The following is a 72,089-nucleotide window of genomic DNA, read 5'->3' as shown; positions in this document are numbered from 1 at the left end:
AATGATCTTAATCCTAGTTAATGGTTGTGATGCAACTAATTAAGTGTTTTTAATTATTTTTAATGAGTTAGCATGCCTCTAGTTTGCCAATTCTAACAATGCATGAACAAATTATGAGAAAATATGAAATGTATTAATAAAAATCAATAATTTCACTTGAATTCACCCTAATGAAGCTCAATGTTCATGTTTTTGGAGTGGATTCCACTCCTAATTGTAATTGTAGGCTAATCATTAGATTAAAGTAATGAAATATAAGCCCCTTGTGCTCCAATTTCATGCAAATCATGAAAGAAATAGGGTTTTACCTTACCATGAGATGAAAATAGAACTCCCTAATGAAATATCAACTTCAAATCAAAATCAAAAAACAAACAAAGCTAATGCTCCAAAAGTATATGTTTTTTAGAGTGTGACTTCCTAATCAACACCAGGCAATATTGGGTGATCTCAATAGCTTAGAATGGATAACAAATTAGAGCTAAACCTAGGCTAGTTCCTGACAGTGACGCTAAATATGTTCAAGTCAAGAATTTACCTTAGGCTTGTCAAAGCATGTGTCATTAAGTCTTTCCTTTTAGCCACCGTTTGCAAATGCAACTTCCCATTATGGTTATGCTAGCTCATCTATCACATCCTTACTTCAGAGAGCTTTGTTAGTGTTGCTTTTTGAAGTGCTTTTGTTGCCATGGATGTTCTTCGTAGCTCCTTTCCTTTGATCCTCATCCCTAAGGATCTGCTCCACTTTATCTAGTGAGGGTTTTTCCCTCAAAATGATGCAACCTTAAGCAAGTCCTTCATAGCCTTTCTTCAGTCCATGGATGATGATTGTAGCAAGCTCGTTGTCGAACATCTTATCTCCGACATCTATCAATTTACTGATGTAGATCTTTCACCCACTTGATGAAGTCTGACAGTCTCATTGGGCTTCCTTGTCTCATTTGTGAGTTTAGCTCTTAAGGCAATTTGCCTTGAAATGATTTAAGACTCATACACTTTCTTCATGTTTTCCTAAGCTTCTTTCAGAGTCAGCACCTCCCTCAAATGGCTGAGGATATCATCCTTCACACTCAGCTTGATCATGTGGACAAGAAACATGGCCTTCTTGTCCCACTTTGCTAAAGCTTCACAATTGAAATCAATTGGCCTCTCCATAGTAGAAACCATCTCCCAAAAGCCTTAGAAGAATAATAGTGACCCCATCTTCAGTTTCCAGGTTGCATAGTTTGTCCTATTGATTTTTTCAACTCCCTTCAAGTGTAGACTACTCAGGTTAGGTGCCATTGAGTCAGTAGAACAGAGAGCTGATTTCACCTTCGGATTCCAACAGCTAGAGCTAACTCCCATAGCAGTTAATTGTTGTAAACCTAGCTAACGAAGAGTAAACATGACCAAGAAAAAAGAGTAAACCCAAGAAAACTAGTAAAACCCGACCAAAACTTAGTAAACCTGGACAAATGTTGATTTTGTTGACTTTGACAATGGCAGTAATTGTCAGTTAGCATGATGACAGTTATCAATAGCAAGTTAATGGCTTGTCAATAGTAGTAGATCAATGGCATATCAGTGATGCAGACGGCTGACTTTGACCGATAATGTTGACTGATTTTGTCAGCCAATTCAAACAACTGATTCTGGTAGTTGTGTCAACTAGTTGGCTATGATAACTGTGCTAGAAAGCTCGCTTTGACGGTCAAAAGATGACATGTCTGCGGACGATGATGTGTCTTTAACACATCGAAAGATGATGTAGCATCAATAGGTTGAAGGATGATGTGTCATCAGTAGGTCAGATGATGACGTAGCTTTAATGTCGAAAGATGATGTGGCCTCAACAGGTCAGAGGATGACATGGCATCAATAGAATCAAACAATGATGTGGCTTTAGTATGTCGAAAGATGATGTCGATTCTACAGATCTAAGTCTGCAGAGACAAGAGTAGCTAATGTTGAACCTGCATCCTAAGTGCAGAATGCTGAATGACAGGATATGAGTACTGGCTTAGTAGTTTGTGCAATACCAACTCGGAGCAGAACGGCTGCAAATCTAAGGCAATGTGTGACTGAAATGCTGATGCAGATACTTGTATGCTTGATCTCAGAGGATAGTGGCGCCTAGGCAGACTCTACGCAATGGATCAAACCTTACCAATAAATGAAATAGAATGCCCCAATGCAAAATAAACATCAAACCAAAATCAAAAACAACAAATAAACATATCCAAGACTCCAAAACCATATCTTTTTTAGAGTGTGACCTCCTAATCAACACCGAGCAATATTAGGTGATCCCAATGGCTTGGAATGGATGGTGAAACAAAGCTAAAAGCCCTAGGCTAGCCCCCAATAGCACAGCCAACTATGTTCAAGTCAAGAGCTTGCCTTAGCCTTGCCAAAGCATGCCAATAGCTTGGAATGGGCAAAAAAACGAAGCTACAAGCCCTAGGCTAGTCCCCAACAGCAGCACCAGCTATCTTCAAGTTAAGAGCTTACCTTAGCCTTACCAAAGCATGTTTCATTGGGTCTTCAAGCCACAAATGCAACTTCCCATGCGGGTGTGCTAGCTCGTCTATCACATCCACACTCTGTTTTGTCGATGCTCCTTTGCCAAAGGGTTCAAGGGAGAGATCTCAATGTCTAGGTGGAAGCAAGAAGAGATGGTCCTTTGCTATGGTTCTCTCTCACAAAAGGCAGGAAAAGAAGAAGCTAATGTAAGAGGGAGACCGATCACACCTAGGCACATGCATGATAAAGTGCTACAAAAAGTGGTGTCCAACCAAGACATCACTTTTAGGGTTGTTTACAAGTTCTCTTCAGAAGTTTTTTTATCCTATTGAGCAAGGTTTTTTAAGGATGGAAAAACCAATTCAAATAGGAGGCTTTCTTTACTTTTTTTATTACTTATTTGTAACTTCCCAAGACCCATGATGCTCTCTCTCTCTCTCTCTCTCTCTCTCTCTCTCTCTCTCTCTCTCTCTCTCTCTCTCTCTCTCTCTCTCTCTCTCTCTCTCTCTCACACACACACACACACACACACACACACACCACACATAAACACACGCATGCAAACAAACAAACAACATGGAGAGTACAACGCAAAATAGCCAAACATCTTGCTCACGTTAGCAGCAAATCTATAAATGCAACATTCCTACATGCTCCACCTACCTTGACTATGCTCAAGAATTTTAAAAAATGTGATAAGGCAACAATTAGCCCAGTAGAAAAGGGATCAGCCTAATAAAAAAACACAAAGAATTTGTGAGCTATAGGAGGATCGAGATAAAATAAGAGACAAAGTATTTGTCATGATATTGTAAGGGCTTTTTCATAAGATGACTAGAAAAGGGATCAGCCTAACAAAGCAAAGCAAAGAATCTATGAGGTATAAGAGAATCAAGATGAGATAAAGAGAAAAACATTGTAAGGTTTCTTTCTCATAAGACGACTAGAAAGGACATTACTACTAAAAGACACATATTCACCAAAATGATTAATCATCCCATAATGGCAAACCTTCAGCAAAAATCAAATAAAGATAATGTTCAGGTAGCTCTACTAGGATGTGAACACAACATACTTTACATGATGGTGAAGCCGCCAATGTCTACCAATGAGTTGTTTTTTAGAAGATCAAGTCTAATGATGTTAGTAAATGATGAGAGAGTGCGGGTCATCCAAGATAAACATTTCAATAACCTCCACAGTTTTGAATATTCAGAGAATAAATTTCTATGCAGCTAAATCCAAGATACTTCTTCAGGATGATGGAAACCTCCCCTTATCCACATGCTAATGGAAGCAGGTAGCACCATCACATAGGAGGTTAAGGACTTGGTTTTCTCTTTTTGGTCTACTCAAACACATGTCTTGCCCAACAAAAAAGATATATGCCGCAAAAGGATAGGAAGGAAAACATTTGTACAACACCTAATTCATCTTTTCAATATGCCCCAGGTTAGTGGATTAACAATATCCCTATCCTTAAAGTATTTTATTTTGTAATATGGAAGTTTGGTCATAGTATTGTTGGGGAAAAGCAAACAACCATCCATGTTGTGGGGGTGAGCCAGGATCCTTAGTTTTAGTCAAAGTATTTGTCCCACATGGGACTCTTTTGATGTAACCTTTTAGTGCCTATATAAAGGCCAAATTTCTAACATAAAAGTAACAAAGTCTTTTGGTCATTTTACATATGTGCACTTGTGTGAAACTCTATCTCGTGTTAATCACATCATTACTGCTAATCTCTTTTGGTCATTTTGCATAAGTTTCACTTAAGTGAAACTCTCTCTCTCTCTCTCTCTCTCTCTCTCTCTCTCTCTCTCTCTCTCTATCTATCTCTCTCTCTCTCTCTCTCTCTCTCTCTCTCTCTCTCTCTCTCTCTCTCTCTCTCTCTCTCTCTCTCTCTCTCGTGTTCATCACATTATTATCTTTATTAATTACCATAACTAAGCCATATTAATCTCATTTCTAACATGGTATCAACAAATCCTTCATGCATAACTAATCCCTCATCTCCCCCTCTCGTGTTCATCACATTATTAGTGTTAATATCTTTATTAATTACCATAACTAAGCCATATTAATCTCATTTCTAACATGGTATCAACAAAGCCTTCATGCATAACTAATCCCTCATCTCCCCTTTCTTGCAAAAACATAGCCTCTAGTTTTTTGTTTCATTCGCATCGAATTCAAAAAAAATAGATAAAAAGAAATATATTTCATAGCTCTATCCACACCTAAAAGGGTTTACGCCAAAACGCTCTACATTGATAGCAAATCACATCGCAACAAACAGATGCCTTCACAAAGGACAAATTCACCAAAATCAATGGCTCTACAGATAAAATTGGTAAGAATGCTCTTAGGGCTGCTTTAGAAATGTGTTGAAGATTAAGCATATGAAATTTAAGCTCTAATGGTCAAGTAGAGCAGTCATAAAGAGAAGATTTGAGAAAAACACAAAAACATAGATTTCCAATCATTTTTCTTCATATCTTCAACAATAATTTTTCTTCATATCTTCAATCAGCTAGATGTGACATCCTAACATGGGGCTTCATGGAGTGAGTTGTTCTTGTTGTGTAGCTGTGAATTATGTCAGCACAACCATGCAACATCTAGTGTTGATGTAAAGGAAAAAGGAAGACAAGGAAAGTACTTATAATCAACATGGAGTGTGTTGTTCTTGTTGTGCAGCTATGAAACATGTCAGCACAACCATGCAACATCTAGTGTTGATGTCAAGTAAAAAAGTAAGACAAGGAAAGTACTTATAATCAAGAAAATGAGTTGTAGTGTCCTATTAAAGTTGTTTAGTAGCCATCTTCAAAAAATCATTTGGCACTTCATATACAGGTGGCAAGCTAAATAGTTTAAAGCATGTGTGCACACTTTTCTTGAAGATGGTGTGGTGTCTGGTGGATTTTATGGAGAACTATGCATTCAAGGAGTAGAATGAGATACAATCTATGCATTGGCTTTCAAACTAGGTCACTATTCTTGTTCACACCTCGTATATTTAAATAAAATGTGAGGTACAAAAAACTTGCCATTTCTACATTTCTAATTACAAGGTGCATGACACTTTGTTTATTCAACATTGTTTCGTGCTACATCACAAGTGGTTGTTAGAACAAGGAGTATAATTTTAGCAACCCTAGGTCTGGTTAGATGGTGCTGCTAGACAATTCAAAGCAAGGCAGCCTTTCTACTTTGTTGCACGGTATATACGGACTCATCGGCTTGAAGATGCTATGGAAATTCTTTGAATCTGGGCATGGCAAGGGGGAATGGCTATTGAAGAGAGAATTGATGCACGAGCAAATAAAGGTAGATTTTGTGAGGCTCCAATGTGTTGCTGATGTGGTGATTTTTCTTTGACAATGTTAAACACGATCAAGCCTCCTTTCCATTGAAAGAACGGGATATAACAAGAGTGTTCTTGAGGTGAAAGTTGGAGAAGTGGATAGATCTCTCTCATGGAACTAAAACCGGTTCCCAACTCTCAATCTCTACATTATGTTTCTGGAGTCTTAACACATAACAACATAGCACTTGGATCACAAAATATTATCATGCTCTTGTAGAGCTGGCATTTGTGGTTTATGGAAGACGTGTAGGAACAAATCACATGTGGCAGGATGGGAGTATCATATACTCATACCAACAAAGGGCATAGAACCTGAAGATCAGATTTGTGATGAGCATGCATATGAAGACCAAATTTGTGATGAACATGCATATGAAGACCAAATTTGTGATGAGCCTACATATGAAGGGCAACACGATACTCTAAGCGATACTCTTTGCATCAGAGATAATTTTGTAGTAAATGCTAAGGCAGACGTTGATGAGGGTGTAGACTTCTACATTCTAAAATACTCGGCTAAAAATGAGCTTATGGATCGATCCATGGGAGATGCGTGGGGAAACACCATTGCAAAAAATACACGTCTCAAAAGGAGCTCATAGATCAAGCGTGGGAGATGGGTGGGAAAAACCATTATAGGAAATTCATATATAGTGAAGGTTCTATACTATGAAAACAAGGATGATCAATATTGCTACCTTCTAGACATACCAAACCTAAAGTTCTTATGTACTCCCACTTAGTAAGAGCCATCAAATTTCCAATGATAGAAAAATGACATGGACTCCATGCTTTATTTTCTTTTAGATGAAGGGCATCACAACACTCTTAGCGATGCTTTTTGCATATCAGAGATACTTTGCAGTAAATACTAATGCACACAACAATGAGGGTGTAGACTTCTACATCCTAAAATGCACGGCTAGAAAGAAGCTCATGGATCGGGCCAGGGGAGATGGGGAAAAACCATTGTAGGAAATTCATATATAGTGAAGGGTATGTACTATGAAAAGAAGGATGATCAATATTACTACCTTCTAGATCCCAAAACTTGAAGTTCTTATGTACTCCCACTTGGTAAGAGCCATCAAATTTCCAATGATAGAAATTGATAGTGATTCCAAGTTTTATTTTCTTTCAGGTGAAGTATGCAAAGCTATATATAATTGTTGAAAATACATTTAATAGGGTGTGTGCGAAAACAAGCCCTTGGTTAGAGGCTGTAAAAGAGGATGAGTAAACGTGAAAGAACCTGTGAAAAGGTGAGAAGAATCTACTGGGAGAGAGTAAAGGGTAGCATGAGAAGATTTAGGAAGTGTGGAGATATTCTGGTAATCTATTTGCTAATTACCCACTAATTATATCTTAATTATTTACTAATCACTTTGTTAATGATGTTGATTCTAGTGTTTGATCCACCATAGCTCATCACAATGCTCAAATTTCAACATGGTATCAGAGCCATGCCTAGAATCCATCAAGTTTATGAGCCCATTATCTAATTAATTAGAATTAGTAGATAATTAGAAAATAATCAAAATTTTAGTTAGTTTTCAACTCATCTCTGTACCCCCAGCCAGTGGAGGAGTCCATTCTCCTTGCACACTTCAAATTAGGCCAAGCCCTTTTAGGAGCTTAAACTACACTCAAGGGGCTACAAGCCACTCCAAGGAATTGAAGAGAAACAGCGCGAATCACCGGCAGCAGCACGTTTTTTCGTTGCGTTTTTTTCTGAGTAAAATTGACATTGCAGCTTGCACAAATCAAATGTTTCTAATTCCTCCTAGCGCAAGGTGTTTTCAAGCATGCTCTACAAGCTGGTGAAGACAGAATTCAGTTTCATCAAGTCTACAGTGAGATCCAAGCTCTTCATCAAATCTGCAGGTGACTTTGGTAAAACAGAGATTAAGCTTTCAATATTTGGTCAAATCTTGTGTTTCTTGGCTTAATCCTCTACTAGACTCATTGCTATTGATGCCTTTGAAAGCATTTGAGCTCATTTGAAGTCTAAGGCACCAGATCTGGACTCCCCGCATACTCTGTTTTTTGCACACAAAACAGAGCATTAATTTGCTAATCAATGATTAATCAGATCTAATCATTGTATTTTGGTGCAATTGAGGGTTCAAATTAACCATTAGGTATCTGATACAGATCCCTATAACTTCAGATTGCAAATCGGAGTTGGTTTGATACTCCAACCATCCCGTACAAATTGGTTACCCTTGATTTAATGTAATTTCTGAGAAAATTGTGCTGATAAATTTGTGAAAATTATCATTTTGCATTTAACCCTTGGTTAATGCCTGCAAATTACACTCAAATTCAAGATTATTCATAGCCAGAGTTGCATTTGGGAATGTGCATGAGAATGAATGCTATACGTATTATGTATTGGGCACATTACATTAGTGTAAAAATGGGAACAGACACTGCCCTTGTCCAGAATAAGGCAAGAGGTAAGACCTTCCGCATAAATTTGGGTTTGCATTAATGACACAAGACGAACATCAAAAACCCAAAGGAACTATTAGCAAAACATTTAAAAATGTTGCTCACATGGAGCAAAAAGACCTGACGGACAAGCTCATGGCCCCAGCCATGAAAAAAGAAGGATATCTCTTTCCAAGAAGAGGATCCACACTAAGAAGATCTAAAGGAAGAATTGAAGGAAGAAATGGACACGAGAAGAGAAGCTGCCACGAGAAGAGAAGCTGCCCCAAGAAGACTGAAAGAAGAGACGGACGCGTGGAGAGATGCTGCCACGACAAGAAGACTGAAGAAAAGAGATGTGAGGATCCAAAGAGTGAGGAGCCATGTGAAAATCTCTGAGAGAGAGAGAGAGAGAGACCCCACAACCCAATGTAACCTGCCCCAACAAAGTAAAACCACCTCTGAGCCACCGATGATGTAGGCCACGTGGTAGAGAGATGTATGTGTGAGGACTTTAGTCAAGGTCACGGGGCAACTATAGTAAGCCTTGGACACAGAGAGAGAGAGAGAGAGAGAGAGAGAGAGAGAGAGAGAGAGAGAGAGTGTCAAGGACTATGAGTTTAGGGACTCGAGGCACTGGTCGCAGGCTATCAAGTAAGAGAGAAACTTGATATAGGGTCCAAGTGTGCTAAGATAACTTGAGGGGAGGTGTAGACACTAGTCACGGACTATCAAGTAAGGGGAGGCAAACTTGGTATAGGGTCTAGGTGTACTAGGAGTATTCACTTGAGGGGAGGTGTTGAAAATACAAGTGAATAGGGTGTGTGCGGGAACAAGCCCTTGGTTAGAGGCTGTAAAAGAGGATGAGTAAATATGAAAGAACCTGTGAAAAGGTGAGAAGAATCTACTGGGAGAGAATAAAGGGTAGCATGAGAAGATTTAGGAAGTGTGGAGATATTCTAGGAAGTGTGGAGATATTCTGGGAGATATTCTGATAAAAGTGAAGAGGTGGAGAGAATCAGGGAAAAGAGGTGGAGTGAATCATGGAGAAATCAATGGGATTTGATGCTTGATGTAAACTCTATAAATTGAGGCATAGCCCTAATGAGAATTTGCTGGTTTTTGAGTATCCATGCCTACATTAATCTATTTGCTAATTACCCACTAATTACGTCTTAATTATTTGCTAATCACTTTGTTAATGATGTTGATTCTAGTGTTTGATCCACCATAGCTCATCACAATGCTCAAATTTCAACAATAATAGCATGCCCCTCAAGCTGTAATCTTTTTTTGGCATGAGACACGGAAAAGCTTTGTTATTTCTTTGAAATGAACACATCTTCTTTTCAAAATTTTACTTTCACTTTTTTTCATCAATGTGAAGTTTGACTATTTTAGTTATATTATCCATCCAATTATATTGCATGTTTAAAGGCTCATGTTCCCAACTTTTTTTTCAGCCTATTATCAATCCATGTCTGCATATCTAACCATCCCATCATCTCCCATAACTACAATACATGCCCCAAAAGAGAGCCAATATGGGTTTCAAAAATCCAAGCCATGACCATCTCATAGTAGGTACATGATGGTACAATGATACAAACCTCTCTTGTTAAAACCAGATCATGATTTGCTTACATAAACTCTTATCTGATTTTTCTTTAACCATTATACACATCAAGGTTAATCAAAACTACTAGATTAACTATTCACACACACACAAGCAATGAAACCATCAAAATCAATACATAGTTTGTAGAGAAGGGTAATCTTTTTTAACACATCTATCATAGGATATTACCAATACATAATGCTTCAAAAGGTTACTATTAATCTAATAGCCCGCACATTCAACCAAAGTTATCATCAAAGCATGAATTGAAGGTGTTTAATGTTTATTTCATCACTTTTAAAGTATTTTCCCAACTTATTCATGGGCACTTTTGGCTCTCCTTTTGTCTCGGGCATGGAAGAAGAGCTCTTAATGCGATAAGGCTTATCATCCTCCTCTTTAGGTGTGCAGGAGTATGGGCCCTTACGTTTCCAGTCATCCACCAATCCAATAAGTCTCTCCAAAGTTGAGAATTTCCTTGAAAAAGGACTTGATCTTTTGAGGATAAGAAGGCTCTGAGGCCTGTTATGTCCCTCGTGCAATATACTTTTTCATCATTTTTATGTGTACACATAGTCACTGCAATACTTGGTTTATATATTTTTATTAATTCCTTTATGTAAGTATGCTTTATCATTTGTAGTAACAAAATATTATCAAAAGAAACATGTATATTTTGCATGTACTTTAACAAAACAATTTGATCTTATAGCCAATTAAATACATAAAATTATTAAGAAAGGTAGTCCAACCTCCATGGAGAGGAACTATTGATCAGAGTTGAGTATAGAAATTCTCTACACAATAAATACACACATATATATCATATCCCACACACAATGATAGATCGTGATGATAGTGTGAGAGAGAGAAAGAGAGAGCATAATATATTATTTTAGTGTGTGAGAGAGAGTATTTTGTGTGTGTGTGTGTGTGTGTGTGTGTGCTCGGGGTGCTACCGATCGGGATGACATATTATCCACATGAAGCAAAAAGTTTTCATGTGGAGATGTCTGCTCCTCAGGGTGTTACCGATGGGGATGACATTGGCAAAATGACATATTGCATCGTCGCATTGTGTGCGTTGCTCCTGCTACAATGAGACCATTTCACACCTATTATGGTAGTGTTCGGTTACCAGGCAGTTCATTGTGGCATTGTCGGCACGCCTACAGATTTGTTTCCCATCAAAACGTTTCTTGAAGCAATTTTGGCTCTTTGCATTTTTCAGGCATTCTTTGCATACCTCTCTATATGATGCCTATCATATAAGAGATATTTCTTTGCATATGTTTGTTTTCCCACTGTTTCTAGCTTCCATCCGCTCTAGGTGGTAGCGGTTCTACATTAAGTTAATTAAAATCAGTGGTTTCACTAAAATGTGTGTGTGTGTGTGTGTGTGTGTGTGTGTGTGTGTGTGTGTGTGTGTATAGAAGATGGGTATTGATACCAGAATCTTTCCTAGTGTGTGTAACACCATGAGCAACAAGTTGTGTTATCGAAAGCAGACCAAGGACATTTATCATGAGATGTCATGTGAAGGAAGGTCTTTAAAGGATGCTCAGAAGTTCCTAAGGAGTGCAATGTTTGTGTCAAACCAATGCTATGGACTATATGCCACACAATTCACCGGTGTTACCCCTTGAGCCATTGTAGAAGTGGGGCTTGCATTCTGTGGGACCATTCAAACAGCCTGCATTTTGGTGGCAACACATTACTATACCAAGTAGGTGGAGGCTCGTGCTTAAAGGGATCTTTAACAAGGCCACATATGTTGCAAAAGTTCTTGTATGAACTAATTAGAAGTAGATAAATTCTGCTTGTCAGTGATACATCACTTGACTAAACACCATATTATTATTTAAAGAAATATATAGTTTATTATCCTCAAGCAAATGGTAGGCAAGCACCTCCAACAAGATTTTGTAGAATATCCACAAGAAGGTGGTTAATGAAAATCAAACAAATTGTGTCAGGACTATGGAAGTCGAACCCTAGCATAAGTTAATAGCTTTCGGAATCTCGAGAGTATTATTAGTGCTAGCGGGGTTCAGGGGTTAATGGGCGTTAGGGTTTGGTCGATGTGTGTACACATCTAAGTTAGCACAGCTCTTAAGTAAGATGGGCGGCCGGGCTAGGAGGTGTGGACACAGGCCAAGGTTTTGGTATAAAACCCAACGAGAAACCCTAACTCGTCATTATATGGGTGGAAGTCGTTGTTTTCCCAAGTGGAGCCTTCCTCTGGACGGTCCTTCCACTTGATAAGAGCTTGTTTCCGAACTTGGTGGCGAGTACGTAACATGTGGTTCATCCCATCTTTCACGTAAGCCGTTTGAGGAAACGCCTTATGGGTCATGAAAGGCCGGTGGATGATTCTTTCTTGGTAGAATATGTGGAACCTCCAATACTACCTCATGAACAAGAAAGAGTATTGGATTACCACATGTTACGTACTCGCCACCAAGTTCAGAAACAAGCTCTTATCAAGTGGAAGGACCGTCCAGAGGAAGGCTCCACTTGGGAAAACATTAGTGTGATGAGGAAACGTTTCCCCACTTTTGTTTTCGAGGACGAAAACTCTTTTCAAAGGGGGGAGTAATGTCAGGACTATGGTCCTACGGAAGTCGAACCCTAGCATAAGTTAATAGCTTTCGGAGTCTCGAGAGTATTATTAGTGCTAGCGGGGTTCAGGGGTTAATGGGCGTTAGGGTTTGGTCGATGTGTGTACACATCTAAGTTAGAACGGCTCTTAAGTAAGATGGGCGGCCGGGCTAGGAGGTGTGGACACAGGCCAGGGTTTTGGTATAAAACCCAACGAGAAACCCTAACTCATCATTATAAATTGGGATCAAAAGCTCCATTCCACATTATGGGCTTTTCATATGTCTATGGATGGCTAGATAAAAATAGGGTTAACACCCTTCTCAATGGTGTATAGACGGTAGACAACAATAGGGCTATGCATTCTCAGGGAGTTGTAGTCCCAAGTCTATGGTGGATAGCTATATCTGTCATACTATCTTTGGAAGAGTGCGAGAAGCACCATACTTAGTAGTTGCTAGGGCTTGATGAGAAATGGCTCTAGAGCATCTTATAATTTTAAACCAATCATTTGTGAAACCCCTTCTGTAAATGTATTTCTGTAAAATTACCTTAAAATTTTTAATTTAAAAAACTCTTCATTTGAACCCACATTGTATACTTACACATTTTTAGGTGAACCAAAGTCTGGATTTCTTGGGATACATTGTGAAGCTGTCTGCTCTGATGAGGCCTGTAAATGCATGTTTGCGACTTGAAAATGTGCCTCCTATTGACAAGGCCTGTAAATGTATGTTAGCCACACATGTTTCCTCGTGCGAATGTACATTTGTAAGAAATTGTATCCACGAAGCACAAGCTCCTTCACAAAAAAAAAAAAACCTATTGTTTGACTTGCCCATGCATGTGTCTAGGAAACACTATAATTGTGTAATCCCCACATGATACATCCACTCCTTCATGGCCACACCCACATCTATTCTTCATCTCCTTATCTGTTCCTTTGTGCCCACGCACGTTCCTTCATCCCACATCTATTTCTTTATATCCCCATGTCACACGTTCCTTGGAGCCCACGCATGTTCCTTGGAGACCACGCACGTTCCTCCATGCTCACGTTCCTCCATGCTCATGCATGTTCCTTCATCCCCACATTTATTCCTTTACATCCATGCACGCCCACACGCATTCCTTTGGTCCCATGTCTGCTCCTCCATATCCATACATGTTCCTGTGTGCCTACGTCCATGTCTTCATCCCCGCATCTATTCCTACACCCTACAAACATATGTTCCTACGTGTAACAGAGACTACCATATTTTTTTTATTTTTTGGAATTGGGCAAAAACTAATTCCTTGTTGAGGCAATCAAATAAGGACCAAACCCATCATAATTGGCCTCAAGACAATACGCCATTCACGTACATCCTTCTTGCTCTTTGGCATAAACACGTGAAAACGTTTTATGTTTAAAAAGCAAGCTGCAGAGCAGCTGGGTGGAACCATAAGGGCATCAAGATTGCACTATTTCACCTTAGAGCAAGGAGCTTTGGAAGATTTCACCCGAGATATGGTTAGGATAGCCTTTCACTATTGGTGGGTATTCTTGATAAGGAACCCAACGGAGTCCATTAGATCAACTTTACCATCTGAAACAATTTGAGGAAGGAGGAGTTGAACCATGATTTGGGTGTGATACTTTACATTCATGTTGTGCAGATAAAGATAAATTCTCTGATGAGCAATTTCTTGGAAGGATTCTGAGATCCAACACTGCATAATGCCTTATACTTGGAGAAGCACACACGTCCTATGTCAAAGCACAATAGACCTTAATTTCATGGGAACTCCCTCACAAGAGCTCTTAAAGGAGAACCCATATGAGGCATCTTTATTGCTCAAGGAGCTAGCGGGTTGCCACCAATGTAATCTGCTAAGGTTGTGGCGAAGTCCTATTAAGAAAGCCATGACTACAACCCCACTCGGTCAGCCAACAATGACATCACTTTGCATGGTGTGTGGGATAGAGTATATATATATATATATATATATATATATATATATATATATATATATATATGTATGTATGTATGTATGTATGTATATAAGGATTTCCCCTTGCATGGGATATGGGATGGATCACATCTATAAGCTTTTCCCTTGACACTACTTTGCATGGGGTGTGGCATACATACATCATGATTGCCCCCTTGCACCTCATCAAATCCCACCAAAGATCAAAGATGAACATCCATTGGCAGGTCTCAACTTACTAAGTGTGAGAGATCGATATGACACTCCCTCTCAATGTAGTTACAAAGGAATAGCTCTTCTAAAGTTCTCTATTTTTGTTTCGTATAGCTTCCCACTTTGATGCTATAATCAAAAGTTACATACCCTCTACGATTACATAGAACTACTTTAAAAATATTTAGTTGGTAAATGAATGGTGCTCAATTTGCATATTTTTTTTTTTAATTGTATAGTATATATCCCAAGATAAGCACCTAATCAAAAGATATTCTCGATATATCATGTGAGATGTGCACTTGTCAAAGGGAGGAGATACACATGGCTTACAAACATGGCCGTGTAAGACTTGTGTGATTCCACACATAATAATCCCCAATTAGTGAGATTCAACTTGTGATTAAGAGATCAATTAAGCTAAATTTGGATAGAGTTGATTAATGATTAATAATCCTTGTTTAAATTATCAATTGTCCTTTTTTTAGAGGTTCTTATGCATCCACTTACTAGTTGGGCCCAATCAATGTGTTTGCAAGGAGGGAAGACGGAGGGCAGCCTGCCTACAATTCTTATAAATATCACTATCTATAAAGGAATTAAGGATTGGTCTCAACCAACTTTCCTCTTAGCCACAAACCTCTTTCCATATATGATCCATTAGTCAATTTAGTGAATGATTTTCATGATTGAGCTTATATCACAAATCTAGATTATCATTTACAAATTTAGTTTATTTGTTTCTATAGTATAAATCAAATCACCAATTTAGCTCAGTATAGTGTGATTGGCCATTTTTCTTTGGAGTCAATGAAACATGCAACTGAATCTTGAACATTCAATTTTTGGGCCTTTAAGGATTATCTAAAGCCTCTAATTAACCTTTGAGGAATGTTTATTACATGAATTAATTCCTAGTTTGATATAATTAGCCAAACCACTATTCGCACCAAGTTTCTTAATATCAATCATACCTCACTCTATTTTATATTTTGCTTTCTTTCAATCTATTACTCTTTGTTATATTGTGCATTCTTTCAATTTTGTAGTTGTGAGTGATTGTTTTTTTAATTTAGTTCTACGTATTCTTGAATATTGTCAGTAGAGTTTGCAAGTTTTAAACCCTAGCTTTAATAATAATACTTTATTTAGAAAAAAATGTACTTGGCTTTGTGGACATCAATTTTAAAAGATCAAATTTTAAAGCTTCGAAAAAAAAAGTCTCCCATGGACATGCTATCAATGTAGATGGAGATAACTCTCCTTTTAAGATACTCGCATTCATGAGCTTGTTGCAAACCTTTTGGAGTCCCCTCAAGAAGATAAGTTTGAATATGTAAAAGATAGACTAAGAATTCTTTACCACATGTATTTATACATTTATCTATGACATTAAAACACTTGGTTTCATGTACTTCAATCCAAAGAATAAATAAAACTAAACTAGATATCAACGCTCCACCCTCCACTACGAGAAGTAGCCATGGTTGAGGAACCCAAGCGTGTCCCTCATCCTCATATCCACATGGGAAGGTGGCCTAGGAAGCCAAATAGTTTAGAGACGGCTTGGATTAGATTTGGCAGACATTGCCAAATAAGCTACATGCTACACTAGATCGTTATCTCAAAACGGTCCACAAAGTAAGCAAAGTTCACTCTTGGACACCCTATCCTAACATTGCAAGGCTTGCACAGGTCCAAAATGAGCCTGAATGGCCATGCTCAGTGAGATGATTGCATAGCAGCTTCTAGTTCATCTTATGGACCAAATCTACACCGTTGACAATGCAACCCACTATAACCAAGACCCTACTATGAGCTACTATTACCAGATACACAACCAACCCCTTCTCCACACAATTCATCACTCATCACTGTATGTTTACTCCCTAGCTTCTGGAAGCATACAAACTCTTTCTTTAAGAAATACAAACCAACCATCAAAGCTCCCTTCTTAGTAGCACACGGCGGTGGGATTTTTCCAACCAAGAAAGTGTAAGCTGTAGTCATGAAATGAAACCCTGCTAATAATGATCTCACTGGTCCTAGTATCGCTTCTTTTTTGCAAGATCTCATGGGGAATATTAAAAAGCAATAACCAGCGGGATTTTCTTTATTCTTGAAGATAGGGACATGTTACGTAATTCTCATTGGGCCTTGCATTGAAGGTATTTATCCAAGAAGCTTCACCAAATATCCTTGCAACTAAACTAAACACACACACCACCCCTCTAAATAAAAGGACTTAAATTTCTTAGATACCCCAAAACCGAAATGTGCTAGAAAAGCTTATCAACACCCTAACCAAGGGCTAAACCACTAATTTTTGTCTGATTTGTCATGCACCTGAAAGTTTACCTTCATAACAACCCCTGCATCCGACACATAAAGAAGGGTGTACAAACACAAACCCCTTCCCCTGCCACTGCCACATATGCATAATCACTCATTTTTAGAGCCCACCTGTGTGCTTTGTCATGCGCCTGCAAGTTTACCTTCATAAAAACCCCTGCATCCAACACATAAAGAAGGTTTAACAAACAAAAACCCCCGCCCTGCCACAAATGCATAGAAATTGTGGATCCCCATTTTTAAAACCCACCTGTGTAATACCAGTTTAATTCTACAGCAGGTGAATTGCAGAGGGTGCCTCGCAGCCTCTCAGTTAGTGTCCCACATAATTTATTCAAACACAGCTTTAACAGTTACCTCACCCCCATAGCTAGTTAAGCCTTCATAACTTACAAAGGGATTTCTAATCATGCAACACTAAATGTTACAGCCAAAAAACCCCACTAAAAACAGCCTCGACTCTTTCCACAAAGCTGTTAATAGAAAATGCCTGCATCTTTTTTCTATATTGAAGTCATGTAAACAAAAAATTATGATTTCCAAGAACTGTCCTAAGCAAAGAAGCACTCAATGAGACCTTCGCCAGAAATGGCCAGAAACCATATTTTCTCTTCCAATTTGAAAAATTATGGATCTGATTACACTAGCACCGCAATAAATAATGCAGATGGACTACTCAACCTTATCAACCAAAATGCATTGTCAATTAGCATTTGACTACAACGCTCCAAAACCATGCCAGAAGACTTTTAACAAACAACTCTACATTAATCAGCCTGCATTGTCTCTCCTTATTGTGGGTTTTCAGTATCCATAGGTTCTGCATACTGTGCTTCTCCACCACCTGCTGCAGGTCCATCTGTAGGACTGTTCGACTCTCTGCCTGTTGCTGGCTTGGATTCTGAAGATGGAGATGCAGGTTTTGGAGGCGGTGGTCGAGACTTCATCATGACAGGCTTACAGGTCCTGGACAAATACAGCAATACAAACCCTACAATTAATAGACAGATGAAGCATAAAAAACGTAATGTGCAAACAAATGATGTTATGATCAACTTTCTATCTTCAGCGAGGACAAAGAAACAAACAGCAGCGTGCTTTGATTCCTTGGTCACAAAATTCTACCAAGTACTCACAAGTTAGCAAGCAAAAGTGTAGCTTTATTCACAGTAGATCTTTAAAAGATACACTATCCACAAATGTTGACATGTGGGGTGGAATTTGCTGAAAGGCTTTAGAAACCAACGCTTCCATCTCAATTAGACTAGGCAACTACTATTTCATGTTTGCAAGGCCTACATGACAACCCTAGTCTAGGGCATGCAAACCACCTATGCTCTCATACCAATGTTACAATGCTAATATGGTAGTTGTTACATCCCGACAGGCCTAGGGCTATGTATACCCAGGACTAGGGACATGTCCTAACCCAAGATTAGGGTTTTGATTCATGGTCTGATGATCCTTGGGTATGGTCCATAATTATTAGCCTAAGGCTAATAAGTCCCAAAGTTATCAAATAATGCCCTCCAAAATGTCAAGTGAACTTGGAATCTCTATCTTAAGTGGTAAACCACAAACAAGGTACAAAAGTCAGATAAACACGCGAGCAATACCTTCAATTGTGGCTGTCTACTTGCACGGAATGAGCATATAAGAATATGGCACAACGAAAAGAAATAACAAGACAAAACACAATAGACAATGCGATAGATACATAATGGAGAGAATTCAAAAATTCTGATTATACCAAAGAGGTACAAGTGATGGTGCTGTCCACCCGTGCGCTCTCAAGTAGAGCTTCGATGGCGATCTAGACAGACTCTGGATGGAGGATGTACGAAGTGTAGAAAGGGGTGGATACTCACAAGCATTGGATGCCTTAGCTCATAGCAACCATGTCCATATATATATACCTAGATGAATCCAAGAACATGCCCAAATTCACCTTTTAGGATTGTGAATGTTATATACTCATGGTAGTCAACCCACAAGACTATATAACTATCAACTCCATTATGCATAGTATGGACTAGATACTACGACATCCCCACTAACGTCATCAGTGCCCAATAGTGGGTGTAGAACTCTGTATCAAGATATGCTCTCACGCGCGCGCGCGCGCACACACACACACACACATGAGAGCATACATAGTTGTTTGCGGGACGCGTACCACAGCACCCATACGTAAAGTACGAGACGGGGTGAAATGACCGGAGCGAAACACTGGCGAGCCGTTTTTTTGGCCAACGGACGTTTTGCTGCAACGAAACGACCATTTTGTACCATACAGTACGGTACGAATGCGAAACGGTCTTGAAAAAAAACTGGCCATTTTTTACCTTTTTTGCGCCCGTTTTTTCTCGTTTCTTTCACCCGTTTGTTGTAGCCATTTGGGCATGTGCCATGGCCTTGGATCCCTTTCACCTCCATGCTTGTATAAGGCTCTCAAGGTCTCCCAGTCTCATCATACATGCTCTTGAGTCTCAAGCTCTCTCCCTCTCTTATCCTTCATGCTCTCAACTTTCAAGTCTCTCTCTCTCTCTCTCTCTCTCTCTCTCTCTCTCTCTCTCGGCTTATTTCGTCCATTATTTGTATACATGCATAAATTTGTTTTTGCATGACTTGTTTGCGTGTGTCTGCTTGTTATACCGTGCCAGTACACTGGACAAGGACGCCCCCAATGTACCGTGGAATGCTGTTTGCTGACTTGGTGGTGTGGCATGTGAACAGGTGGTAAGTATTTGTCGTTTTGGCCTTTTAAAATGGTAAAACCCATAAACTTGAGTGAACCTTAATATTTACAAGGTATTGTGTTCACACTCAATTTAAATAGGGACTGGACACTTGCTTATGCTTATGAGGGGAGGGCCCAAAGTAATAAAATGAACTAAGGTTTTATAAGCTTTTAAAAAAAGGCTTGCATGGAAATTCCCCCATGTGGGTTGGTGGAAAACTTGCCATCATCAGGATAGCTACCCGCCGCCTCCTCCACGCCTGCTGAATTTGCCCCTACATGCCGCCTCCACGCCTGGAAGGACTCGCCTGTGTGCTGCCCCTACTGTACCACCTGCAGTACCCGCCTACCTCCTGCCCTTGTGTACCTGCTGTACCACCTGCAATACCCGCCTACCACCTGCAGTACCCGCCTACCTGCAGCCCACATGTACTTACTGTACTACCTGCAGTACCCGCCTACCTACAGCCCACGTGTACCTAGATTATTGGTTGCCCATATGTACCTGTTGTACCTGCCCTATGTACTGGCTGGTTGCTTTGTTTACAGCAGCTGAAGCTTCCATTTGGAGTATAATACAAGGGAAATGGTCTTCATTACTGAGATATGAATTAAAATCCATGCCAGGTATTTATTTCAATATTTTATCTCAAATTCAAATAATAATTCAAGTTAAATGATGTTATTACAAGCTTTGTGTAGGTAAGTTCTTAGTTCTTCTCCAGTTGCATACACTCTGGAGGATCATTGGAAAGAGGTTTCTCCCATGACTGCCTTGACCGCGTCCTCATTTATAGAGGAGCCAGTGAAGGTCAAGAGGATACGAGGAAAAACCAAGTACAAAGCTTAATTGGGAGAACCGAGAAACGTTCCCTCCGCAGTGTACACTGTTGCCTGCGTTAGTACGAGCGTGCACATTTGTGCACGGTCCCGGAAGACCAGTGAAAGGCAAGTGTACACCCAGTGAAGGTGGGAACGAGCCTATGATTTGGGGCTACTCCAACCAACACTTTCTTCATCGGTTTGAACCAAATCTGTTTGGTTGTTTGCACTCCCTAGTGGAGGAATCTGGCCTTTTCAAGCCCATGACACTTATACAAATATAAATACTCAAAGAAATACAATAAGTATTGAGGGGGGGGGAGGGCCGACCCTTTTTGGCCCCAATGCTGGTGTCCTTTGTATTTTTTTTCAGTATTTCCAGTGTTTGTGTTTTTGATGATGTTTCCATTGATTAATAATAATAATAATAAGATTAAGTGTTCTAAATATGTGTATATTGTCTTCCAATCTGTAGGCCTCCTATAGAGAGCGGTGACAAATGCCCCAGCTATATTCAATAGAATGATAGATTGCATGTTCCATGAGTATAGGAAATTTACAAGTGTCTTCTTTGATGACATCCTACTCTTCTCGAAGTTCAAAGAAGAGCATAGAGCTCATTTGACTATCGTTTTTGAAGAACACCGTAACATAAACTCTTCATAAATGCAAAAAAGAGTGAATTCTTCTTGTCAGAGATACACTATCTTGGGCATAATGTGTCCAAAGTTGAAGTGTTGCAAAGATTGATGCAATTCGGAATTGACCTGAATTGAGATCAGTGCATGAGATCCATAGTTTTCTTGGGCGAAAGAGAGCTGCAAATGCTGAATCAAATCAACCCCCCTAAAAGAAGGAAAAAAAGGACAATCTGGGCCTCTCTAGGCAAGACAAAATTGAATATATGAAGAAGGGTAAGTGTTTTAAATGTGGCAGTAAAGAACATGTAATTAGACATTGCCCACAATGGAAAACTGAGAGGGAAAAGAAGCCGCAAGTTAACACTATACCGGATGTACAAGGGAAGACTTCTCATGCTCCCATTGAGAGAGTTATTTAAAGCATGGGGTCAACTCAAGGATCAACCTGTCCTCTTCCTGTTTGACAACTACTCCACAGACAACTTCATCTCTTCACATATGGCTACTTCTTTGGGCCTTAGCATGGATGATATGGGAATAGAGATTGATGCTAGTTCCGCATTTGCAGATAAGACCGTGAGGATCACCCCTGTGATTGGGAAACCACGCATTCATATACAGCGTTATGTGGATCATGAGGACTTTTTGATTGCTCCATTGCAGGGATGTGATGTGTTATTGGGGGATGCCTTGGCATGCACGCTTGAATCCAAAGCTGGATAATAAGAATAAGAAGATAGTGATAACTCACAAGCATAAGAAGCATATCATTGATGCAAGAGTAGCCGGGGACACTATTCCAGTTGTATCACAAATACAGATAAATAAAGCAATGAAAAAGAGCATTTCCTCGTACTTGATTTTTGTTTGTGATCTTGTAGAACATAATAATGCACATGTGGATGCACTAGATGAAAGCAAGCTGACTTTTCTTCGTGGGTTTAGTGATTGCTTTGCAGTCTTTACCGGCTTGCATGCCACCCCCTAGACCTGAGGATCATATCATTGATCTCATACCTAGCAATTCTCCTCTCAATAGACCAGCCTATAGAGTTAGTGCTAGCCAACAGGAAGAGATAATGACACAGGTGAATGAGCTCTTAAAAAAGAGTCTTATTCGACCTAGTTCTTCTCCTTATTGCTCTCATGTTCTCCTTACTCAAAAGAAGGATGGTTCTTTCAGGATGTGTGTTGATTACAAGGCTCTTAACAAAATAACCATTAAGAACCGTTTTCCTATTCCTCACATTGATGATATCTTGGATCGTTTGCAAGGAGCTTCATGCTTTAGCAAGATAGACTTGAAGATTGAATATCATCAAGTCAGAGTTGCACCCTAGGATGTGCATATGACTACTTTCCGTACTTCATTTGGCCTTTATGAGTATTTGGTCGTGCCTTTTGGTCTTACCAATGCTCCAACTACATTTAACAAGCTTATGGATCGCATCTTCCGAGAACACTGCAAATTTACTGACACATTTTTTATGATATTTTGGTGTTCTCTCGAAATGAGCAAGAGCATATCAAACATATGACCATTGTGTTTGAAGAATTAAGGAAACACCAACTCTTCATAAATGCTAAGAAGAGTGAGTTTTTCCTTTCTGAGATCCATTACTTGGGTCATATTGTTTCTAAAAATGGAGTACGAATGGATCTAGACCAGCAAGAACGTACATTAAGTACAAAGTTTTCTTGGCGCATTTTGCTCATAAGGCATCGTCCTTGCATGCTTTAACTAAAAAGAAGGCTACATTCATTTGGAAAGAAGCAAAGTCTAATGCTTTTATAGCACTCAAAAATGCCATTGCAACAGGACCCGTGCTTATTGTGCCTGACCTATATAAGCCTTTCTCAGTTGAATGTGATGCATCGAGAGAATGTATTGGAGCTGTCCTCAATTAAGAGGGACATGCCGTAGCCTATGAGAGTAGGTGTTTGCAAGGTGCCAAGAAGCATATGGATGCTTATGAGCAAGAACTCATGGCTGTAATTCATGCTCTTAAGGTGTGGAAACACTATCTTTTAGGAGCTGAATTTACAATAAAGACAGATCATCAAAGTTTGAGATTCTTCCTTCCTCAAACAAAGCTTTCCAAGGAGCATAAGCGGATGGCAAACTTTCTTTCCATTTCTAGATCATTCATACCCCTGGAAAGAAGAATGTAGTTGCCGATGCGCTCTCACGAAAGCCATATGTAGCTCCTATTTCAGTCGCATCACATGAGGATTTGACTATGATGCTTAATACTTATGCTACGGATGCTGATTTTTCATCTTTATGGGCTGATTTGCAATCCAGGACAGCACATATGCCATATGTGTGTAAAGATGGATATTTCATGTATGCTAACAGATTATGTGTTACCAAAGACTTCAAGCAAAAAGTTTTGCATGAGTCTCATGCACCAGGGCATAGAGGAATTCTACCAACCACTCAGTTTATTGAGAGGTATTTCTTTTGGCCTACCATGCACAAGGATATTGAGGCATATGTACGTCAATGTATTACTTGCCAAAAGGTAAAATTCAGTTCGCAAGACCCCACCATTACTTCAGCCCTTACCCGTGCCAAATGAACCTTGGGAAAGCATAGCCATGGATTTCATAATGGATTTGCCTCGTACATAGTATGACAATTATGCCATATGGACTATTGTGGACAGATAGCTCACTTCATCCCAATGAAAAAGACCATTAAGCCAAACCACATGGTTACACTTTTTCTCTCACACGTCTTTAAGCATCATGGAATGCCTAAGTCCATTGTGGGTGACAGAGATCCTAGGAATACTAGCCTCTTTTGGAGGGCTTGTTGGGTAGGAGGGCAGTTAGCTTGCACACACACACACAACCTCAAGCACAGAGAAACGTGAGTGCTGGAAAAGATGTACTCAATGAATAATGAAATGAAAGTACAAGTGAGTACTAAAAAGCCAAGGGCTAAGTGCCCAACACACAAAAGTGTGTTCACACGGGAAAAAACCTATGTCCATTCACAGGGAAAAAATGCCCGTGAGTAAGCTCGGTTCACACCTGAACTAGCCAGGAGTGGACATGACCAGCAAACCCTCCTCAAGTGAATGGTGTGAACGGGTACCAAGGTGAAAGCTGTGAATGTTGCCTTGCACTATGCTCCACAGTAAGAGTGATCAAGAGAGATCACGATGGCAAAGATGAACTGTAGTGCCAAATTCCAATGGGAAAAGCAAGCACTATATGGCAGGGAAAAGGAGAATCCCCAATGTCATAGTGCTAATGCTAGAGCACAGTAGTACATAAACGCATCACCTGAAATGCATGTCAAAGATCATGCTGACATCAACTGCATCAAATCAAGAGGCATCGCATAATACCCCCCCTGAAGGCAAGCATCCAAATGCCAAGCTAAACTGCATGTAATCCACATCAATGACAACAAGAGAGCAAAGTATAGCTCGGTAACTACACCAGTGATAAGCATAAGAAGAGGTAGCAAATATACGCATGTGTAAAGGCAACAGGATCCAAAAGTCATGCCTGTGAGACGTGCAATGTAAGCTGCAAGATAGATCATAGAAACTCATCAATGGAGGATCCAATGAGGAAAAATCAGCAATTTGGATGTAAATGAATTAAGTGTGTCTGAAAGCAAAGAATTACAGAAGATACTTGATTCGTTTCAAGACGTATTTCCTAAGGAACTGCCATCAGGTTTACTACCTGAATGGGCAGTAGATCATCGTATTGACTTGATCCCTGGTGCTCATCTTGTCAGTATTCCACCTTACAGGATGAGCCAAGCCGAGGAAGATGAGTTGGCTAAACAACTCGAAGATTATTTGAGGATGGGCCAGATCCGTCCAAGTAAATCACCTTGGGGTGCACCTGTGTTGCTAAGGAGAAAGAAGGACAATACTTGGAGAATGTGTAGATTACAAGAGATTGAACAAGCTGACCATTAAGAACCGTTATCCTCTTCCTGGATCAGATGACCTGATTGACCGGTCTACAGGAGCGAAATATTTCACGAAGATAGATTTACGTACTGGCTACCACCAGATACGTATTCATGAAAGGCATGTTGAAAGAACCACCTTTCAGACTAGGTATGGCCATTACAAGTTTCTAGTATTACCTTTTGGGTATAACCAATGCTCCAGCCACTTTCCAGCAAATGATGAACGTTCTTTTTCGTGAACATTTGGAAAAATTTGTGGTGGTGTTCTTGGATGATATTTTGATATATAGTCGTACTCTTGAGGATCATGTTAGACACCTCACGATTGTCTTATCTATTTTAAGACATAATCGACTATATGCTAAGTTAAGTAAATGTGAGTTCTTTATGACCGACATCATTTACTTGGGACACAAGATCACTAGAGATGGATTGAGCATTGACTATGAGCATTGACTATGACCGAGTTCAGAAGGTTCTGGACTGGCCTATACCGCGAACAGTGAAACAACTTCGTTCTTTTCTCGGTTTTGTAGTTTTTCTTTGGAAATCTATACGGGAGTACTCTCAGCTCACACTACGATGACCGACTTATTGAAAGGTCGTGGACGTAAGTCACATCAGCCTATCACTTGGAATAACGATCTGGATATGGCCTTTAGACTTTTGAAAGATAAAGTCAAGGAAGCACCTATCTTAGCATTGCCTGATTGTGAGGATTACTGTTATTACTTAATATTTCATCCTAATTATCTGTGTATTTAAGACTGAAACTGAAAGTAGACTTGAACACAGATGTTTGATTGATTGATTGAAATTGTGATACAACAGGCTCCTTATATAGGAGTTCAAGAGACACGAATGAAAAGACACATCCCATGACCAATAGTCATGACTCTAGGTGAAGAGACACATCCTTTGGACGAATAGCTGCAACCATTGGATGAAGAGTTGCAACCTTAGAGCGAAGGGGTGTGACCAGTCGTCGAAGGAGTGTGGCTCTTGATGAAGAGGCATGTCTCTAGAGCGAATAGTCGTGACCATCCGAGTGTAGGGGTCCTCTGTAATCATGTCACTTCAATATCTGTAATCATAAGGAGACTGTGTATAATAAACTAAGTCACAATCGTGACATTCCCTCCCATTTAAAATAAAACTCAGGGGTAGTTGTTGAGACTCTGGAAGAAGGGAAATGATTGAAGTGCTTTTGCATCCAAAGCTCTAGCTGCTAGATCCCAAGTCATGGCATTATTGTTGACCATAACAATCTTGTATATACCAAACTGAATATTAACTGCATCTGCAACTTGTCTCATCTTTACCAAAAGCATGAGAATCGTATCTCTAACTTGAGTAGAACTTTTGTTAACATCATTGGTAACTTCGAGCTTTGTCCAAGAAAAGATTGAATCTTTATCTGCTTCAAGTGAAACTATTGGTAAATTATCTGATTGTGTCACCACGCTTTCCGGCTGAGAGGCGACAACCACCTGTTGGATGTCTGAAAGGGATTCCATTGATTTTTCTGGAACACAAAAGTCTTCGAGTGTTGTCATAGGTTGAGAAGAAATATCTTCCATATGGTTTTCTTTGCTTAGAAAGTTGTTCTCGGGACAAGTTATGTTCAAAGATTCATTTGCAACGACTGAAGTCATGCTGCAAGAGTCTGTGCTTGTTAACCTTTCCAATCAAGTTTTGAGCTTATTGGGATTTATTGGCCAGCATCCTATCAATGTTCTTGTTGATAGTGGATGCTCGACTAATTTTGTGGGAACTACTCTCGTCAGCAAGTTGCGATTACCTACTCAGCAGAGTGCGGAAGTTTTCCAAGTGGAACTTGCAGATGGTTCTTTCTTGCATTGCAGTAAACGGATTCAGCAGTTGCATTTTCAGATTCAGGACTATCAGGATTAGCTGAATTTCTCTATTATGCCTTTGTCACACTATGACATGATCCTTGGACAGTCTTGGTTATATGAGTATGATCCTTTGATCAGCTTTCGAGATCATTCCATTCGACTTTATCATAATCATCGAGAAATGGAATTACGAGGTCTGTTTAATTCTAAGCCGATTACTGTGGTTTCTGCTATGCAAGTCAAACGCTTAGTGCGTAAACGCGACAGCACTTTTGTCTTAGTTATGTTGCGAGAAGCAGAAGACAATACAGTTGACCAATCGGAATCCTCGCCATCAGATATTTCTTGTTAAAGTTGTCAGTGCTTTAATGCTGAATGTCCACAAGCATACTTCAGTGCCTGTTAACCTTTCCAATCAAGTTTTGAGCTTATTGGGATTTATTGGCCAGCATCCTATCAATGTTCTTGTTGATAGTGGATGCTCGACTAATTTTGTGGGAACTACTCTCGTCAGCAAGTTGCGATTACCTACTCAGCAGAGTGCGGAAGTTTTCCAAGTGGAACTTGCAGATGGTTCTTTCTTGCATTGCAGTAAACGGATTCAGCAGTTGCATTTTCAGATTCAGGACTATCAGGATCAGCTGAATTTCTCTATTATGCCTTTGTCACACTATGACATGATCCTTGGACAGTCTTGGTTATATGAGTATGATCCTTTGATCAGCTTTCGAGATCATTCCATTCGACTTTATCATAATCATCGAGAAATGGAATTACGAGGTCTGTTTAATTCTAAGCCGATTACTGTGGTTTCTGCTATGCAAGTCAAACGCTTAGTGCGTAAACGCGACAGCACTTTTGTCTTAGTTATGTTGCGAGAAGCAGAAGACAATACAGTTGACCAATCGGAATCCTCGCCATCAGATATTTCTTGTTAAAGTTGTCAGTGCTTTAATGCTGAATGTCCACAAGCATACTTCAGTGCCTGTTAACCTTTCCAATCAAGTTTTGAGCTTATTGGGATTTATTGGCCAGCATCCTATCAATGTTCTTGTTGATAGTGGATGCTCGACTAATTTTGTGGGAACTACTCTCGTCAGCAAGTTGCGATTACCTACTCAGCAGAGTGCGGAAGTTTTCCAAGTGGAACTTGCAGATGGTTCTTTCTTGCATTGCAGTAAACGGATTCAGCAGTTGCATTTTCAGATTCAGGACTATCAGGATCAGCTGAATTTCTCTATTATGCCTTTGTCACACTATGACATGATCCTTGGACAGTCTTGGTTATATGAGTATGATCCTTTGATCAGCTTTCGAGATCATTCCATTCGACTTTATCATAATCATCGAGAAATGGAATTACGAGGTCTGTTTAATTCTAAGCCGATTACTGTGGTTTCTGCTATGCAAGTCAAACGCTTAGTGCGTAAACGCGACAGCACTTCTGTCTTAGTTATGTTGCGAGAAGCAGAAGACAATACAGTTGACCAATCGGAATCCTCGCCATCAGATATTTCTTGTTAAAGTTGTCAGTGCTTTAATGCTGAATGCCCACAAGCATACTTCAGTGCCTGTTAACCTTTCCAATCAAGTTTTGAGCTTATTGGGATTTATTGGCCAGCATCCTATCAATGTTCTTGTTGATAGTGGATGCTCGACTAATTTTGTGAGAACTACTCTCGTCAGCAAGTTGCGATTACCTACTCAGCAGAGTGCGGAAGTTTTCCAAGTGGAACTTGCAGATGGTTCTTTCTTGCATTGCAGTAAACGGATTCAGCAGTTGCATTTTCAGATTCAGGACTATCAGGATCAGCTGAATTTCGCTATTATGCCTTTGTCACACTATGACATTATCCTTGGACAGTCTTGGTTATATGAGTATGATCCTTTGATCAGCTTTCGAGATCATTCCATTCGACTTTATCATAATCATCGAGAAATGGAATTACGAGGTCTGTTTAATTCTAAGCCGATTACTGTGGTTTCTGCTATGCAAGTCAAATGCTTAGTGCGTAAACGCGACAGCACTTCTGCCTTAGTTATGTTGCGAGAAGCAGAAGACAATACAGTTGACCAATCGGAATCCTCGCCATCAGATATTTCTTATTTACAACAGCCCTTCTTTCAACCTTATAAGGATTTATTTCCTGACGAGCTGCCAACGACATTGCCTCCTCGACGTTCTGTAGATCATATGATTGATCTAATTCCTGGATAACCACCGCCAGTTCGAGCTCCTTATCGAGTTTCTTATTCAGAATCTCAAGAAATTCAGAGACAATTGGCAGAGTTGTTGGATAAAGGTCATATACGTCCAAGCAAAAGTCCTTTTGGTGCTCTTGTTTTATTGGTCAAGAAGAAGGATGGATCTATGCGACTTTGCATTGATTATCGTGCCCTTAATAAGCAGACAATTAAGAATAAGTTTCCCTTGCTCCACATCGATGAGCTCTTTGATCCAGAGTCACATGGGGACGGGGGACGGGGACGGGGGACGGGGACGGGGACGGGGAAGTGCCGTCCCGGGGACGGGGTAGGGAACGGCAAAAAAAACCTCTTTTTTAAAAGCAATTTAGGAGTTGTATGCATGACATACATATAGAGACACACTTTGAACGAAATTTTACACCGAATAGACAAAAAAACAAGAGTCATTTTGAGCAAAATGCGCTAATAAAACATCGATGGCACACTGATTATGTGATTGATAGTCTGATAGATACAAAGAGATAAGTACATGCCTCATGGGCAGTGAGGGTTACAAAAAAGAGTGGGTACAAAATAGAGATACTAGATAGATCATAGATGATAGATCACAATAGATCATGCAATTCCATGCCCTTGAGGCTTGAACCACCGCCCACTCCACGACTAGTGTAGTGGACCTCATCCCACCATGACCATGTGTGCACCGCCGGCCTCCTTCGTGAAGAGCCCGCAACGGAAGATGTGGCGGCGGCGCCTTCACCTTGAGATGCCATGAATGATGATAGTGTGAGAGAGAGGGAAGAAGGGTGCAATAGAGAGTTGCAAGTTGCCGCTTGACTCTTGAGGCTTGCAAGTCTCAAGAGGGATGGATCATGGAACTTGGAGAGAGAGAGAGAGAGAGAGAGAGAGAGAGAGAGAGAGAGAGATGGCTTGGAAGTTGGCACAATGTAGATAGTATAGAGAGAGAGAGAGGGCTAACTTGCCACTTGGGCCTTGAGGCTTGGACAATGGAACTTGGAACTTTGGAAGCTTGAGGCTTGAGCAATGAGGCTTGAAGCTTCAAACTTGAGTGTGGAGAAAAGTCCTAAAGTGTGCCTTCTTTTATAGCTGGAAATTTGCCCGTTTCGCTGTTTCTGGCCGTTTTCTGACCGTCTGCGTCCCCTGTCTGCGTCCCCTGCCCGTCCCGCGTTTCGGGAACGCGTCCCCGGGACGACTGTATGCGTCCCCATTCTGCACGGCATCCCCTGCGCGTCCCCCCCCCCGTCCCCGGCCGTCCCCGCGTCCCGCGTCCCTAAGGGCCGTCCCCGCGTCCCCGTGTGACTCTGCTTTGATCAGTTGCTTGGTGCGAAGGTATTTTCGAAAATTGATCTGAAGTCAGGCTATCATCAAATCTGGATTCGAATTGGAGATGAGTATAAGACAGCTTTCAGAACAAAGTATGGACATTATGAATTTTTGGTCATTCCTTTTGGGTTAACCAATGCCCCAGCTACTTTCATGACTTTGATGAATGACATCTTTGGTCCTTACTTGGATAAGTTTGTCATCGTTTATCTGGATGACATTTTGGTCTTCAGTAAGACTTTAGCAGATCACAAGCAGCATTTGCAGATTGTCTTCGACGTACTCCGTATGAATGTCTTGTACATCAACAAGAAGAAGAGTCAGTTTTTCAAAGATCATGTGGAATATCTTGGACATATCATCTCTGGACATGGTATTGCAGTTGATCCTAAGAAGATAAAAGTCATTGTTGATTGGCCTTTGCCACTTACAATTTCAGATGTGCGATCTTTCTTGGGATTAGCAAATTTTTACCACACCAAGGTTCACAAGTTCTCCGATATTGCTGCTCCTTTGACGGCCCTTACAAAGCTAGATAAATTGCAATGGTCACTTCAAGCTGAAAAGTCCTTTAATGATCTTAAGCATGCGTTGACAACTACGCCTGTTTTGGCTATTGCGGATCCAACTCAGCCGTTTGACGTCATGACAGATGCTTCGGATAGAGCATCTGGAGGCGTTCTTATGCAGAATGATCGTGTTATTGCTTTTGATAGTCATAAATTTTCGGCTATTCAAATGCGATATCTCGTTTATGACAAGGAATTTTTGGCAATTGTTATGCTTATAGAACGTGGAAGCATTATCTTCTTGGTGCAGATTCAGTGGTTAAGACAGATCATCAGTCTTTGACTTACATCTTTACTCAGCCAGTGATGAATCCTCGTCAAGGACGATGGGTTGAATTTTTGGCGAATTTTCACATGGCGATACTCTATATTCTTGGATTACAGAATGTGGTAGCAGATGCTTTGAGCCGCATGCCTCGAGCTACGAACTTTGCTATCTCAAATGTGCAGATGGAGATTCCTGCATGTTTTAAGCATGAGTATTTGACAGATAGAGACTTTGGAGATGTCTTTCGAGCTCTCAAATCTCTTCATCCTACTGTTGCAGAAATGAATATGTTCGTCGCATATACAATTGCAGATGATTTACTTTATTACTTAGATCGCATTTGTGTTCCTCACAATGCATCTTTGCGGAAACTCCTTATTCAAGAGCATCATGAAGTACCCTTTGCAGCTCATCCTGGAATTAACAAGACATATCGTCTGTTATCAGCAACATACTTTTGGCCTCAGATGCAACAGGATGTTATTAAGTTTGTTAAAGCTTGTCACTCTTGTCAAATTATGAAAGCTTCACGACAACTTCCTCAAGGATTGCTTTAGCCTTTGCCAGTTCCTCAGGAAAGATGGGAAAGCATAAGCATGGATTTCATCACTACTTTGCTACGTTCGCAGAAAGGCAATGCTCAAATTTTAGTAGTGGTTGATCGGTTTTCCAAAATGGCACATTTTATTTCTTGCAAGAAGACAGTTTCTGCTCCAGATCTTGCAGCGTTGTTCGTACAGCATATTTTCAGAATTCATGGATTGCCAAGATCTATTGTTTCTGACAGAGATCCGAAGTTTACTGGACATTTTTGGACTTCCTTATTCAAATCTCTTGTTCAGTTCTGCTTATCATCCTCAGACAGATGGACAGACAGAACGGATAAATCAAATTTTGGAAGAAATGCTTAGACATTATATTCAGACAAGATTAGCTTCTTGGGAAGAATATTTGCCTCTTGTGGAGTTTGCTTACAACAATTCTCCGCATTCAGTCACTGGAATGACTCCTTTTCAAGCAGCATATGGTCACACTCCACTTGTGCCCACAAACTTTGTTCTTCAACATAAGGTGGCATTAGCAGATCAATTGATTCAAGAAATGCAAGATATTCTTGTGCAAGTTCGAGACAGACTGGTTCATGTTCAACAGAAGTATCAAAAGTATGCGAATAAGCACAGAAGGCATACTGAGTTTCAAGAAGGTGACTTGGTTTTGCTTTATGTTGCACCGCATCGATATAAGACAGTAAAGTCAGTCTTTCCGAAGTTGCGACCGCGTTTCTATGGTCCATTTAAAGTTATAAAGAAGATTTCAGTTGTCAGTTATAAGTTGGATCTTCCACCATCTTGGGGAAAAATTCATCCGACATTTCACATCTCTTGGCTCAAGGAATTCTTCCAAGGAGATTCATCAATTCCGGAGTTATCTTCTTATGTTCCTGAGATCGAAGATGATCACATTATTCTTGTTCCTGAGAAGATTCTTGATGTTCGTCAGAAAGAAACAAGACGGAAGATTACTACAGAATTTCTTGTTAAGTGGATGGACTTGGATGAGTCAGATTCTACTTGGCAGACAGATGAAGAAATGCCCTTTAAAGCACGCCCGGTGGGTTACGCACGCCTGGTGGGTTTTTTTTTTGTTTTTTTTTTAGATACCCACGTGGCAATAGTACGTGTAAAAAATATATTTTTTTTGTTTGTTGTTTTCTTTGATGTAAAGGTGACGGCCTGGAACACGTCACCGAATGTAAAAGGATGCGCCGCTTCAAGGCCTGGACGCGTCGTGTGCTGACTGAATGGATGCGCCGCTTCGAAGGGGTGCTGCCAGCAAAGCGAAGAGGCGGGCAGCAGGCGCTAGTTGGCGGTGAGGAATTCAGGGTCGGCAGCTGCAAGGATTAACGAGGCTCACAGCTTGCAGCACACGAAGCGAGGGAGTGTTCCATATTTGGCAGGGAGATGCCATGCTGCGAACGCCTAACTCACTGGTCAGCGAGGAGGGAGGGTAGTCCAGGTATGCAGCAAGGGTTCCCTCTTTGCAATACACACCATGCGTGTGTATTGGTGTGAAACCTTTTGTTCTTGTTTACATTACTTTAAGCAAGGATTCACGCCAAGTCTACCATCGCTCTGCTTCTTCCATACAACACCGAGAGGAGAGTAGAGCGGAGAGGGTGAGAGGCTCACAACCGTAGGCCCGGGAAAAAATTTTGCTCTGATACCACTGTGAGGATTACTGTTATTACTTAATATTTCATCCTAATTATCTGTGTATTTAAGACTGAAACTGAAAGTAGACTTGAACATAGATGTTTGATTAATTGATTGAAATTGTGATACAACAGGCTCCTTATATAGGAGTTCAAGAGACACGAATGAAAAGACACATCCCATGACCAATAGTCATGACTCTAGGTGAAGAGACACATCCTTTGGACGAATAGCTGCAACCATTGGATGAAGAGTTGCAACCTTAGAGCGAAGGGGTGTGACCAGTCGTCGAAGGAGTGTGGCTCTTGATGAAGAGGCATGTCTCTAGAGCGAATAGTCGTGACCATCCGAGTGTAGGGGTCCTCTGTAATCATGTCACTTCAGTATCTGTAATCATAAGGAGACTGTGTATAATGAACTAAGTCACAATCGTGACACTGATCCTAGTCGGCCTTATGTTCTTGAAACTAATGCCAGTGACTATGCTATCGGGACTGCTCTATTTCAAGATGGTAGACCGGTTGCTTTTGAAAGTAAAAAGCTAGACGACACTCAATCTCGTTGGCCAACCCTTGAGAAGGAGCTTTATGCTGTGATTCATGCTCTCAAGGTTTGGAGACATTATTTATATGGCTCCAAGTTTGTGGTATTGAGACTGATCATCAGTCAATCAAGTATGTGTGTGATGCGGATGATTTGAGAGGCAAGAAAGCTCGTTGGGTGGAGTTAATGGAAGATTTTGATTTTGAGATCCGTTATCGGAAAGGGTCCATTTATAGTATTGCAAATGCGCTTAGTCGGATTAGAGAGGTGAATACTTTGTCGTTTACCGAGATTTCTACTGACTTATTTCAGTCATTGAGAGGGCTTTGCAGGACTGATAGTTATTTTGGTTCATTTTGGCAGAAGATCCAGGACGGGAGCTCATTGATTGACCAAGACTCGATGACTGAGCAGTCTACCATTCAGGCTGCCGGAGGCCAGTGGATGATTCGGAATGGTTTGCTATTCCGTAATGACAAAATCTATGTACCACAAATCCCGGACATTAGGTTCAAGATTCTTAAGGAGTGTCACAACGCCCCTTCTGCTAGACACCCTGGGGTACACAGGACACTATCATTAGTGAAACACACTTTTTATTGGCCAAAGATGAAAGGGTATGTAGAAGATTATGTGCTCAAGTGTCAAATTTGTCAGGCAAATAAAGCTGAACGCTTTAGACAGGCTGGGTTGTTGCATTCTTTGCAAATCCTAGGTAATAAATGGGAAAGTATTTTCATGGATTTTATTACCGGATTACCAAGAACACATCAAGTCCACGATACTATTTGGATTGTGGTAGATCGCTTGACAAAAATGGCTAGATTTTTATCGACCCGGAAGACTATTACAGCTACGCAATCAGCACGACAGTTTATCGAGCAATTGTTTAGACTGTACGGGTTACCGCAGGACATAGTCAGTGATAGGGACTCTAAGTTTACGAGTGATTTTTGGAAACTTGTTTTTGAGAAGTTGGAAACAACTTTGAATTTGAGTTCCTCAGATCATCCTCAATCTGATGGCCAGACTGAACGAGTGAATCAAATTTTGGAGGATATGCCTCGAGCATATGTATCCAAAAGACAGAGTTCATGGGAGGATTATCTTCCTATGTTAGAATTTGCATATAACAGTACTAAGCATACGAGTATAGGGTTTAGTCCTTTCATGCTTATGTATGGTTTTCAACCTAGATCACCTGTTATAGTAGGATTCTCATGACTTCAGCATGATGCAGCATGTAATTTTTTGCAAGATATGCAAGAAATGTTACAAATTGCGAAGGAATCTATTAGAAGTGTTTAAGACCAAGACAGGTTTTATTCTAATAGACATCGTTCACCCAGAGAGTTCTCTGAAGGAACGATGGTGTATTTGCGAGTTCCGAAAGATTCCGAGACTTTACGGATAGGTAGATCTTCGAAATTATCCCCTAGAGACGGTGGACCATTTCGTGTTACACGACGGATTGGTTTAGTTGCATATGAATTGGGTTTGCCTTCTCATGTGAAAGTTCATCCTGTATTTCATGTCCTTAGACTTAAGGAAGTACTGGGTGGAGCAGATCAGTTAGTTACTCCTCAAGAAATTATAGATGTCGAGGACATGACATTTGTTCCGCACGAACCTGAAAAGATTCTTGGATTTCGTGAACGAAGATTGCGTAATACGCTTATCACGGAATATAAGATCAAGTGGAATGATCGTGTTGAGGAGGACGCTACATGGGAGACATTGACTACACTTCAGAGAGATTACCCTTGCTTTTTAGTGAGCTCAGGAGTGAACAAGTGGAAGGATCGTGTTGAGGAGGACGCTACATGGGAGACATTGACTACACTTCAGAGAGATTACCCTGGCTTTTTAGTGAGCTCTTAGAGGAAGGGGAGTATGTCATGTGCACAGTGTGTATCTACCGTGTGCTATACGCTCGCAAGACTAGTTTCGAGGCTTGGGGAAAGCTTGAAACTAGGCAGGCTGATTGATGAGCTGAGTTAGGGAAATACTAACGGGTGGGCACCCAAGTATGGACGGGCGGGCGCCCAAGTGTGGACGCTCGATGACCGGCGGCCAAGAGCCTATAAAAGGGTGGCCAAGATTAGTTATTGGGATATAGAGAGTCTCACGAGTTTGTGAGAGCTCTATGGTCTTGGAGCCTGGATCTAGTGCAGACGTGCACCTGCTTCACGCAGCCGAGGCCGGCAGCAGTCTCGAGGCCCGCGAGGGCAGCTTCGTGGCGGTATGGGACGTCGCGAGGAGGAGATTGGTCGGTACGTCATCCTAGTTAGCTCAACTCGTGGCTCGGTGGGGACAGCCAAGACTGTGGGCTCGCCCACGGCTGTCATGGTTGGGAGGTGAGTCAGGCCTGCACCCCCTTGTTTGTTTGCTCGTTTGTTTGTAGGATTCGAGTCTCGAACCAAGAACGATCACGAGGAGATCCGTGGGGTTTTGACACCCTCCCTCAAGGCTCATACATACACACTCTAGTCTCTCTCTCAACTATCACTATATATATTATATTTATTTATCACTATATATATATATATATATATATATATATATATATATATATATATATATATATATATATATAACTTCTCTAAAAAATACGAGTCTTTCGAGACGCGTACTATATCCGTCTTGTACCAAATGCCTCTGACGCCTCTAACAACCTTGCTTGGCCTAAACCTAGCCCATCGGATCCTCCCAAGGCAGATGACAAGCTTGAAAAGAAAAAGCGTTGTAATTATTGCAGGAAAACAGGGCACACCATAGAGGAATGCAGGAAGCGTATTGAGAGTGAAAAAAAGAAGTTGGTATCTTCTTCCACAGGTGCAGATGAGGCCAATTTAGTTAGACATGTATCAGCCTTGACCATTACATCTTCATCACCTACAGAGATGTCTTTTGATGCTGTTCCTTTTGATGACTATGCTCTATAGTCAGTACTTCTTGGTATGCATTGTCTGGCAGATGCATTTCAGGGGGGGGATTTTACTTACCCACATGCAGTTGGTGATGCCTCATGGTCACTTATGCTTGTCTATGCTAGACGCTTTCTCTTATGTGATGTCTACTGAAGATGCCTTTTATGCTGTTTCGGGACTATTTCTACAGTGTTGTTATTGTCACTTTCTCACATGTGATGTTTACTGGGAGTGCCTTTTACACACTTGGCCAGTGTTGGCTTGCCCTCATGGTTTTGACATGTCACATGTATATTATTCATTGTGGGATTATGCATCTTTACACTTGCCATACATGCCACTGATCATGGCATCGCTGAGAGTTTACCCATCCTCTCATAGCATTGGCTGATGCCCGCCCCGTGCCCCCACTTTTTCTCCCGATTTTCAGCTTGTTACATTGCTGAATATTTACTCTTATCAGCAAGGAAGGGATGAGAAAGGAATCAAGTATCTTCTGTAATTCTTTGCTTTCAGACACACTTAATTCATTTACATCCAAGGAAGGGATGAGAAAGGAAGAAAGTGGAATCAATAGACAATGGAAAGCGGTATACCAAGAAGAATTCATTATATTTCCAAAATCAATTGTATTTACAAGAGGTCCCTAAGAGGGATGAATACAATCACCTAAAATACTATACTTGGTGTCCTTATGCTGAAAAGAAAAAATATGACTAGACCAATCTATCTGGACTTGAAGAGTCTTAAACCACTCAATCCCTAATAACAAGTCTACATTCTCTAGGTGCATTACATAGCATTCCAGAGTATCTTTGTAGTCCTGAATCTGGATTGGAAGCATCTCCATCTTGCGATCCCAAACTTGCCTTCCCGCAAGTAGGCGTACCTCATAGATATGGTCGCTGAGTGTCGTATCAAGACTCAATTTCTGCACAAGTTTGTAGTTAACAAAGTTATGTGAACTGCCAGGATCTAAAAGAATGTGAATTTTATGGCCATTCACTTCTCGATAAACTTGGAGAAGATCATGCAAACCAAATACTTTAGAATTGAACAGACAATCAGAACAAGTACTAGAGCAAGAAAGTACAGTAATTGACGTACCTATCAAAGACAACTGTTTAGCTGCCTTTGGCTTGGGTCCTGCATTTGTCTTGGTACTCTTTTGCTTTGGACACTCGTTAAGCATGTGTCCTCTTTCTTCGCAAATAAAACAACGTCCTTCCTTCTTGAGCTTTAAAGCCCTAAGGAGTCGTTTCTTCTTCGCTCGTGTCGAACTTGAATTTTTCGAAGCTTGGTCCGAAGACTTTTCTTCAGTCGTATTAGCCATAGGTGCGGAGAACTTTCTCTTATGCTTGTTCCCCTGCTCGGTAACAGGTTTCGACTTGGAAGAGACCATCGTATCATCATAGATACGAGTTGAATGAATGGCCTCGTCCAATGTTTTACATTTGTTATTTTTAACCTGAATCGGTATGAGTCTGGTAAACCAGCTACGAAAAACCCCAAAAGAGTAGTGGGATCCATCTTTGTAGCTTTTATGTGCAAGTCACGAAACTTCTGGAGGTAGACCTCATAAGTGAGGTGCAGCGAGGTCATGGTCAAAGCTGAAAACCGGGCAACAACATCGTAATCATTCTCTTTCTTGAGGAATTCTTTCTTGAAGATATCTTCAAATTGTGCCCAAGTCGTTGGCTTTGGGTTCAGTTCCTTCCACCAAAGCAAAGCTTTGCCCGACAGAAAACCTGCTGCTAACTGGATCTTCTTTCCATCATCATATGGATGAAACTGAAAGTGAACTTGCCACTTATGTAGCCACGTGTCCACCATCTCCTTGGTGCACTTTGCTCGCCCCCGAACGGTTCCGGAGTAATGTTAGGGCCTAAAGCAGAAGCCAAGGTATCCATACCCGAGAAAGTAGAGAGGGTAGTGGTCAATAGAGCAATGGAGTTCTGCAAAGCTTACATCTAGGCTGCGATTTGTGCCTGACGTTCCGTCGAAGAAGCTTCGAGAGCTACTTTGAACTCTTGGAAATCTGATTTTGACACAAAATCGCCAAAAAGATCGGCATCGGTACCTTCCGTAGCCGGCAAGCCTTCGCGTTACACAAGGGGCTCCAACTCTGATTCTTGGGTCGACATCGTGAAGAGGGTAAGTGAAGAGAAAATTCGATCTTTGCACAATAAAAGTGCGAGTGAACTTGAAAACTTGAGAGATGTGTGGCAAGAAGCCCACTTAAGGGGTTTATAAAGATAGCCCCAAAAGCTAAAAATCTCCAAAAGCTAGGCTTAGCTTTTGTGTTTATATATATATATATATATATATATATATATATATATATATATTCAATTTTCTTTAAAAAAAATTTAACACGTTTAACCTTGGAGGGGAGGGTTTTTAATCTCAAAAAATTAAACTTTTAAAAAAAAACGAAAGCCAGCCTAAAACGGCGAAGGCTTTCCTCGTTTTTTTTTCTCTTCCCTCTAGGAGTAATTCTGGCAGCCTGCCTGCTGACGTCACATGCGTTGCTGCTTTCGCCAGCCTTCCTGCCGGCGCCACGCTCGCCCGCCGTCGGCCACCTCCTGCAGCCTCGCGGTCCTCCCGGTACCTCCTATGCTCAGGCGGTCAAAGCAACCTGCGCTGGCTTGCGCCCATGCTTACCCGACTGCACAGGCCTGGCCGCCTGGCTACGTGGCTGGCTGGCTGCGTACAGAGCCTGGCTGCGCATAAGTCTTGCACACGTTTGTGTGCGCATACATATACTTGGCCGACTGCACCCCATAGGTGCGCTTGCCAACCTGCGCACCAGCGCCTGGACACGTGCGCAGGAGCATGCTAATCAACCTGCCAACGTCTGCAGAAGAATACACGCCCTGATTGCGCGTACAAGTGCTAACAATACAGCCGTCGACCTCCTCTCTCTCTCGTTCAACGAAAAGCAAACTCGCTTTTGCCTGTTTTCTCTCTCTCTGCAGTTCATGTGACTGCACAAACAAGTCTCTTCTCTTCTTTGCAAAGCAAACGACCCTACCATCTACCATCCCCCATCAACATGGGTTTCTTTGATGAAGAAAAACACATACTATTTCTGAAAACAGCAGTATGCACAAAAAAAACAGCAAGCTTTTTAACACACACCTTTCTTCGACCTCATCTTCTCTACCTAACGACTTGCTCGTTCACGAGGTATGCTCCAATACCACTGTCAAATCCCCGCGGATCTCCTCGTGATCGTTCTTTGTTCGAGACTCGAATCCTGCAAACAAACGAACAAACAAGCAAGGGGGTGCAGGCCTGACTCACCTCCCAACCATGACAGCCGTGGGCGAGCCCACAATCTTGGCTGTCCCCACCGAGCCACGAGCTGAGCTAACTAGGATGACATACCGACCAATCTCCTCCTCGCGACGTCCCATACCGCCACGAAGCTGCCCTCGCGGGCCTCGAGACTGCTGCCGGCCTCGGCTGCGTGAAGCAAGTGCACGTCTGCACTAGATCCAGGCTCCAAGACCATAGAGCTCTCACAAACTCGCGAGACTCTCTATATCCCAATAACTAATCTTGGACACCCTTTTATAGGCTCTTGGCCGATCATCGAGCGTCCACACTTGGGCGCCCGCCCGTCCATAATTGGGTGCCCGCCCGTTAGTATTTCCCTAACTCAGCTCATCAATCAGCCTGCCTAGTTCCAAGCTTCCCCCAAGCCTCGAAACTAGTCTTGCGTGCGTATAGCACACGGTAGATACACACTGTGCACATGACAGAGGGGGAGAGGGTGTGTATAAGAGAGGGAGAGAGTGTGTGTGTGTGAAAGAAAGAAAGCTGTATTAAACGTCTACAAAGGCCAAAATGGCCTATGAGACCAAAATAGTCCATTCTCATCATCAGGATACATCATCAAGTTTCAAGGGTACAAAGTAAAATGAAATGAACTGAAATGAATCGGTAGAGTATACAGAGCTCCAAAAGTGGGTATAAAAAACATCATCATCCTAGTGTGTTTGAAGTTTGAACTTTGAACTTTGGGTCTTGAGAAAGGCTGAAGGGAGGAAGGGAGAGAGTGTGTGTGAGAGGGGCTACCTTGGGCCCTTAAAGCTCCCATCTAAAGACTCTCACCAGCAAAATATATATATATATATATATATATATATATATATATATATATATATATATATATATATATATATTGTGGACGCCTCGATCAGGCAGTCGTACGTCTCGAATGTCTCGAACTGTTAGAGGCGCGCATCATAACAACTATGAGACTAAGATTGATTCCCACGAAAGCGAGCAGCCATTGCTGACTCAACAGACATCATGTTGTTCCTATTGGAACGGGATTGCTCTTCACTGAGCAAGAGAGTCACAAGGTTGTCAAAAGTAACCGCACTAGGTGCATTGCCAACCAACAACCGCAAAGTGGTGCGAAATGTCTGATAAGAGTCGGGCAAATTACACAAAACTGTCTGAACAAGATAGCCATCTGTCAAGACCTCATCAATGTTAATGAGTAGCTCTCGTAGGTCTTTCACATGCGTAAGGTACTGATCGATAGAGTCACCTTCAAGCATGCACTCAGTCTCAAGCTTGCCCCGAAGGTAAGCTACACGAGCCTCATTTGCGACCTGAATACAACGCCACCAAGGTATCCTTTGCAGTGGTGCAAGAACGAATGTGCGGAATGATATGCATGCGACACGAGAGAGCAATCAACGCATGGGCCTGAGCATCCCCAGCATCCCAAGTACGTTGCTGCTGGGTAGGAGGAGAATGAGGAGGTGGACCTGCAAGAGGGTGAGCCGGAATCACTTCTGTCAAATCCCCACGGATCTTCCCTCATGATCGATCTTGGTTCGAAACTCGAATCTTGCAAACAAACGAATAAACAAACAAGCAAAGGAGGTGCAGGCCTTACTCACCTCCCAACCATGACAGCCATGGGCAAGCCCACAGTCTTCGCTGTCCCCACCGAGCCACGAGCTGAGCTAACTAGGTTGACGTACCGACCAATCTCCTCCTCGCGACGTCCCATACCGCCACGAAGCTGCCCTCGCGGGCCTCGAGACTGCTGCCGGCCTCGGCTGCACGAAGCAGGTGCACATCTGCACTAGATCCAGGCTCCAAGACCATAGAGCTCTCACAAACTCGCGAGACACTCTATATTACAATAACTAACCTTGGCCACCCTTTTATAGGCTCTTGGCCGGTCATCGGGCGTCCACACTTGGCCGCCTGCCCATCCATAGTTGGGTGTCCGCTCGCTAGTATTTCCCTAACTCAGCTCGTCAATCAGCATGCCTAGTTCCAAGCTTCCCCAAGCATCGAAACTAGTCTTGCATGCATATAGCACACAGTAGATACACACTGTGCACATGACATACTCCCCTTCCTCTAAGAGCTCACTCCTGAGCTCACTAAAAAGCCAGGGTAATCTCTCTGAAGAGCAATCAATGTCTCCCATGTAGCGTTCTCCTCAACACGATCCTTCCACTTGATCTTGTACTCCGTGATAAGTGTATGACGCAATGTTCGTTCACGAAAGCCAAGAATCTTTTCAGGTTCGTGCGGAACAAATGTCGTGTCCTGGACATCTATGATTTCTTGAGTAACTAACTGATCTGCTCCACCCAGTACTTCCTTAAGTCTACTGACATGAAATACAGGATGAACTTTCACATGAGAAGGCAAATCCAATTCATATGCAACTGAACCAATCCGTCGTGTAACACGAAATGGTCCATAGTATCTAGGGAATAATTTCGAAGATCGACCTGTCCGTAAAGTCTCGGAATCTTTCGGAACTCGCAAATACACCATCGTTCCTTCAAAGAACTCTCTGGGTGAACGATGTCTATTAGAATAAAACCTGTCTCGGTCTTGAGCACTTCTAATAGATTCCTTCGCAACTTGTAACATTTCCTGCATATCTTGCAAAAAATTACGTGCTGCATCATGCTGAAGTCCTGAGAATCCCACTGTAACAGGTGATCTAGGTTAAAAACCATACATAAGCATGAAAGGACTAAACCCTGTACTCGTATGCCTAGTACTGTTATATGCAAATTCTAACATAGGAAGATAATCCTCCCATGAACTCTGTCTTTTGAATACATATGCTCGAAGCATATCCTCCAAAATCTGATTCACTCTTTCAGTCTGGCCATCAGATTGAGGATGATCAGAAGAACTCAAATTCAAAGTTGTTTCCAACTTCTCAAAAACAAGTTTCCAAAAGTCACTCGTAAACTTAGAGTCCCTATCACTGACTATGTCCTGCGGTAACCCGTACAGTCTAAACAATTGCTCGATAAACTGCCGAGCTAATTGCGTAGCTGTAATAGTCTTCCGGGTCGGTAAAAATCTAGCCATTTTTGTCAAGCGATCTACCACAACCCAAATAGAATCGTGGCCTTGATGTGTTCTTGGCAATCCGGTAATGAAATCCATGGAAATACTTTTCCATTTATTACCTGGGATTTACAAAGGATGCAACAACCCAGCCTGTCTAAAGCGTTCAGCTTTATTTGCCTGACAAATTTGACACTTGAGAACATAATCTTCTACATACCCTTTCATCTTTGGCCAATAAAAAGTGTGTTTCACTAAAGATAATGTCCTGTGTACCCCCGGGTGTCCAGCAGAAGGGGCGTTATGACACTCTCTCAGAATCTTGGACATAATGTCCGAGATCTGTGGTACACAAATTTTGTCATTACGGAACAGTAAACCATTCCGAATCATCCACTGGCCTCCTGCAGCCTGAATAGTAGACTGCTCAATCACCGAGTCTTGGTCAATCAATGAGCTCCCGTCCTGGATCTTCTGCCAAAATGGACCAAAATAACTATCCGTCCTGCAAAGCCCTCTCAATGACTGAAATAAGTCAGTAGAAATCTCGGTGAACGACAAAGTATTCACCTCTCTAATCCGACTAAGCGCATCTGCAATACTATTCATGGACCCTTTCCGATAACGGAACTCAAAATCAAAATCTTGCATTAACTCTGCCCAACGAGCTTTCCTTCCTCTCAAATCATCCGCATCACACACATACTTGATTGACTGATGATCAGTCAATACCACAAACTTGGAGCCATATAAATAATGTCTCCAAACCTTGAGAGCATGAATCACAGCATAAAGCTCCTTCTCAAGGGTTGGCCAACGAGATTGAGTGTCGTCTAGCTTTTTACTTTCAAAAGCAACCGGTCTACCATCTTGAAATAAAGCAGCCCCGATAGCATAGTCACTGGCATCAGTTTCAAGAACATAAGGCCGACTAGGATCAGGCAATGCTAAGATAGGTGCTTCCTTGACTTTATCTTTCAAAAGTCTGAAGGCCATATCCAGATCGTTATTCCAAGTGATAGGCTGATGTGACTTACGTCCACGATCTTTCAATAAGTCGGTCATCAGCAGTGTGAGCTGAGAGTACTCCCGTACAAATTTCCGAAGAAAAACTACAAAATCGAGAAAAGAACGAAGTTGTTTCACTGTTCGCGGTATAGGCCAGTCCAGAACCTTCTAAACTCGGTCATAGTCAATGCTCAATCCATCTCTAGTGATCTTGTGTCCCAAGTAAATGATGTCGGTCATAAAGAACTCACATTTACTTAACTTAGCATATAGTCGATTCTGTCTTAAAATAGATAAGACAATCGTGAGGTGTCTGACATGATCCTCAAGAGTACGACTATATATCAAAATATCATCCAGGAACACCACCACAAATTTTTCCAAATGTTCACGAAAAAGATTGTTCATCATTTGCTGGAAAGTGACTGGAGCATTGGTTAACCCAAAAGGTAATACGAGAAACTTGTAATGACCATACCTAGTCCGAAAGGCGGTTCTTTCGACATGCCTTTCATGAATACGTATCTGGTAATAGCCAGTACGTAAATCTATCTTCGTAAAATATTTCGCTCCTGCAAACCGGTCAATCAGGTCATCTGATCTAGGGAGAGGATAACGGTTCTTAATGGTCAGCTTGTTCAATCTCTTGTAATCTATACACATTCTCCAGGTATTGTCCTTCTTTCTCCTAAGCAACACAGGTGCACCCCAAGGTGATTTACTTGGACGGATCTGGCCCATCCTCAAATAATCTGCGAGTTGTTTAGCCAACTCATATTCCTCAGCTTGGCTCATCCTATAAGGTGGAATACTCACAGGATGAGCACCAGGGATCAAGTCAATACGATGATCTACTGCCCGTTCAGGTGGTAAACCCGAGGGCAGTTCCTTAGGAAATACGTCTTGAAACGAATCAAGTATCTTCTGTAATTCTTTGCTTTCAAACACACTTAATTCATTCACATCCATGGAAGGGATGAGAAAAGAAGAAAGTGGAATCAATACACAATGGAAAGCGGTATACAAAGAAGAATTCATTATATTTCCAAAATCAATTGTATTTACAAGAGGTCCCTAAGAGAGATGGATACAATCACCTAAAATACTATACTTGGTGTCCCTATGCTGAAAAGAAAAAATATGACTAGACCAATCTATCTCGACATCAAGAGTCTTAAACCACTCAATCCCTAATAACAAGTCTACATTTTCCAGATGCATGACATAGCATTCCAAAGTATCTTTGTAGTCTTGAATCTGGATTGGAAGCATCTCCACCTTGCGATCCCAAACTTGTCTTCCCGCAGGTAGACGTACCTCATAGGTATGGTCGCTGAGTGTCGTATCAAGACTCAATTTCTGCACAAGTTTGTAGTTAACAAAATTATGCAAACTGCCAGGGTCTAAAAGAATGTGAACCTTATGGCCATTGACTTCTCCATAAACTCGGAGAAGATCATGCATACCAAATACCTTAGAATTGAACAGACAATCAGAACAAGTACTAGGGCGAGAAACTACAGTAATTGACTTACCTGTCAAAGACAACTGATTAGCTGCCTTTGGCTTGGGTCCTGCGTTTGACTTGGTACCCTTTTGCTTCGGGCACTCATTACGCATGTGTCCTTTTTCTTCGCAGATAAAACAACGTCCTTCCTTCTTGAGCTTTAAAGTCCTAAGGAGTCGTTTCTTCTTCGCTGGTGTCGAACTTGTATTCTTCGAAGGTTGGTCCGAAGACTTGCCTTCATTCGTGTTAGCCACAGGTGCGGAGAACTTTCTTTTATGCTTGTTCCCCTTCTCGGTAACGGGTTTCAACTTGGAAGAGACCATCGTATCATAGATACGAGCTGAATGGATGGCCTCGTCCGAAGTTTTACATTTGTTATTTTTAACCTGTAATCGGTACGAGTCTGGTAAACCAGCTACGAAAAACCCCAAAAGAGTAGTGGGATCCATCTTTGTAGCTTTTATCTACAAGTCACGAAACTTCTGGAGGTAGACCTCATAAGTGAGGTGCAGCGAGGTCATGGTCAAAGCTGAAAACCGGGCAACAACATCGTAATCATTCTCTTTCTTGAGGAATTCTTTCTTGAAGATATCTTCAAATTGTGCCCAAGTCGTTGACTTTGGGTTCAGTTCCTTCCACCAAAGCAAAGCTTTGCCGAACAGGAAACCTGTTGCAAACTGGATCCTTTTTCCATCATCATATGGATGAAACTGAAAGTGAACTTGCCACTTGTGTAGCCACGTGTCCACGATCTCCTTGGTGCGCTGCTTTTGCTCGTCTCCGAACGGTTCCGGAGTAATATTGGGACCTAAAGGAGAGGCCAAGGTATCCATTCCCGAGAAAGTAGAGAGGGTAGTGGTCAATAGAGCGATGGAGTTCTGCAAAGCTTGCATCTGAGCTGCGATTTGTGCCTGACATTCCGTCGAAGAAGCATCGAGAGCTACTTTGAACTCTTGGAAATCTGATTTTGACACAAAATCGTCAAAAAGATCGGCATCGGTAACTTTCGTAGCCGGCAAGCCTTCGCGTTCCACGAGGGGCTCCAACTTTGATTCTTGGGTCGACATCGTGAAGAGGGTACGTGGAGAGAAAATTCGATCTTTGCACAATGAAAGTGCGAGCGAACTTGAGAGCTTGAGAGCTTGAAAACTTGAGAACTTGAGAGATGTGTGGCAAGAACCCCACTTGAGGGGGTTTATAAAGGTTTCCCAAAAGCCAAAAAAAAAACTCGAAAAGCTAGGCTTAGCTTTTGCTTTTGCTTTTGCTTTTGTGTTTTTTTTTTGTTTTTTTTCTTGAATATATATATATATATATATATATATATATATATATATATATATATATATATATATATATATATATATATATATATATATATATATATATTCTATTGTCTTAAAAAAAATAAAACCTTGGAAACCTTAGAGAGGAGAGAACTTTTAAACCTTCTTTTAAAAAAAATTAAACTTCCCAAAAAAAAAACGAAAGCACTAAAAAAAAGTAATGCTTTATTTGCGTTTTTTTTTTCGCTTCCCTCCTGAATTCACCCGTCGATGAGCTGCTGGCGCCTGGATTAGCTGCCGGTTAGAGTTTCCGTCGCCAGCAGCTGCTGACGTCGCCTGCGTGTCCTGCGTGCGGCTGTACCCGTGCCAACTCGCCAGCCTGCGTGGGCCTTCGTGCGCCGTGTGGCCTGGGCGCTGGCCGGGCCTCGACGCTTGCCCGCCTGGCCTAGGCACATACATGGACCTGGCCTAGGCGCCAACGTGAGCCTGGCCTGTCTTGCTACGCAAGCCCATGCACCAGCGCTACACCCGCCAACGCTACCTCTCACACGCTTGCTCTCCTTCGCTCACGTGCGCCAAAAAGCAAACGTGCTTTTCTTCTGTTTCTCTCCCTGCAAGTTATGCGACTGCAAAACAAAACTTCTCTTCCTTGCAAAAGCAATCAACCCTACTTAACTACCATCTCCCATCAACATGGGGTTCTTTGATGAAGAAAAAACACATACCAAATCTAAAAACTGCAGTATGCACAGAAAAACAGCAAGCTTTTTAACACATATCGTTCTTCGACCTCTTCTTCTCTACCTACTGACTTGCTCGTTCACGAGGTGCTCTGATACCACTGTCAAATCCCCACGGATCTTCCCTCGTGATCGATCTTGGTTCGAAACTCGAATCTTGCAAACAAACAAATAAACAAACAAGCAAAGGGGATGCAGGCCTGACTCACCTCCCAACCATGACAGCCGTGGGCAAGCCCACAGTCTTGGCTGTCCCCACCGAGCCACGAGCTGAGCTAACTAGATTGACGTACCGACCAATCTCCTCCTCGCGACGTCCCATACCGCCACGAAGCTGCCCTCGTGGACCTCGAGACTGCTGCCGACCTCGGCTGCACAAAGCAGGTGCACGTCTGCACTAGATCCAGGCTCCAAGACCATAGAGCTCTCACAAACTCGCGAGACTCTCTATATTACAATAAGTAACCTTGGCCACCCTTTTATAGGCTCTTGGCCGATCATCGGGCGTCCACACTTGGCCGCCCGCCCGTCCATACTTGGATGTCCGCCCGTTAGTATTTCCCTAACTCAGCCTACCTAGTTCCAAGCTTCCCCAAGCCTCGAAACTGGTCTTGCATGCGTATAGCACACGGTAGATACACACTGTGCACATGACAACTGCACCTTCCGCTGGAGCAGGTGCTAGAGAGCGCTTCTCAATGCCATCCACATATAGCTATATATTCTTGGCAACCGATACATGACGCATCATATAAGCCCACATAGGGTAGTTATCCCCATTGAGCTTGTCCTCTTGAGATAGCATGCCAAAGAGGTCATTATTACTGTTGGCCATGACAACACAACAAATATGTCACAAGTCACCACGAGTAGACAAAGCCCAGCAAAACCGTAAGAATGCGGGAGATAAATAGCAAGATAATCAATGGACTCAAAGGAAACTCCTTCACCACAAGAAATACATATGGATGTCCAAAATCTACAAGTGTACTTTGCGATAATGCAAACTTGTCAAAGTGTCCACAATGGCAGCAAACCACAAATGTATACATGTGCCGTGAAAAACACAATCAACTGACACGCGTAAGAGCTACAAGTGCTCAAATCCCGATAAAATCAATGGTAAGAAATACATATGCATGTCCAAAATCTGCAAGTGTACTTTGCGATAATGCAAACTTATCAAAGTGTCCACAATGGTAGCAAACCACAAATGTATACATGTGCCGTGAAAAACACAATCAACTGACACTTGTAAGAGCTACAAGTGCTCAAATCCCGATAAAATCAATGGTAAATGGATCAAATGCTGCAAAAATGGGATCAATGTAGAAAAGTCCCAATTTTTAGGCACCCAATTAGACCAAATCTGAACAGGATCTGCACCTATAAATCTGCTAAAGCAATTGTCACCTGTACCAAATGCTGTAATGCCCAAAAAATTGGAAAAAATACCCCAATACCAAGTAAATGTGCTTGTAACACCCAAAATGCCTGCAAATGTCTACAATAGATCTGCAAATAGTGTCAATTTTTGCAAAATCCCCAAATTTCTAGTGCAATTACGCACCAAATCTGCTGAAATCAATGCCAATGTGTGCCAATGTTGGAATTGCTGCCTCAATGTTGACAAGCCCCAAATTTCAACAGACAAATGCTGTAATTGTCACCTGTACCAAATGCTGTAATGCCCAAAAATTTGGAGAAAATGCCCCAATACCAAGTAAATGTGCTTGTAACATCCAAAATGCTTGCAAATGTCTACAATAGATCTGCAAATAGTGTCAATTTTTGCAAAATCCCCAAATTTCTAGTGCAATTACGCACCAAATCTGCTGAAATCAATGCCAATGTGTGCCAATGTTGAAATTGTTGCCTCAATGGTGACAAGCCCCAAATTTCAACACACAAAATATGCAATTTCAGATCAAAAACTACCAAATCCCACAAACCTGTAAATCTGTAAACTTGTGGGCTGAAATTTTCAAAAAATTTCAAATGCCCCAAATTTTGTAGTGTGCAGGTGGACGGAGATCTGTACGTTGTCAGTGCTCGCAAGGTACAGTCGGGCAGTACGGGTCAAGTAAAAGGTATAAACTCGGCAGCACAGGGTAGTGGCGGCGCTGTGCAGAAGCTAGTACAGTCGAGCGCTGGTACAGTCAAGCGACACTGGTACAATCAGGTGGCACAAGGCGACACTGGTACAATCGGACGCACAAGGCGACAGCGGTACAATCGGGCGCACAAGACAACGTTGGTACATTCGTCGAGCATAAAAGGTCGACTGTGCACAACAGGTTGTACAACAGCACGTACGGCAACGATGCAAGCGACAACACCAAGAGAGAGAAAACACAACTGTAGAGAGAGATCGTGCTGTTTTTGCAAAGAGAGAGTGTGGCGTGTATGCGCGAAAGGCTAAAGCAGGGGAGAGAAGCTCAAGGGCAATGGGGGTAACCCTAACCCTAACAGCATCCTGCTATGATACCAATGTTGGGTAGGAGGACAACTAGCCTACACACACACACACACACACACACAACCTCAAGCACAAAGAAACGTGAGTGCTGGAAAAGATGTACTCAATGAATAATGAAATGAAAGTACAAGTGAGTACTAAAAAGCCTAGGGCTAAGTGCCCAACACACAAAAGTCTGTTCACACGAGGAAAAAGCTTATGTCCAATCACAGGGAAAAAATGCCCGTGAGTAAGCTAGGTTCACACCTCAACTAGCCGAGAGTGGACATGACCAACAGGGCTCTTTTGATAATATGGACACAAAACTTAGCTTCTCGTTAGCTTTTCATCCTGAAACGGATGGACAAAGTGAAGCTGCAAATTCAGCCATACTTGACTTGCTTAAATGTTATGTTGCCAAGCAAAAGAGCATGTGGGAGAAGTTTTTACCATTGGTCGAATTTCCCTACAACAATACCGTACAGGCAAAGCACCATTTGAGGTTATGTATGGCAAAGTAGTCTCGCCTCCCATTTTGCATACCAAAGATGACATCTTTGCAGATAACTGTAGAACTCACTTCTGACCAATCCCTGACGGAGACACCCATGTCTGGTGTATGTGTAGCCCGAGTAGATCTAATCGGATGATCCTATTGATCTCCTGTCGTGAGACATCAAGGTAGGGGAAATCCAGGCTATAATGAAACAAAGGGAGACGGTCCATCTGTATGCCATGTGCATGAAACCACTCGACTACCTCAGAGTACCATGCATGGGTCATTAATGGTGGTGGCCGTGTCGCTAAGGAGGAGGACAATCCAGCTCATCTCAATCGCTCCCTCTCCCTCTCACAGTTTAATTGCATAGAGGACTCGGGAGGCTATCTCTATCAAGCGTATATACATGCTGAATATAAGTGACAGCTTGAAAAAGGCCATCTGTAACTAGTGGGGCCACCCCAAACTCTGCATGTAGAATGTCATGTGGTACAGATGGCTTACTCCTGATCATGCACATAGTCACAAGAAACGTTTTGAGGTTTTTTTCGTTTCGAGGTTTTTGGGGTTTTGTTTCGAAAGGTTTCGTCCCTCGGCTAAGAAACCACGAGGTTTCAAAAAATCTATAATTTCATAAAGTATAAATACTTAAAGAACTTATAGTAGCCATCTAAATACTTAAAGAACTTATAGTAGCCATCTAAAAACATAGTGTAATGATGAAAAAATGGTCTCTTCTCACACATCTCGAAGAACCATCCTTATTTTTGTGAGGCATTATGGCAATTTTGCTTGATTAGATGTCACAAGTGGTTCAGTCAAGGACTCTTAAGAAATTGAAGAAGAGAAGGTAGAAATTGGAAAAGATTTAAGCCATTGAAGGAAGAAAAAGAGAAAAGAGGAGAGGAGAAGAAGAGAAAAGGAGAAGAAGAGCAAGGGAGAAGAAGAGGAGAGAAGAAGAGAAAGGAAGAAGAAAAGGAGAGAAGAAGAGAATGAAGGAAGCATGAGTAGAGGTGAAAGAAGTAGCAAAAGGTGAAAAAGGGAAGCAGGGAGACTAGAGAAGAAGAGGGAACGAAGGTGATGAGGAGGATATTGAAAAAAACAAATTAAAAATTTCCCCAAAAAAATCAAGGGAGAAAAAAAAACCTAAAATTTGGGCGAAACTACCGTACTGCAAAGGTTTCGAGGTTTTTAAAAACCATTTCAAAGTTTCGGGGTTTTGAAAGCTAGAAACCAGTTTTTTTGCTAGTATGATCATGCGTGACAACATCATCACCTATAGCCTCTCTATGCTCCTCCAGTGATCCTTCCCTAGGCCTGGCCTCCAAAAGGCTGCACCATACATAGCCGTTGGTCGTACTAGAGTATCGAAGAGCCAGCACTTAGTGCGAGGTTCTTAGAAATGTGCCTGGAAACACCGTCTCCCCATGCGGACTAGGAAGGCATGCCGCATGCCCCCTCGCAAGTCAGTGCGAGGTTCTTGGAAATGTGCTTGGAAACACTCTCTCTCCATACAGGCTAGGGAGGCATGCCCCCTCGCAAGTTGGTCAATGCCAGCTGTGGTCATGCAAAACAAAGGGCCTGTAAAAGTGACTCCTAGATACACATACTTCTGCACAATCTCCACTGGGGCATCTCTATATATGAAAGAAAATCGTGAGGTGACTACATAAGATGTATTGAAGACCATAACCTTGGTTTTGCCCAAAATGATCGTAAGGTCTCTCTCCCTGCAAAAACTATCCAATGCATTTAAGTGTTTCTGTAAACCCTCGGCTGAATCTGAGATCAAGACAATGCCGTCTGCATATAGCAATATGAGCAGTACTGTCTAAGCCAATGGTGAACCTCTCCCTCCGAAACTATCCACAAATACTGCGATCTCATCAATGTGAAGGCCAAAAAGTGTAGGTGAGTGTGTAGCCTTGCTTAATCCCAATAGTGCTACATATATCTCCCGAGGTCCCACCAGGTGCACGTACTCAGCCGAGTACTGCCTCATATAGTGCCATCACACCCCATATCATATCATGTGAGAACTGGAGCTCCTGTAGGCGTCGTATGAGACGGGATCAAGGGACAGAGTCAAAGGCTATGCGGAAATCCACAAAGTAGCAATACACATGTCTCTTTGAAGACCTCGCCTCCTCTATGATAGCCCATAAAGTAAAGATATGGTCTAGCATGGAGAAGTTTCTCCTGAAGCCTACCTGGCCTGATGCTTTGTTTCCCATCCTCCCTACCATAAAGCTCATCATGTCCTCTAGTATTGCCCCATAGATTTTGGCCATTGTGTGACCAATCATGATAGTCCTATAGTTACCTGGGTCCATGGGATCTCTTGCTTTGTGGATGGGGACAATGGTGTTGGTAGTCCAAGAGGGTGGGAAGCCTTCACAGAGTGCTCTGTTAAAAAAGACTGGCAAGAATGGGAGCCAATATGTGGTGCCCATGGGCAAAATGTTCCGCGCGTAGATCCTCGTGATCTTTTGCTCTCCCATTATGCAGCTTTTTAAGAGCCCTAGTAACGTTGGGGGAATCAAAGAGATAATATGATGTAGGCCGAGGGATGTGACATTTGTGATATAGGTTGGTTTGGCACATCATACAACTGTCGTGCATAGGCTTCCCAAAGGCTAGGATCTGTGATAGATGCAGGTGCCCTTTTTCTTCAAGAATGCGCCAAGCTTCTGAGTTGTCCTCGCTCAAAAAGAGCTGGTATAACTCTTGTTCTCATCTGGCGAGAAATCCCATTTCTTTCGAGACGAGTGAATGTACGGAAGATGCGTTGCATCTTATGTGCTGAAATCAGCCCATGTTCCCTCTCGCGTAAGAGGCGAAGCCTGGTGGTTTTGCACTCTTCATCATACCATCCATTCTAGGGTTGGAATCCCACTGGCAAACTTCTTGTGGAGCAAGATCATGATGGAAATGAATATGGGTGAAGGTGGTGGCAAGGAAGGAGTGTGGGCGGTAAGGTGGGGCATGAGATCGTGAAAGTAAGTGTGGTCAGCTAGTATGGTGGTCAAGTCTTGGATGTGTGGTATAAGAGCGGGAGACCCCATGAGGTAATCCACCGTACTAGTGCCTCCTCCATGCGGAAAAGATGCAAGGCTGCCCGACTGCGGCCATCTCGACAGCCCATTATATATAACCAGCTCATGAATAGCCCCCATCTCCAAAAAGTGTCTTACCATATGGTGTTGCATTCCCCATATCCTGGTTTGCTCTCTGGAGGCCCATCTCAACCAAGTCAATTTCTGACAGCTTAATGGCATCTTCCTGAAAGTCATGTCTGCACTTGTTCCCCTTTTGTCCATGCAATAAAGTCTCCTAATAGGATCTAACACGCGGAAGCTCTGGGAGTCTTCTTTCAGCCCTAAACACTCTTGGAAACCTTCTGATGCAAAAACGCAGGTATAGAGAGAGAGTAGAGAGAGAGGTGCTGGAAAATTCAGTATATTCTATGGTACAAAAAGGTACCTAAATCTGCAGCCATGGGCTGCCTTACATAAAAGGTGATGACACCTAAATCTGTCCCCTATGGGACCTCTAATGATCCAATCCCCTAGTGGGAGAGAATGATTAAAACAATGAGCTCTTGGGCCTTTTTATAGCCCCTTGGGATCCTTGGGAACTGGCCGATTGCTGGTCGGCCAGTTCATATATTCATAAATCCCTTTTTTATGCAGCCGACTGCTTAGACTCCTTGTTCATGATGTGCTTGTTGCCCACACTCTGCTGACGTCAGCCGACAGCTCTTCTGGCAGCCAGCATCCTCTGTCCTGCAGCCGACAGCCATCTGGTTCATGCTCTTTATCTAGTTGCCTTTTCTGGATCTAGCCCTGAGAATGTCCATGGCATCTATGATGCACATGACATCCCCCTCTGCTAAACTTGATGACGGGAATCCAACCTGCTCTTGGATGACCGTCATCATCCCAATCCTTTTCCCGGAGTCCCTCTGTCATCCATTCATCCCTGGCAAACCCTTTTCTCTGAAAATCCGGTCTGTTCTCAAAACCACTCTGTCTCCGATGAAGATCTATGCATCTGGTTTTCCCTCTAGTCCACAATCCGTTCCTGCCCTGACTCTGAACACCGTCTTGGTCTTCATTCCTGGAACTGAGTCTGGCACTCTCACATCACCCTTGGAGGATCAACCTCCCTTGGGACCGTTACCTAAGAACCTATCTGGCTCACGGAACTGCCATCCCCATCTGGCACTGTGGAACACCACCAACAAACCTCCTGGGAGTTCTTCCTGATCTGTGTTCTTGCCTTGGGCTTCAAATCCGTGTACTTTCCTGTACCTTGGACCTGTACACCATCATATGGGACTGAATCAGTGTTTAGCTTGGCTGAGCCTGATGCTCTCATACCAATGTAACACGCGGAAGCTCTGGGAGTCTTCTTTCAGAGAGTAGAGAGAGAGAGGTGTTGGAAAATTCAGTATATTCTATGGTACAAAAAGGCCATGGGCTGCCTTACATAAAAAGGTGATAACACCTAAATCTGTCCCCTATGGGACCTCTAATGATCCAATCCCCTAGTGGGAGAGAATGATCAAAACAATGAGCTCTTGGGCCTTTTTATAGCCCCTTGGGATCCTTGGGGAACTGGCCCACTGTAGGTCGGCCAATTCATATATTCATAAATCCCTTTTTTATGCAGCCGACTGCTTAGACTCTTTGTTCATGATGCGCTTGTTGCCCACACTCTGCTGACGTCAGCCGACAGCTCTTCTGGCAGCCAGCATCCTCTGTCCTGCAGCCGACAGCCATCTGATCCATGCCTTGCTTCAATCTACACTGTAAAAGGTGCTCTGTGCTCTGTGCTCTGTGCTCTATCTACCTGGAGCATGCTCTTTATCTGGTTGCCTTTTCTGGATCTAGCCCTGAGAATGTCCATGGCATCTATGATGCACATGACATCCCCCTTTGCTAAACTTGATGACGGGAATCCAACCTGCTCTTGGATGACTGTCATCATCCCAATCCTTTTCCCGGAGTCCCTCTGTCATCCATCCATCCCTGGCAAACCCTTTTCTCTGAAAATCCGGTCTGTTCTCAAAACCACTCAATCTCTAATGAAGATCTATGCATCTGCTTTTCCCTCTAGTCCACAATCCGTTCCTGCCCTGACTCTGAACACCGTCTTGGTCTTCATTCCTGGAACTGAGTGTGGCACCCTCACATCACCCTTGGAGGATCAACCTCCCTTGGGACCATTACCTGAGAACCTATCTGGCTCACGAAACTGCCATCCCCATCTGGCACTGTGGAACACCACCAACAAACCTCCTGGGAGTTCTTCTTGATCTGTGTTCTTGCCTTGGGCTTCGAATCCGTATACTTTCCTATACCTTGGACCTGTACACCATCATATGGGACTGAATCAGTGTTTAGCTTGGCTGAGCCTGATGCTCTGATACCAATGTAACACGCGGAAGCTCTGGGAGTCTTCTTTCAGCCCTAAACACTCTTGGAAACCTTCTGATGCAAAAATGCAGGTATAGAGAGAGAGTAGAGGAGAGAGAGAGGTGTGCTGGAAAATTCAGTATATTCTATGGTACAAAAAGGTACCTAAATCTGCAGCCATGGGCTGCCTTACATAAAAGGTGATGACACCTAAATCTGTCCCCTATGGGACCTCTAATGATCCAATCCCCTAGTGGGAGAGAATGATTAAAACAATGAGCTCTTGGGCCTTTTTATAGCCCCTTGGGATCCTTGGGGAATTGGCCGACTGCTGGTCGGCCAGTTCATATATTCATAAATCCCTTTTCTATGCAGCCGACTGCTTAGACTCCTTGTTCATGATGCGCTTGTTGCCCACACTCTGCTGACGTCAGCCGACAGCTCTTCTGGCAGCCAGCATCCTCTGTCCTGCAGCCGACAGCCATCTGATCCATGCCTTGCTTCAATCTACACTGTAAAAGGTGCTCTGTGCTCTATCTACCTGGTTCATACTCTTTATCTGGTTGCCTTTTCTGGATCTGACCCTGAGAATGTCCATGGCATCTATGATGCACATGACATAGGAGGACCTCTCCTTGTTGGGAGAACTCTGCAATGTCTAAAAATAATGGTGCATATGAAGTCTCCCCTTTCTCTGTCAACCTGCATGCAAATTCTGATTTCTCTGGTGGGAAGTAGCATACTGCAATATGCATCACTCTCAAGCCAGACCTAGCTAATCACATCCACATAAAGCAAGCCTCCTCATCGTGTCTAACCATTGTGAGCATGCCTCTCAAATGAGGGCGAAACAAGCATGCCACTCCTGTCGAGCCACCCGTGGTGTGTGTTTGTCCTCTGAAAGCTGACTCCCATGTGTAACCCTCCACTTTGGATAGCCCTCTCTCAAGGCTTTGATGCATTTTTGCTTAGAAGATAATATCCCTATCTGTGTAAGTCTCTATGAAGCCTCATGTGTCTAACCATACAGTTCCATTGCAATTCCATACTCCCATCCTCAATGCATGTGGTCTCATAGACCTCGCACTGTCATGTGGAACGTTTATCCATGAGGATGACTCGGTCATCACGATAAACGGCCCATTTTCTTGGCTTGCAAGCTTCCATAACCTAAACCATCCCGGCTTTCCTATGTTCCACCAGTAGGGGGGTGAGGTCGTCTCCAAGGTATATTTTGGTGGTTCGGAGGGTGGCCCTCTTCTTCAAAAATGCCAAACGGAACTCCGTATCTTTGAACTTGAGGAGGAGAGGCCTCTCCCTCGTCAAGTCCTTCCTGGCTCGCCAAGGATCTACAAAAGGAGTGTCAGTGAGGCCCATCTGTCAACATAAAGTCTCACCGTCCTCTTGTCCGCTTGCATGCCTGCTACTCGCACATGTAGAGCCCTAGATTGGTGACGCTTCTCTTCCTCAAGCGTGGCCATCATGATGGATGTGGCATTTGGGGTGTGGACTGTTTTTTGCTTTTTCACAACCTCAACCCATTTGGAGGTTTCTCCAACCTCCTCTTTGGTTGCTTCCATGTCTTTTCGGAGGCCTCCATGATTTGGCCTCTTGAATCTCTGTTGTGATTACCGTCTTAGCCTTCTCAAGTTCCACCTCAAGCTTGGCATTGGCATCTCACAATTGGGCAAAATCTCTAGAGCAAGAGCTTCTTGTGTGGCTAGCTCTCCTTCGTCTTTGCCATACTTGTGCATCTCTTCCTTGCATAATTCCATACATTTCTCCATGCATGCAGCCAGGCATGCATCCTTCCAGGCTTCCATCTCTTGTTGCATCTCATCTTACGACTATTTGTACATTTTCTTTACCCGGCCGTCTTTGCCCTAGATTTCAGTCCTAACAGCATGAATCTCCTTTTGATGCTGGTTCAATGTCCTATCTATCAACTTCTTTTGGTCTGAAAGGGCCTTCTGAGCCTGTTCTTCGATCTTGTTCACTCTATCTTCAAGAGGGAGCATCATTGTCACAATCACCCAATCACCCAGCTTAACCTGTCGTCAAGGACACGGAAGAACACAGGAGCCGGCCCGATGCGCGATGGGATAAGGATGGGAGTGGCTTCTGGTTGAGGGTTCAACCACTTGTCTAGGATGGGGACATTCTACATTACTGGGGACATACAGAATAGAGCCTGCCCAGGCAGGAGAGAGAGCAGGGACAGACAAACTACTGGGGGACAGACAGAACAGAGCCAACCCAAGCGGCAACGGGACAGAGGGCGGCAAGCTGGCAGCGGATAGAACAAGATGGCGGGCGCAAGCACAGGCATAGGCGGAACGGGTGGCGTCAGACAGACAAGATGGAGGGCGCAGTGTTGGCATTATCATCTCCATATTGGGCATATATGTGCATATTTCATGCTGTATCTGGCCAAATTGATGAGGCCATGCATTCATCTTATTTTAGATATTTTTGTCTATTTTTTAGACATTATTCTAGTATTTTTTGCATAGTCAACCAACCCACTGTTTTTATACTGGCCGACCAACTCTTGTCCAACCTATAAATAGGTGGCTTGGGTTAGCATCATTAGCACATCATTATTCAGCTATTGCTGTTGGTTGTATGCACCTACGGGCAGCCCTCGTGCTCTACTTCAGCAGATAACAAGTTTTCTACTTCAGTTCTTTTGCACGTGTGTTTCTTTGCAAGATCTATTTGCTGTTTTTCTGATTTACAGCCATTCTATCATGGTATCTGAGCCCAGTGTTACAAAGGGACCTGCGTTTTCTACATCTACTGCTGTAGGCAAAGATCCACCACATCTACATCTACAAAGGAGCTGTGTTTTCTGCTGTGGACCTGCGTTTTCAATTAAGGAGCTGCGTTTTCTATTGAGGACCTACTTTTTCCCACAGAGGTGCTGCGTTTTCAGCCTGAGATCTGCGTTTTCAGATCTCAGCCCCGTATTGCTACAACAGGGTTTTAACCCAAGGGAGTCATTTCTTACCTCTCCTTTTGGTTTCCCACCCTCCCATCCCTCCTTCCTTTCTCTTGGCTGCACTCAGCTTTCGAGGAGGAGTTTGCTGATTTTCTTATCAGCTTTGTTGAAGAAGAGGATTCTGCTGCGTTATCGGAGGATATGGCTTCTGGTCATAGTCATTCTTCTCTCTCGGGGATTCTCTTTTCTTCTCCCCGATCCCAAGCCCCAACATCACAAGTTTCTTATTCCCAGATTCCTGCTTCTTTTCCTTCCATATTCCCCACCACCACCACTTCTCTTGTTTCTCCCCTCCCACAACCCCTTCCCATGTGCCATCCTATTCACCCCCTCAAGTGAGTGATTCCATGAAGCTAACTGCTACCAACTACCATACTTGGTCGTTTTATACGCAATTGCTTCTTGAAGGAGCAAGTGTGTGGCCCTCTGTCACCACTCCTCACTTGGTGGATCCCGCGTTTCGTGGAGTTCTGGATGCACGGGCCCGTCTCATCATCATCCATTGTATGACACCATCTATCCAGGCACAATTCATATCTTCCCGAAGTGATGCCAATCAGATCTGGAATGAGATTCAGAGGAGGTTCGGGAGAGTATCTTCCGTGAAGATTGCTAAGTTGGAGGCGGATCTTGAGAAGATAAGATTGGGGAATTCACAAGGATCAAGAGGCAGCTTGAAGAGTATGGGAGCTCAACAACCCGATCCATTCAAAGATCACATCTACTTCCGTGAGCCTCTCCTCCCTTTCGAGGAAGTCGTGAGTTATCTCCACGACAAGTGCATGCTTTGCGGAAAAGGCAAGTCAGAGTCTGCTTTTGTTGCCTCTAACAAGGGCAAGGACAAAGGCAAAGGCGGAAAAGGTAACTCCAACAACAACAAGCAGAAAGTCACCACAAAGTCTTCTTCTTCTGACGACAGGAAGAAGGAATCTTGTGAGTTTTGTGGCCGACTTGTTCATTCTGAGGCCAAATGTTTCGCCAGATAGGCTGCTTCCCGCAAAGCTAAAGCAAAACAGTAGTCCTCCTCCGATGGCTCAGACACTTCACCCACGACAGATGGTTTAGATACGTCGCCAACGACAGAGGAGGATACGAAGTCTCATGCTAAGATGGCTTTTCTTGCTGTCTATGATCCCCCTGTTCTTTCATCTTCACAAGAGCAAGATGAGTCCATCCTGGTGGTCACAAAGGAGACTTCTAATTCAGAAGTCAGTGCCGTATCCGCAACAGAGGATTATTTACAAGAGTCTCATAGAGACCTTATCAGTTCCTCTAATCCCTTTGGATGAGTATCTCCCTTCCCTTGTGTTGTTTCATGCTGATGCTATTATTGCAGATTCTCTCGTCTGTTTCAGAGGAGGATAGTGGTTCTTTTACTGGGCAGGTGGATGATTTTGTCGAGATATCCTCACACATTCTCGAGCTTCCTACTTTGGTTGTTGCTTCTCCTTCCTATGTTTCAGAGGAGGCATCTTCCACTATCTTGGAGCCTGTCCCTACTTTGAACCTGACAACTTCTACTATCACTGATGATCAGTTTGTTCCCATGGTTGTTTCATTTCCTTCTTCTTTAGAGGAGAAGTCTACTTCGGTCCCGATACTTGTTGCAGATGCAGAGGAGGTACCATCTATGGTTCCATCTCCCAAGGGCTTCTCTCTTCAGATTGACCCTATTGTTTCGTCTTCGATATCTTCTCGATCTTCTTGTGGCTTCTTCCGAAGACCTTCTCGGTATTCAAATGTACCATATCTTCGCGAGCTTTGTGCCTTTTATGAGAAGGTTGTTCCTTCAGACTCTTTGGAGGTCTTTCTTCAGCGTGCTGGAGTTGGTCCGCCCATCGGGCGGTGTTGGCATTATCATCTCTAGATTGGGCATATATGTGCATATTTCATGCTGTATCTGGCCAGATTTATGAGGCCATGCATTCATCTTATTTTAGATATTTTTCTGCTATTTTTGTCTATTTTTTAGACATTATTCTAGTATTTTTGCATAGTCGGCCAGCCCACTTTTTTTACACTGGCCGACCAGCTCTTGTCCAACCTATAAATAGGTGGCTTGGGTTAGCATCATTAGCACATCATTATTCAGCTATTGCTGTTGGTTGTATGCACCTACGGGCAGCCCTCGTGCTCTACTTCAGCAGATAACAAGTTTTCTACTTCAGTTCTTTTGCACGTGTGTTTGCAAGATATGTTTGCTGTTTTTCTGATTTACAGCCATTCTTTCACACAGAGCTCAAGCGGCAACAGGAGAGAGGGCGGCGACAGACAAAACAAGATGGCGAGCGCAGAGCACAAGCGGAACGGGGGAGAGAGAGAGAGAGAGAGAGGACGAGTACACCCAATTGGGTCCCAAATACCCTTTGAAGGGCCCCTACCAAGGACTGGTGTATTTGCTTTATTGAATGATGTAAAAGACTAGACCTTCCTTGGCTGACCTATTCTTGGCCTTCAAGTTCACCAAGAGGGTCTTGTTCTGATTTAAGTGGAAACTAACAAAGATGCCTAAAGCAATCAATGTGTGTCTTATTCCCATTGGGAAAAGTGCCTAACCAACTTCATATACGGCCGAGGCATACCTGCCAACCTTCTCTCCTCGTCTGAATTTCCTTTCTTCCACCAAAATCTACCCGCAGTGCACACAAAATCCATTCCCATAGAAGTCTCTAGTAGAGACCCCACGAATAATGACAGAGACAAGAAAGCTTGCAATGGTGTCGCCTTGAGGTGGTAAAGATCCTTCAAGCTGTGAAAACGCCCTTGTAAAACCACCAAACTCTGTTCAGTCACATGAGAGCCTCTTTTGGAGGCAGAGACATGCAAAAGAATTATTTCATTAAGTAAACTGAGAAAAACTAAGTTTACGACTTCACGAAACAAAAAATATCAGCAAGTTCATGAAAACACCTCATAGTCCAAAGGACTTCCACAAGATAACTCCTCACAACTTGGATAAACAACAACAATGACAAGCAGTAAATGAAAGGTACTCACCGATCTAGTGTTTCTGTCTTCTTCTTCACCTCTGCACATAGGAGAACTGGATTTGATGACCTAGGGAGATGATCTTGCTGCTGCTTTTTCTCCCTAAACCACTCTTCTGCTTTATTACATTCAGCAATGACCTGGATATTACACATATATGGCACAATGTGCTTATGTTAAGGCAAGCAGCAAACGTAAATATTAAATCAAAGCTCAACCACAGTTAAAGAGCTTGCCTTCTCTTTCTCTGAGGTATCAATGTGATCAAATTTGGGATCCTTTGATCTCGCAGCTTCACGGAAACTGTTAATACAGTACAACAACTGCTCTACACAAGGCCCACGGGCCTCTTCCTCCTTGAACCTTTCCTCGATTGGATCTCCAAGCTAAATATTTCAATAATGAATTAAAAATTAGCCAAAAATACCTTTATTTGTAGCTCCTAAAATTATAAAAACACCACAACAAATTGAAATTGCTACTTCAAGTATTGTGTTTGAATGGGACTTTCTATAGTCTTTTCCAGTTTTGAAGGAGGCTTCCCTTTTTTTCTTTTTTCTTTCCTTTTTTCTTTTTCTTTTTTTTTTTTTGGGGGGGGGGGGGGGGCACACACTTTCTTTAGCTCTGCTAGCTTTGCAACATAAACGCCTTTTGATTCATCTTCTCCTTCTTCATATAACCAATCTTCGGTCTCCTGAAGCTTTACAGCCAACTCCTCTCTCTCTGAATCTGTGGCATAATCTCCACACTTTTCATACATCTGTAGCATTTTAACAAAGCCCACGTTACCAAAAACAGTACAAACGATTCCATGCTAATTCAGACATCGTCCAAACTAACTTCAAAGAACTGTGCTGTGGGTGAAAAATACGTGGAAGGCATGGACTCTATAAGCAGGCACAATTGGTACTTTCACACAGCTACTTACTGGTACAACATTTGTTTAAAAGATAAGCAGAATGCTTTTTTTTACACCTCAAAACCATAAGGTTAAGCTTTTACAAGCATTTTGAATTTCGAAACGATAAGCATTGAGCCTTTCTCAAGAGAGATTTTTTTTTAAACGACAAGGTTTGGGTCCGTTATGTAGATGTATGCATGCATGTACAGGTACACACGTACGCACGTACAACATACATACATCACTACATATGTACATATGTGTATATATGTATCTATATCTATGTGCATACATATATACATATATAAATGTATATACATACCATGCATGTATATGTGTATGTTTACAATGTGTGCATGCCTGCCCGCATCGTGCGGTGTGCATTGCACATACATACCTGCATATAGATACATGGAATATATATGCATGCACTTATTTAACAAACAAACACAAGCAAGGAAAACACTATACAAAATCTAGCTATAAATACAAAGACATATAGAAACAACGAATTACTGAAAATTTAATATTCAACCAACAGAGTAAATACTAACAAAAAATTAGCAAGTTTTGATTTAAATCAAGAAAACTAGTCTGTCAAAAGGGGGAAAAAAGGGGAGAGAGAGAGAGAGAGAGAGAGAGAGAGAGAGAGAGAATATAACCTCTTAGTACCCCAAGAATACTTAAGTTCTCATCAGCACCCAAGCATACTCGATTTTGAAAGAGTTTGAATCCTTGAGTGGACCAAGTGCATACTAGGAAGAAATATTAAAAACTGAAAAAGAAGGCGAGAGAGAGAGAGAGAGAGAGAGAGTAATGAAGCAAACAACATTAAATTATTCTTCATATAAAATGTGGCGTGCACTTATGCATAGTTGTGAAAAATACATTCTTTTGAACACACAGCCCCGAAACTAAAGACTTGGCTTACAACTCCCACATTCTCTATAAAATCTTCCTTTTAAAATCTTGAACATTCCAAATCCTGAAATCCCAACAGCAAAACCACTATTATTTAAATAGATCAACTTTCTCATGATCTTCTTACAATTGTAGACCTTGCAAATAAGTAGAAGAATCCGATTACTAACCTGCGTAATAAAAGTATATGAATACAACAAGAAAAAACTGTGAAAAAGAGTGTGTATGTGTGTGCGTGCATGCAAGCACACGTGTGCAGATACATATATACATATACATTATTATGCATGCTACACATACACATAAATGCATAAATACACACACTAGGACACGCTTACAGGTGAAGCTAAAACATGCAGTGGGCTGCTTTCTACAAATGTAGACATCTGAGAGAAACGCAAAAAGATGAACAGGCATCGGAAAACACCAATTTCACATGCGGAAGAAGCATGCATCACAAGGATTAAGTTTGAGCGGCACAGATAGAACTAGAGTAATGAAATACAATGCAAAAAAATTATCAGTACCACACACAAAACAGTGTAAAACAGTAAAACAAGATAGATAGCATCAAATGGGAGTAGAATGGAGGCTTGAAGTAAACAATGAACATAAGACAAAAAAACTAACCTATACATGTTCCTCTTCGATAAATTAAGATAAAATATAAGTGAGATGGGCATGCATCAAATTATATAATAGATAAACAACATTAGAATACTAGGTGCAACATTTGAAGCAACCCCAACAAAGCGGTAGAAGACTGGATAAAATGCTCTGAAATGCTCTGGATAAGATTTTTCTTTGAGAGTCTGCTGCTTCTGATCTTGCTTGCTACTCAACACACTTTTCACTTACAAACTGTAGAGCCCAACAATCAAACTAAGGGTCTTCAAAAATTCAGTTATAAGCCTGTCTATTGTGAGCAACTCAGCCCCTCTATTGTGAGCAACTCCAAGGCATTCAGTGATGTAAGTGGTACAGATCGTGTTTAGTACCTTGTTTCGCATGTCATACACATACGATTCCACTGCATTTTTCTTATCTTTTGTTTCTTCCATAACTCGGTCCTGCAAAGCCATCTCATACTCTTTTTCAATGGCTTTCTGCAGATCACCTTGAGGAATCCCTCCAACAACAGACTCGTTTACCCTAATGTTTTTTCTCTTGCTTTTCTTCTTTGCTGCATCTTTCTACACACACAAACTAAGATCAGCACATGTCATAGCCGCATGCACGTAACTAAGCAGAAGGTCAGAAGTCTTCCCAAGCAAACCTTGCGGGGTTCCATATCTATTTCAGTTGACGTCGGCTCACTAGCTGACCCTCCATTCTCAGTCCCACCTGCTGCTGCCTCTGTAGAATTACTTTCAGTGGTGTCCATCTTTACATCACCAGCATCAGCAGAGTCTCCCATCCCATCTGCACCTTGGTCTTTATCAATCTCCATAGCTGAGGAAGAATCCTTTGACTTAGCAACAGGCACATCTACTTCCTCCTCTTGAATCATCTACACGATGAAAAAACAAGCCAACGCACTCCAGCTCATGGTCTTTGGCATGAGTCACCACATCTTATTCTTTCTACAAAGAACTTTATTAAAGCAAACCTTACAAAAGAAGGTCAAATAGCTCAAACTCACAGTTGCTGTTTCCACTGACACAATCCCATGCAAGTTCAAACGAATCTTCACTTTTATCTTGGCCTTCTCTGCCTTAGAAGGTTGAAATGGACCAATCTGAAAATATCATCCACAAAAAGAAAGGAAGATTTTAGTCTGCTATACACTGGCACAAATCAATCATCTCACATTTCTCTTCCAATGGCTTCAAAATCACAATCCTCAAACTGATGAAAGTTTGACATCCTAAGAACTTCACAACAAAACCAATTTAAGCTACAGAACAAGGACTTACAAAGATCCCCTCTCACTTCCTCCTCCTAAATATTAGTACATGTCATCTCATCTCTACTGCAGTACCAAAGAACTCTAAACATAGGCCTTCAAAATCACAATACTCAAACTGATGGAAGTTTGACTTCCTGAGAACTTCACAACAAAACCAATTTAAGCTACAGAACAAGGACTTACAAAGATCCCCTCTCACTTCCTCCTCCTAAATATTAGTACATGTCATCTCATCTCTACTCCAGTACCAAAGAACTCTAAACATAGGCCTTCAAAATCACAATCCTCAAACTGATGGAAGTTTGATATCCTAAGAACTTCACAACAAAACCAATTTAAGCTACAGAACAAGGACTTACAAAGATCCCCTCACTTCCTCCTCCTAAATATTAGTACATGTCATCTCATCTCTAATCCAGACTCCAGTACCAAAGAACTCTAAACATAGGCCCTTTTTATTAATCACAACAGTCTGCAAGCGAGGAGACTTGGGCCAATAAAGCAGCTCCCTATTTGACTGACTTGCCTGAAAACCAACCAACCTTCACATTGACTACACCAGTTCAGCAGTAGAATCAAGCAATGAATCACTGTAAGTATCACTTCTTACTGTAAAAGTGTTTATTTTCTGATGAGTTCCAGGAGGTAAATCCTGCATGTCCGTGTACAGCACATCAATAGTAAAGGTGCCCGATCTGTAGAAAGTCAGCATCTTAGTACTAGGAACAGAATTGCCCTTAGGAAAGACAATGCTGGAAGATTGGGCTTCTGCAGGTGCTCCTCCTTCTTCCGACTCCGGTGCAGAACCTTTCCATGCTAGAGAAATGGAAAAGGGGAAAGCATCCTGAACCTGTGCATTTATAGAAAAAGCAAATTACGGAGACTAATAAGCAACCCATACAAAATTTGCACTCAAGATAAAACCTGTTGGTACCTCAAACTCTCGAACCCTGAAGGTTGGACTCAGCATGGCACATTGCAAGGCACAACCACGGGCAATGCATTCGCTCGCATTCATTGTCCGGCTGGGCTCCTTCTTGAACACAGCACAAATGATCTTCAATATTGCTGGAACCCGAGAACCAGATCCCACTACTTCTACAGAATAGATCTTGTCCGTAGATATGTTAGCCCCTGCAAGAGCCCTCTCACAAAGGTTCGTCACCTGATCAAAAATAGGCTGCGATAACTTCTCGAAATCCTCCCGTTTCATGTGACCTCTCACATCCTTCTCATCCATCAAACACTCAATGTTCAGCGGAGCCTCCGGGTTTGCACTAAGAACCTTCTTGAGCTTTTCACAGGCAGCCCGCAGCCTCTGGCATGCCCTGGGGTTGGATGGCACATCAATTCTATACTCTTCCTTGAACCTCCCGCAGAAATACTGGAAAAGAACTTCATCGAAGTCCCTGCCACCAAGAGATCTGTCGAAAGCATGCGCCAAAACCTTAAGCTGACCCTTTTTAAAGGCGACTACACATACCTGCATGGAAGAATGCCCCACATCCACGAAAACTACATTGATCGGGTCATTTTCCGGCAAGTCAGTCTTGTAGATTCCGTAAGCGAGTGCAGTGGCTGTGGTCTCGTGCATCAGGTGAAGAGGGCGGAGGCCAGCAATGGCAGCAGCATCCAAGACAGCTCGACGCTGAATCTCACTGAAGAAGATGGGAATGCCGATGACACAGTCTGCGACATTAGTTTGAAGGTTCTTCTCGGCAATGCCCTTGAGATTGGACAAGATCATGCCGAGTACCTGAGTGGGGGTGAAAGATCTGCTCTCACCGAGGTACTGGACATGGACGAGGGGAGAGCCATCAGGGGCTTCTGAGACAGGGAAAGGCAAGAGGCGCAAATCTTGCTGCACTTCAGGGTCACGGAACCGTCGTCCGATCAAGCGCTTGATCTGCGCAACCGTGTTCTTGGGGCTCATGGTGAGCGAAGCCGAGGCCGCTGTGCCGATGAAGCGCTGCTTGTCGCCGAAGGCAACGAGGGCCGGCGTCTCCCGCTTCGATTCATCATTGAGCACCACATCGATCCCGCGCTGCCGCGCCACGGCCACGATGCAGTTCTCGTTGCCGACATCAAGCCCGACCACGCTCATGGTTGCAGCCTGAGGTGTAAAGGTACAGAAGATGCTAGGGTTAGGGTAAAAGATCAGTGATGCAGAGGCAGAGAGGGGCCCTTGCAGCAGAGCTCCTCCCGCCAAACACACGCAAGGTCTGGGGTTAGGGTGTTACGCTGCGGAAAGCAGTTGGCTGTTCAGAAGCAGACACTAAGGTTCTTTTCGCTTGTGGAGGGGAAAATGAAAGATGAATAGTTATACCAATCTTTCTAGAACCCCGTAAAAGCATACGGCCCCCCTAAACCTCGCGAGGGTTTAGTTCATAACTACCTCTGACCGTTGGCTCCTTATTAGGAGCTCTAACTCCTTTGCTGTATTAAGTCTAAATTCCATGCTGCTTATTCAAGACTTAATACATAATTATGTGGCTCTTTTATTTTTATAAATCGTAGCTCTCATTCTGTAATGAGCAATTTAGCAAAACAAGTATATACATGACAAAATTTCATAGAAAAATCCTATGGAGAGATTTTGTTCAAAAGCTAACTACTGTGAACAAGGGGAAGAGAGAGAGAGAGACACAGAGCAAGAGAGAGAGAGAGGAGAGAGGGCTATGAGATGGAGGTTTGCAAGAGGGAGAGAGGGTGAGGGTTGTGTGTGTGTGTGTGTGTGAGAGAGAGAGAGAGAGAGAGCAAAGGAAGGAAGGGAAAGGGTTCAAGCTTGCTCAGGTGAAAGCCAATGATAACTTTTTGGAGATCCTTTTTTAAGGCCCTTCTTGTAAGGACCTCCTTTATGGCTTGTTCCTTAATTTTTGTGATAACCTCAAATTGATAAATTATTATGGAAATCTATAGAAAGCATTTGTTATATAGTCTTCCTCACATGCATGTGAGGAAGATGAAGAAAAAGAAGAAGGCATTCATGTGATTACAACTATAATCAATTCAACTGGATCTTCTAAACATGGGCTTTTCCAAGACCTAAGTGATCATTCTGATTCGCCAATCACCTTGTCAACGGCCTACATCATCTCTAACCATATATGGAATTAAAACATGAAAAGGGGCCCTCGAAAATGTGGCTAATAAATGCAATTTTTCTTTTTCTTTTTCTTGAACAAGTTTAGCCTAATTTTGATTAGGCTAAACTTGATTAGGTTTGATTGGTCAAAACAAAAATGTAATCTAACTTGATTAGGTTTGACTGGTCAAAATTGATATGCAATCCCATAGCCTCTGTTGATGTAGATTGTCTTTACTCTAGTTCTTTATGTTTAACTTGCAAATTATGGTTTTTTATTATTTCTTTGATTTGATATAATGAATAAATTAGTACCAATTTCATGAATTAAATGTAATGATGTTTGATACCTTTAATTGACAAAAAGGAGGGACCCTAGAATATGGTGCCAAATGAGGTGAGAAGTAAGTTGGATCCATGGAAAATGCCATAGATGAAGAGATGACTACGTTAGATGCTAATGAGACACGAGATTTTGTACCTTTATCTAATGACTTACGTAAGAAAGTTCACATGGTACAGCCACTAGGATATGAGGATCATACACACCCAGTTTTTTATAGGTTGTGCAATGCCTTGTATGCCTTGAATCAGGCACCTAGAGTATGGTCGACGAGATATGGGAGTATCTTATCACTATTGGATTTTAGATATCTAATGTTGATTTTCCACTTTATGTGAGAAAGACTCACAGGGGGGATTGTGCTAATGGTCATCTATGTTGAAAGGCGATAGTGTTTATGATATTCATGTGGTGAAGATGCTTCTTAAGAAGAAGTTTGAAGATGAAAGAATGGGGAGCTGCAATACGTCCTAGGTATAGAGGTGATTAGATCATGTGATAAGGGCCAGTTGTATATAAGGTAATTTCTCATAATGGAAAGGCACAATCCCCCTTTGTGCTATGAGAGCTCTTGTACTTTATCCTGTGAGAGAGAGAGAGAGAGAGAGAGTATGCTCTAGTACATGTGCATCTTTCATACATGCATTTGTATGAGGAAGTGAGAGGTTGGTTGCCTTGCGTACGTGGTGTGAGCGACTTCACGACGGTGACAGCGTGGAGGTGGTGTTCAAAGGCATGGAGCTTCTAAAGTGAGCTTGGGAAGCCTCAATGTCACGGTTTATCCATCAATCCTTATGTGGTTAATTGGGGATGCCTAATTACCACTATGTTCATAGTTGCCACCCAATTTTGATGTATTCGAGCGTGGACCTATTGAGCCACCCACTTTTGTTATATTAGACGTGGACTTATTTATTTGCACGTGAATTAACCCTTGGAATTCTTTTTGTAATTCTCCTTTAGTTAATATATAGAAATACTTTACTTAAGCTTGTGTAAAAAGAAACCCCCATTTTTGTAAAGGGCAAGCCCATGCATAAGCGTGCATCTATTTTTGGCTTATGGGCTATTTTATTAATAAAGCATAAATACTCAAGGAGTGGGAGATGGCCAACACTTCTCAAGGGGGGATAGATTACACCCAATACTCTCTCATGTGTTTATTTATGTTTTTATCCCTCATAGTAATAATTAAAGTCTATATTTTTAATCTGTTGAATAGCAAGTGACGTGTCTCCCCAAGATTCTATTTCATGTCAGTGGTATATTAGAGCTTTGGGAGGAGAGAAGGTGGAAAATATTTAGTACAAGAAGAAGGAATTTCTCTTTTTCAAAAAGAAAATTCCAAGGCTTCAAAAGGGGATTTCAAAGCGGCTTCAAAGTTCTTCATATGGACATCAAAAAGGAGGCTAGAATTTACGTGTAGAGAAGATAAAAGGAGGGCAAAAGAAGGCCAAAAAAAAAGGATTTTAAAAGCCTTAACCAAGGCTAGTTATTACAAGGACTACCATAAGGCTATCTTATAGCCTCTACAAAGTCTACATAAACCACAACAAAAAAAGAAAAAGCTAGTTGTTGCAGAAACGCGAAAGCGCAGCGCCATGTGGATGGAAGCTCTAGAATTCAGCAGGAATCAACAACGAAACTCAGATCTGTGCCGTCGTTAGATGCATTCGGAACGCTTTCTTGCATAAAACTTATGCTCTGTCTAGACTCTTTCATCAAGGATCCGGAGATTTGAAATTGCAACGATGGTTGTAAGTCTGCAGAAATCTACGGTCTCCATAATTTCCATCTTCTTTTACTCATTCATAAAAAGCTTAAAAGATAAGAGGGGATTCATGTGTGGGGCTTTTTAAAGTAAAAAACCCTTCAAAAAGTAGTCCCAGCTTCAAACTAAAGAAATTTTCTGCATTTCAAGCTTGTTCTAAATGCAGAATTACAACAAATCAAGGTTTTCAAAATTTTCAAAATTGGTCACCTTCACTCTTTTTGAAGCTTAAATTTTCTTTCGGTACTCAATATTTTTCCACCCACACTGATCGACTGTCCGACGCTTCTTTCAGATATTTGGAGATTGCATTGGACGGCCACGTCACTTTTCTATTTTTCGCGGGTTACATGAACTTCACAATTATTATCAAGAGCCGGAACTTCTATAAGTATTTTTGAACTTTTGCTATTTCTTCTTTATTTTTTATCAATTAAAATTCAAGAGCAAGTCAGTGCTTTGCAAGCACAATTGGTCAATGAACGCACTCATAGAATTGCATTAGAAGACCAATTGAAATCTCGTAAATGGCACAAGCATGGTATTGAAGGCAATAGTGATGAGGATTCTATTCTTCAAACTGTGAAAACAACTTTAGCTGCTCAAATGGCTCGAAAAGAATCTCATATTAGTCGCAAGGCTTTCTCTTTTTAAAATTTTGACGGAAAGAAGGACGCACGCACTATTTTAGCTTGGCTTAGCCAATTTGATGACTATTTTTCAAGAGAGAAATTTTTCGAGAAAGACAAGGTCAA

At 42.1% G+C, this 72,089-nt stretch overlaps 1 protein-coding gene across 1 annotated transcript; it reads right to left on the bottom strand.

The window, feature by feature from the left end:
- Positions 1 to 17,545: 17,545 nt before the first annotated feature.
- On the bottom strand, positions 17,546 to 68,499 carry LOC147620313 (heat shock 70 kDa protein 15-like). Its single transcript, XM_086772509.1, has 9 exons — positions 67,070 to 68,499; positions 66,746 to 66,985; positions 65,869 to 65,964; positions 65,503 to 65,736; positions 65,225 to 65,419; positions 63,018 to 63,164; positions 62,641 to 62,790; positions 62,414 to 62,544; positions 17,546 to 18,035 (listed from the first exon to the last, which is right to left on the bottom strand). The coding sequence occupies exons 1-9, from the start codon at positions 68,237 to 68,239 to the stop codon at positions 17,861 to 17,863; spliced, it is 2,538 nt and encodes an 845-aa protein (XP_086628635.1). The 5' UTR covers positions 68,240 to 68,499; the 3' UTR covers positions 17,546 to 17,860.
- Between the last annotated feature and the right edge of the window lie 3,590 nt (positions 68,500 to 72,089).

This window comes from Cibotium barometz, chromosome 32 (assembly GCF_041138505.1).
Source record: "Cibotium barometz isolate CiBa-2024 chromosome 32, ASM4113850v1, whole genome shotgun sequence".
NCBI classification, from domain to species: Eukaryota; Viridiplantae; Streptophyta; class Polypodiopsida; order Cyatheales; family Cibotiaceae; genus Cibotium; species Cibotium barometz.
The sequence above is the reverse complement of the archived record's forward strand: the minus strand, read 5'-3'. Positions and strand labels throughout refer to the sequence as shown.

What these genes read in the sequence shown, in the direction of transcription:
- LOC147620313 (XM_086772509.1), bottom strand. Translation starts at nt 68,239, where the DNA reads ATGAGCGTGGTCGGGCTTGATGTCGGCAACGAGAACTGCATCGTGGCC. An exon ending in TGTATGACATGCGAAACAAG is followed by an intron (nt 63,165 to 65,224) that starts GTACTAAACACG and finishes AAAATGCTACAG; the next exon opens with ATGTATGAAAAGTGTGGAGA. An exon ending in AGCTAGCAGAGCTAAAGAAA is followed by an intron (nt 62,791 to 63,017) that starts GTGTGTGCCCCC and finishes TGAAATATTTAG; the next exon opens with CTTGGAGATCCAATCGAGGA.